This window comes from Erigeron canadensis, chromosome 6, assembly GCF_010389155.1.
Source record: "Erigeron canadensis isolate Cc75 chromosome 6, C_canadensis_v1, whole genome shotgun sequence".
Taxonomy (NCBI): Eukaryota; Viridiplantae; Streptophyta; class Magnoliopsida; order Asterales; family Asteraceae; genus Erigeron; species Erigeron canadensis.
Window position 1 is genome coordinate 12,834,647 of NC_057766.1, and position 72,089 is coordinate 12,906,735.

At 35.9% G+C, this 72,089-nt stretch overlaps 2 protein-coding genes and 1 pseudogene across 2 annotated transcripts; all 3 read left to right on the forward strand.

Moving 5' to 3' along the window:
- The first annotated feature begins 798 nt into the window (after window positions 1-798).
- On the forward strand, window positions 799-1,296 carry LOC122604321. Its single transcript, XM_043777211.1, has one exon. It carries the CDS (start codon window positions 799-801, stop codon window positions 1,294-1,296), a length of 498 nt encoding a protein of 165 aa, XP_043633146.1.
- A 29,137-nt stretch (window positions 1,297-30,433) lies between these two features.
- LOC122604322 lies at window positions 30,434-31,124 on the forward strand (annotated as a pseudogene).
- Window positions 31,125-31,884: 760 nt separating this feature from the next.
- On the forward strand, window positions 31,885-38,709 carry LOC122603519 (uncharacterized protein sll0005). The gene is made up of 13 exons (XM_043776243.1): window positions 31,885-32,241; window positions 32,904-33,053; window positions 33,430-33,600; window positions 34,271-34,414; window positions 34,570-34,675; window positions 34,926-35,074; window positions 35,203-35,328; window positions 35,432-35,575; window positions 35,723-35,810; window positions 35,904-36,277; window positions 36,492-36,812; window positions 38,026-38,256; window positions 38,343-38,709. Exons 1-13 carry the CDS (start codon window positions 32,023-32,025, stop codon window positions 38,475-38,477), a joined length of 2,358 nt encoding a protein of 785 aa, XP_043632178.1. The 5' UTR covers window positions 31,885-32,022; the 3' UTR covers window positions 38,478-38,709.
- Window positions 38,710-72,089: the final 33,380 nt, after the last annotated feature.

Genomic DNA, 72,089 nt, shown 5'->3' on the forward strand with positions numbered 1-72,089 from the left:
TCGAATTGGAAAGCTAGCATGTTATCCATTGGTGGAAGATCTACTTTAATCTTTTCGGTACTTGGATCCCTAGGCATATTTTATCTTTCCATTTTTCGCATGCCTAAGAAATTCAATACCATTTTGGAATTGTTAAGATCCTCGTTTTTTTGGGGAGGAACTATGACCAATAGAAAAATCTCATGGGTGAGTTGGGGTTCGATACTTGTTGCGAAAGATGATGGTGAAGTGGGATTTGGAAGTCTAGAAGGCATGAATCATGCTCTCCTTTATAGATGGCGATGGAGGGCTCTTGATACTCCGAATAGCCTTTGGGTTCATGTGATTTCTGTAATACATGGGGAATATTGTTTTTTTAAACTCTCATCTAATAATAGAGGGTTGCTGCAAAGAATTAGTGATTCAGCAAAGATTCTCCATGACATTCCTTCTTTTAATCATAATGTCATCACTAGAAAAATTGGTAATGGGCGCAATACTAATTTTTGGACTGATGTTTGGTGTGGGGAGTCTAATTTTGCATCCTTATTTCCGAGATTGTTTGCCCTTGAGTCTCAAAAAGATTGCACTATTAGTAGCCGTAGAGGGCTTTCTTGCTGGGAATGGAGATGGAATAGACTGCTCAGATCGACTCGTGAAGTGACAATGGTTCAATCATTGGTTGACAATCTCCCGAGTAATATTATCAGTGAGGATGAAGATAAATGGGTTTGGAATCTTGATGGTACGTCCAACTTTTCTATAGCTTAGGTTAGCCATTGCTTTGATCATCATCATCTCCTGATTTCAAGTAATATGATGACGAAATGGAACAAACTGGTCCCCAAAAAAGTTAACTTGTTTGTTTGGAGGCTCAGACGTGATGCGTTAACTACGAATATTAACTTGTTTGCGAGAGGTATCGATGTTAATATTGTCCGATGCATGAATTGTGTTAATGGTACTGAGCTATTTGATCATGTCTTCCAACATTGTAAGTTAGTAAAAGATACAAGAAGCCTTCTTAGTCAATGGTTGAAGCTGGACATTCCTGATGACCTTCCTAATAGGATTTTGTCTTGGTGCGACAATCTTCAGATTTTGGCGGCCAGTCGACAAAAAAATGAAGCTATTTTGTTTACTTGGTGGTGGCTTATTTGGAAAGCTAGGAACAATGCCTTACATAATGATATTCATGAATCTGGTAAGGAAATTTATTACTCCATCACTGCGTTTTCTTATCTTTGGTTAACTAGTCGTGATAAGAAGACATCTATTGCGTGGGATTCTTGGATCGAGTCTCCATTTAGCACTTAGCTGGTACTTTTTATGCTTTTTTTTGTCTTGTTTACTCAAAACTTGTTTACTGGGTAGGTCTTGCTTGTGTTACCCGTTGTAATTTTGGATTTTGCTACTTGTTGTACTTTGCCCTCTAGCGTCTTGCTAGAGGTGTTATAGTAATATAATTTTTGCTATTCGAAAAAAAAAGTTGATCTGATCACGCATCTCAACTTTTAACAAGACTTAAGCTCAAAAGTTAAAAGTTGATCTGATCATGCATCTCAACTTTTTATCATGGATATCATGTATTTGCAAGAACTTCAATATGTGCAAGAAAATATTCCTTTTTCTCATCTACTCGATGAAAGTATAAACGTTTCTCATTGAGAAGCAAGATACAAATAAAATAAACTCACATAAGTGTGAGTCACAAAGTGTAGCAAACCAGGAATTAGACCGGCTTAACGCTAACCAAATTTATTCGTCTGTTTATTCAACGGATAGAAAGATAAGCACTACTCACTGGGAAGTGATATTGATGAAGGGGAAACAAAGAGATAATTAAACCCACGTCAATTTTACGTCTTATTCATTCATCGGATGATAAGATAAGCGTTTCATATTGGGAAGCGGCGCGCATAACTAACTATTCATCTTTTTATTCATCGGATAAAAAGGTAAGCACTTCTCACTGGAAGTGATATCCTCGCGAGTAATCAAATTTTCTAAAACCCAGGTGTGAGCAAAGAATAAATAAAAATGCAAATGCAAAGATAAAAGGAAGAAATCCTTTAGAATTGAATTTGGGGGACTTGATATTGACAAAGCCGGAGATGGATCATGTTCCTCCGTGATGATGAAGGCGGGTATGGATTATTTTCCCCTTGAAAAAATAAATAATTAAAAAGAAAAAAAAGACAAGCTTAAATATCAGTATAATTTATGCACGGATAAAATATTAACTATGTTGTTTTTATATTTTATACACTTCAGTTGATTTTTAATTTTTATTGGAGTACACTTGGCAGCTATATATTTATATATAATTATAAAACCCCTTAAACAATGTAACATTCATGAATTTCGACCTATTTGACTATGTTTGACTTTTGTTGACTATGTGGTTAATTGTAATGCTCGTGGTGTTGGACCCATTGACTTTCGTTAATTATGTATGTAACATTTTCCGTTTCTTTTCGGATCATCCTTCATGTGTATAACTCGTGTTTCTGATTCATTGAGTAATAGTCTAAAGACAGAATAAGACTAATTAATGGAGTAATACTCTAAAGGACAGAATAAGACTAATTAATGGAGTAATAGTCTAAGTGCTGGAACCCCACACCCCCTTATCTTAGACTTAATCCCCTCTCACCCATCCATTTCTTATCTTTCTTTCTCTCTACTTTATGCAAGAACACCCAAAAACATACACTCTTGTATCTCTCTCTCTCTCTCTAGCAAATCATCATCACTTATTGTTATTAAAGCTAGATTAGTGAAAGAATCAACATCATTATCATCATTATTACATCATTAAAAAATTTGAAAGTCAAAGTGCAAGAAAACTCCATATATAGCTTAAATTCGGATTTGAGGCCTTGTTGATGATTTTGGTAAGTTAATTTGTCTCAATAACATCATTTTATATTTATAAACTCATTTCTAATCTTATAGAATCATTTTGAGTCATTTTTTGAAGTAAAATCATTCTTGGGTCAAAGTTAGGGTTCTAAATGGTCATATGGGTCAAAAACCAGGTTTTATACCTAACTGATGATATGGGTCGAATTTTTGTAGTGAAAAATGTTTATAATCATGTTTCAAGTCTAACCTAAACAACCCTTGGTCGATTTTTGGGTCAAAAACTTAATGGGTCGATTTTAGGGTTTACAACTTGGATAATTTAGGTCAAATTGAAATTAAGGCTTAATTGAAGTTATGGAATGATTTTTAAAGTATGAGTTAGTTTCATAAACATTACTTATGCCAAATTATGCTCAAAACATGTCTTAACATTCTTCAAATCGTGGTCTATGTCGAATTAGGGTTCTTGCAAAAGTCAAAGTGGGTCAAAAACGGGTTTTGATGATTTTATGAGTCATGGGTTAAATTCTTGAAGTGGGATATGTTCATTGGTGTTATTCCATTTCTAATAAAGCATAAAATTCAGTTTTGAAGCATTACAAACCGGTTTCAAGTGTTTAATTAGAGTTTGGATGTTCTTAGTCAATTTTGACTTTTTAGTCAAACCATTCTTATCCATGTTGTTGCCCACTTTATTCCTCTATGTCTTTAACTCATTTAATCCATGTCATAGTCGATTCCTAACATCCGCCAAATCTCATATCCGTCCAACAAACATCATTTTGATTCTCATGATCGAACGAATCCCGAAGAATGAAATTATGAACGTGTATTGATATGCATATATGTATAACTATAGGTTGTGAACGTGTGACGAATATTGTACGCTTGTGATCATTCTTAACTTGAGTCTTGCCGATCAAGGTGAGATTCATAGTCCCTACGTTTACTTTATTTGGGGTGGAAAGTGTACTCGTTTGTTAAATGCTTGTCGGTTAATTTGATTGATTATGATATTGAACTTGATGATAACTACTTACTTGTTTTGTCTGTTCACGTGATTGCATGTGTTTATGATTACGCATTGTCCATCATGTAAGTCGTGTCGGTTTATTACACATTATTTATTATGTAAGTCGTGCCAGAGACGTATTTTACACATTGTTCATCATGTAAGTCGTGCCGGTTTACTACGCATTATTATTTATGTAAGTCGTCTCAGGAAACGTATTTTATGCATTGTTCATCATGTAAGTCGTGTCTGTTATCGTTATTATTAAACATAAACGTTGACTTGTGTTGATTTGTGTGAACGTGATTAGGTATCCTAATCCTCGTGTATCGTTAATGGTTGTTATCCCGACACACTTGATTTCTTTATCTAAACCTACGAACTCACCAACTTTATGTTGACTCGTTTTAGTACACTTTTCAAGTGAACAGGTTAATGGAAGACGTATTGGATGATGATTGATTGTTTGCATGCTAGGATTGGACTTAGACTTATTCGTGGATCCATGATTCATTGTTCACGCTTATGGGTTATGCCTAGGATCATTTACCATCTTTTGAACTATTATTTTGTAAACGTTTGATGGGCGTGCTCTTTATGCATTTTGTTTGTATGATCCGGTATTTGAATCTGAATGATTTGTAGGGATTACCAATCCTTTTAATGCATCTAAACTTGTCTCTACTTAATTTCCATGTCATGCTGTGTTTAGTATGTAACCCTCATGATTCCGCCTTGTTGGGTGTTACAGAATGGTATCAGAGCTATGGTTGTAGAGAATTAGCTGGATTGATCTAGCCTATAGCCATTGTACCCACATTTTCATAATTAGCATGCATGACAGGAAATTTCGTGTACAACGTGAATTGTATGATGCTAAAACTTGTTTAATCGGAGTTCGTAGGTTTCTTATGACTTGATGGTTATGTGATAACTTGATGAACGTATGTGTTAGTGTCGGGATACACCGTGACTTGCCGAATGAACGTTGATGTATATTCTTACAGTCTCATTGTTTAACCTTAGCAAAGTGAAATGAGGGTATTAACGGAGTATGACATTCGGGAACCATAGAGGCGCAAATTTATGGTTATTCTATATCATATAAGGTTAATAACCTCGTGGATTGCGCATTGTGGATTAAGTATAGTAGTAAACCCGGTATGCTCATTGAGTGTTGGTTAGGTGGAGGGTTAGCCGCTGGTACACCTTGTATACATACTCGACCGACACTTAGAGAGCATAACAGAACCTAATCCCGATGTCCATTCTATATATTAACGGTGTGGAGGGTTAGCCGCTGGTACACCCTGTATACATACACCTTTAATGCATTGAACGTTGAAGTTAGGATTCGGATTATGCTTTACCCACCTTGTCAAGACTTGACCCTTTATATTATGTGTTGAATGATTCGTGATTATATTGTGGTTGTAACTCGTACGTTATATGAAGCCTTAGATCTTTTGCCATGATAAAATCCCCGTAGAAATATGCATGATAGACGGTCTAAAGAAACCCTAGCTATGAAATGATTGTTTTGTGACGATCATTTGACTAACTCGTGTGTGAATTGTGAGAACTAACCTACTAATCTAACACGTGTGCTCAGGAAAATGGTTAAACCAAGGAGAGAAGTGAGGCACCCTCGAAACCTAGATGATCAAGAAAGAGAAGTAGGAGGTCGTGATGGTAGCGGTGGTCGTGGTGGTAGGGGTGGTCATGGTGGTAGAGGAGGTCGTGGAGGCCGTGGTGGCCGGGGTGGTGCCAGTCCCCCAGTAACCACCGAAGTTATCACTCAAGCCTTGAATGATCATGCCAGATCTAGTGGCACGAATCCAAACAGCCATGGAAGCTAATAATGAACGAGAGGAGCCAGAAGTTGAGGAAGAAAATGTTGAAAATGAAAATGAAAGTGAAAACGAGAATGAAGATGGGAATGGGGGGAATAATGAAGAAGAAGTCTTCTTTCGACCAAGGGGTTATGACGTTCGTCAACCGGGATGCTTGTTTAAAGATTTTAAACTTTGTGGAGCCCCAGAGTTTCATGGGGATAGTGGTGCTACGGGTTGTCTAGAGTGGTTGGAGGCAATTGAAGTAATCATTGTCCGGAGTGGTTGTGCTTGCCACCAACGAATTACTTATGTCACCGGTATGTTGAAAGGGGGTGCACTTGAATGGTGGAACGAGGAGGTTAAAGAAGTGGGGATTGATGTGGCTACTAATCTTCAATGGGTAGAGTTTAAAAATATGATCATTGCTAAGTATTGTCCAGCCCATGAGATGAGGAACTTGCAAGTAGAATTTTCCAAGCTTGCCATGAAGGAAGGAGACTATGAGCATTACACTCGCCGTTTTGGCCAACTCTCTAGGCTCATTACCCATTATGTGAGACCCCAAGAAGTGAAGGTTGAGAAGTATGTGGCGGGATTGCCGCATGAAGTGAGAATGCTTGTTTCTCACCCTACCATGCCCTCCACATATAAAGAGGCAACCACCCGCACTGCTAGTGTGACGTTGGAACTCACGAGGGGTGGTAAATTGAGCAAGAATGATAACAAGAGGAAAGATGTGGCCGAGTCAAGTGGCACCAAGAAAGAAGATAGGCATGACAATAAGCGCCAAGGTCAGGGTGGAAAGGTTTTTGCGGTGGTTGTGCCGGCGGCGGGTCCTCCAAGGGGTGGCTATGCCGGGGCTAGTCCTTTATGCCCTAGGTGTAACCGTCACCATTGGACTCATGTGGGATGCGATGCTTGCTTTTTATGTAACCAACCGGGTCACACCATCAAGTTTTGTCCTAATAATCGCCGGAATGCTCCGTTGAATGTTACTTCTCTTAATATGAGACGTCCCCCGATGGCCCCGGGTACTTGCTACCAGTGTGGTAGCCAAGACCAGTACCGTAACCGGTGCCCAAATCTCATTAGCCAACAAGTTCAAGTGACCGTGCATCCTAATCAACTCCAAATTGTCGGTCTTAATCAAAATCGAGGAAACCAAGGCCAACAACAACAAGCTCCGCCACAACAACAACTTGCTCCCCATGGAAGAGATTTTGCCGTGAATGCGGCCGAGGCTCGTGTTGATCCAAACGTCGTGGCAGGTACTTTTCTCCTCAAAAATCAATATGCCACTGTATTATTTTACTCGGGTGCCGATTTTAGTCTTGTTTCTAATGAATTCATCTCATTGATTGATGCTAGCCTTAGCCCATAATCTTATTATTTTGAACTTGAAATGGTAAATGGTGGGTTGACGAAAATTGATCAAGTTGTTCGTGATTGTACTTTAGAGCAATGCGACCACTCGTTTCTTATTGATCTCGTTCCTTTCGATATTGGTAGTGTTGATGTGATAGTGGGTATGGATTGGATGTCGACAATGAACGCGGTTATAGATTGTGGTAGTAAGGTTGTGAGAATTCCGTTAGGTGATGGTGAAGAGTTAGCTGTTCAAGGTGAGACTACCGAGCCGTGGGAAGGAAAAATCTATAGTGTTAAGGCCTCCAAAGTCGAATTAAAATCCGTACCCGTGGTTAATGGGTTTGTGGATGTATTTCCGGACGACCTACCGGGTTTGCTTCCATCTCGTGAACTTGACTTCCGTATCGATCTTGTTCCTAATGCTTCCCCCGTGGCCAAGGTACCCTATCGCCTAGCCATCACCGAAATGCAAGAGTTGGCTACCCAACTCAAAAAACTCCAAGAGAAGGGTTTCATCCGCCCTAGTCATTCACCGTGGGGTGCACCGATTTTATTTGTCAAGAAGAAAGAAGGTTCCTTCCGTATGTGTATCGATTACCGAGAACTAAACAAACTCACGGTGAAAAACCGTTATCCTCTTCCAAGAATCGACGACTTGTTTGATCAACTCCAAGGTGCCCGCTTCTTCTCAAAAATAGATTTACGGTCGGGTTACCACCAACTACGTATCCATGAGGATGATATTCCCAAGACGACCTTTCGTACATGTTATGGGCATTTTGAATTCACAGTTATGCCTTTTGGGTTGACTAACGCACCGGCGGTATTCATAGACTTGATAAACCGGGTGTGTTCGCCCTACATGGATGAGTTTGTCATTGTTTTCATTGATGACATTCTTATCTAGTCTTAAACTAAGGAAGATCACGCCGAACATTTGAGGAAGGTTTTAGAGTTGTTTCGAAAAGAGAAATTGTATGCCAAATTCTCCAAATGTGAATTTTGGCTTGGAGAGGTCCACTTTCTTGGACACTGATGAGCTTCCATTTTGTGATAAGAACCCCTAAAGAAAGGCTTCATTTCTATGCTTAAATGAGTTATTATTCTGGAACTATTGGTCCTTAATGAATGATGTGATTATGCAGGTTCCCGGAAGATGCGAGAGAGGGTAAATGACATCATGTGACTCAAGAAGGAAGCCTATGAAGTTACAAGACACAAGGAAGTGGTTCGGGAGCCAAACAAAGACACAAGTGCAAGACAACAGCCACCAGCGGCCGCTGGCCACCTAACCAGCGCCGCTGGTCAGCCCAGATCTGAAACGGACTTTAACATCTATTTAAGTCGAACCAACCCTCAAAACCCTAAGAGAGAGCCGATTCAGCAGCCCTAGCCGCCCAGGAATAACCCTAGATCAAAATTGCAGATTCCAAGAAGGTTTTGGAGCATCTAAACACCTTCCGATCTTCACTCTTGGTCTAGATCTTTCATCTTTATTTACTCTTTGTTATTGAACTATGTCTTTTATCTTCTCAGACTTTGTTATTCCTTTAATAATGTTAGGCTAGTAGGCTGATTACTTGTTTGGATCAATGTGATCATGTAGACGCTTATTGTTTTACTGTGTTTGTTTACATTCTGTTGGAGTGTGCTTTACTGTTTATCGTAGATCCATGTTTATTAGTAAATCATGTTACTATTGGTTTTATATCTGAATGTATTAGTTTAATTCTAATGGTTGTTTATGATCATGCACTAGGACTAATATGCTAGGACAGAAAACAACTAGTCGGTCTATAACTAGAAGTAAAAAATGATTCACTTGTAATCGAGGGATCCAAAACCATAGTAACTTGGATGAATTGAACACGAAGCTTAACAATACCCGACGCGATCCTTGACTTGGAATTTGTTTTAATGGGTAGTGTGAGTCTAGCGACAGCACTACTAACTAGGTAAAGTGAATCTAACGTGAATCTGAACCGTGATTAAGTTTCCAACAGGCTAACAAACCAGTAAGATAGTATTTGGTCGTACCATCAGATCGGAGATGCCAAACAAGTATTTTAATTTAATTACTGTTATTTGCTTTTTCCAAATTATTTTCAGATTAGCCTCTCGCTGCAAAGCGCGTGGTTAGATTTTATTTATTTTACTGTCAAAAGTATTAGTTTATTAGGAGTTAGTGACAAACCCCCAAACAAACTAGAATTACATGTACTACTAGATAAGGTAACGCAATGTGTCCCTGCGAACGATCCTATAACTTACCACTAGGCTATATTGAATTGACCGGGTTCTCTGCTCGTTAAAGTGTGTGTTAGTTTAGATAGTTACTTGTACAACATAAATTTAAAGACAAGAATAAAAACACCACCATCAGACACGTGGTTAACATACTGAAATTCACAAAAAAGGATATAAGTGATAATAATCCCTATGGGTTTGACTGCAATTATAAGCTTTGCCAGGGACAAGGCGAAAGGATGAATATTGAATCATTTATGGAAGACCAATCGGACATTTTTATGCGATACACACCAACAGGTGTCGGCCCTAGGCCTAACCCGTACTCCTCAACCTAGTTCCTAGACCGAGTCAGGCTGAAGACTCGTTAAACTTAGCGCTTCTTGGGAGGCAACCCAAGCAGTAATTTTTATTTTTATTTTTATTTTTCATATTTAGGAAATTGTGACTAATTGCAACCAAGTGATTGTTTTAAATTTTATCATTTGTGATATGTTATGAAAATGTTATGAGTATCACAGATGCAAGCTTTCGAAGATTGAAGAAATAAGTAACTTATTGCAATCGTATTTTATGTTTTTATTTTTTGTTTTTGTTTTAGCTCGTATTTTTCCATTTTGATAAATTGATCGAAGTGTGCAGAAGTATATTGCTTTGTAGTCTGAAGGAAACCCTGCAGTTGGCTAAAAGCTAAGTGTGGGACTGCATCAGGGCAGCCCAGCGCCGCTGCATGCTCAGCAACAACCACCAGCGCAGCTTGGAACCTCACCAGCGCCGCTGGTCACCACCAGTACCACTTTTCGCCCCATAAGCATCGTTTACAACTCCGTTTTGCACACCAGATCGCCAAAAATACAAAAAAAAAAAATCAGAAAACCTAAAAATCCAAAAAAAACAAAAAATCAGAAAATACCAAAAAGAAAAGAGAATGGAGAAGCAACCATAGATCGCCATCAAATGGAGACGATTGAAGTTATCAAAAGCTCATCATGTTCAAGTCGCTCCATAAAATGCCATCTTCAAACAATAATCATGCAATTTCAGACCCGGGAAGTTTCGTTAATCCTTTTACTCCTAAGTTTTACTTGTTTTTCCTATTACCCTTTCTTATGTATGTCTAGTAAACGAGGGTGTTGTACAATTTAAGTGTGGGGGAAGGAATAGGAAAAACCCTTGGTCAAATTGTTTGATTTTAAATGATTTTAAACAAATTGTCTGAAAACTATTTTGAGAATATAAGCTTTGTAAGTAGACAAAAGTTGACGATAATTAAGCAACATTAGCTTGGTAGGATGAACGGTTAGTTAGAATTGGTAGCTTAACTATAGATTTGTGGTTGTTCATGCTTCCAACTGGATTAGAGTTTAGACTGAAACTGTATGCGATTACGTTTGCCATAGCACACTTAACCGGACTTTAATATACTTAGCAATTTAGAGCTATCTAGTCATTAGCATAGGTATATTAATTGGACTTAATATACGTGCTTGTGTAGGAACTAATTTAGATGTATGGTTTACCTTAAATCTTACACTATTTAATGAGAACTAGTTGCATGCGGAGTAGGATTATGAGTCATCTGGGATCTCTGATAATGTCTATTGCATGAATAATGTAGTAAATCTTAAAGAAAAGGCAATCAGTAGATTATATAAAAGTTCAAAGAACTATTAAGGAGTAAAATCTATATAAATGCATCAAGTTATGTCGCGTGGGGAACCATCGACCTGTCACCGCTGTCTTGATGTAAAACTTATAGTTGAGTTATGTCGCTCTGCGCGTGAGGAATCACCGACCTGTCACTGCTGTCTCAACTATTAAAGATGATAATATTGTATGACTGCTTTTGTATCTAGCTAGCAAACATGACTGTAGTGTAGGAGTATATCTAAATAGTGACTCACAAGTACACACACTTTTGAAATATAAATGCCTTGCTAGTAGCTAGTAGTTCTGATTGCTATACAAACTTGAATTAAGTGCTTAACTAGTCTGCAAAAGGTAGTAAGATTGAGCTGTAAGACATGTGGAAGTATAGAATTGTTTTAGAGGTATTAAAACAAATAAAAAGTTAGCTTTTAGTTTTGATTGACTGATTATCTAACCTCCAGCTATAGCTTACTGATTTTGTCTAAAACTTTCTCAAAATCATTTTTCATGACTATACTTTCAAATGAATTAGATATAGTAGAATACTTTAACACTTAAAATGTCCACTCATCAATTGTTTTATTTTCTTGGACTATTTGCTTGAGGACAAGCAAAAGCTTAAGTGTGGGGGTATATGATGAGCGTCCATTTTGTGATAAAAACCCCTAAAGAAAGGCTTCATTTCTATGCTTAAATGAGTTATTATTTCGGAACTATTGGTACTTAATGAATGATGTGATTATGCAGGTTCCCGGAAGATGCGAGAGAGGGTAAATGACATCATGTGACTCAAGAAGGAAGCCTATGAAGTTACAAGACATAAGGAAGTGGTTCGGGAGCCAAACAAAGACACAAGTGCAAGACAGCAGCCACCAGCGGCCCCTGGCCACCTAACCAGCTCCGCTGGTACTCACCAGCGTTCGCTCCTCGACCACCCAGCGCCGTTAGCCCAAAAAAGCCCAGGACCACCGTCGCTGGTCAGCCCACCAACACCGCTGGTCGGCCTAAATCTGAAACCGACTTTAACATCTATTTAAGTCGAACTAACCCTCAAAACCATAAGAGAGAGCCAATTCAGCAGCCCTAGCCGCCCAGGAATAACCATAGATCGAAATTGCAGATTCCAAGAAGGTTTTGGAGCATCTAAACACCTTCCAATCTTCACTCTTTGTCTAGATCTTTCATCTTTATTTACTCTTTGTTATTGAACTATGTCTTTTATCTTCTCAGACTTTGTTATTCCTTTAATAATGCTAGGCTAGTAGGCTGAATACTTGTTTGGATCAATGTGATCATGTAGACGCTTATTGTTTTACTGTGTTTGTTTAGATTCTGTTGGAGTGTGCTTTACTGTTTATCGTAGATCCTTGTTTATTAGTAATTCATGTTGCTATTGGTTTTATATCTGAACATATTAGTTTAAATCTAATGGTTATCTATGATCATGCACTAGGACTAATATGCTAAGACAGTAAACAACTAGTCGGTCTATAACGAGAAGTAAAAAATGATTTACTTGTAACCGAGGGATCCAGAACCATAGTAACTTGGATGAATTGAACACGAAGCTTAACAATACTAGACACGATCCTTTGACTTGGAAATGAGCACTGTGGTCACTGGAGGGAATTATATCTGGTCATGGCTTAAGAGCCATGTAATTAAAAGATGAATTAGTAACACAAACTTTAGGTCATAATGCTTAAAACAATGAATCTAGCGAGAATTTAATCTAATGGGTAGTGTGAGTCTAGCGACAGCACTACTAACTAGGTAAAGTGAATCTAACGAGAATCTGAACCGTGATTAAGTTTCCAACAGGCTAACAAACCAGTAAGATAGTATTTGGTCTTACCATCACACCGGAGATGCCAAACAAGTATTTTAATTTAATTATTGTTATTTGCTTTTTCCAAATTATTTTCAGATTAGCCTCTCGCTACAAAGCGTGTGGTTAGATTTTATTTATTTTACTGTCAAAAGTATTAGTTTAGTAGGAGTTAGTGACAAACCCCCAAACAGACTAGAATTACACGTACTACTAGATAAGGTAACGCAACGCGTCCCTGCGAACGATCCTGTAACTTACAACTAGGCTATATTGCATTGACCGGGTTCTCTACTCATTAAAGTGTGTGTTAGTTTAGATAGTTACTTGTACAACATAAATTTAAAGACAAGAATAAAAACACCACCATCAGACACGTGGTGAGCAAGGAAAAAATTCATGTGGATCCAAGTAAGATTGAAGCGGTAAAGAATTGGAGACGACCCGAGACGCCAACCGAGATTCACCAATTTCTTCGATTGGCGGGCTATTATCGACGTTTTATTGAGATTTTTTCTAAGATTGCCCAACCATTAACCTTGTTGACTCAATGGGAAAGAAAGATTGATTGGGTCGAGAAGCAAGAGCAGGCATTCCAATTATTGAAAGACAAGTTGTGTGATGCACCATATTAAGCTTGCCCGATGGAGCTGATGATTTTGTGATGCATCCGGGAAAGGGTTGGGTTGTATCTTAATGCAACGGGGTAAAGTGATTGCGTATGCATCAAGATAATTGAAGGTGCATGAGAAAAATTACCCGACACATGACTTAGAATTGGGAGCGGTCGTATTTGCTTTTAAATATTGGAGGCATTACTTGTGTGGCACCAAAACTGTGATCTATACCGATCATAAAAGCCTTCAACATATTTTTGATCAAAGTGAATTAAATATGAGGTAAAGAAGGTGGCTTGAGCTTTTTAGTGATTATGATTGTGTTATCCGATATCACCCGGGTAAGGCAAATGTTGTAGCCGATGCCTTGAGCCGGAAGGAACGATTAAAGCCGAGGCAAATTAAAGCCATGAGCTTTACCGTGATAAGGAGTGTTCGTGACTCCATCATTGAAGCACAAAGATGAGCAACGAGGCCGGAAAACTTCATCAATGAAGCATTACACGGTTTAGAAGAGCAATTTGCTAGGAAGGACGATGATGGGTTATACTTTGTGGAACGGTTGTGGACACCCGTCCTTGGCGTATGGCGGTTGAAATTAATGAATGAAGCTCATAGGTCGGCCTACTCGGTTCATCCGGGTTCTGACAAGATGTATTTTGGGTTGAGAGACTTGTATTGGTAGCCGGGAATGAAGAATGACATTGCTAGGTATGTTAGTGAATGCCTCATTTTCTTGCAAGTGAAAGCCGACAACAGAAAAAAGCCCTGGTTACTTGTGCAACCGGAGACACCGAAGTGGAAATGGGAAGATATCACTATGGACTTCATCACGAAGCTACCTGGAACTAGAAGTGGTCGGGACACCGTTTGGGTTATAGTTGACCGGTTTACTAAGTCGGCTCACTTCTTAGACATATGGGAGAAAGATAAATTTGACACCATGGCACGCTTGTACATCAAAGAGATAGTATCCATGAATGGAGTGTCGGTTTCCATACTATCCGATCGGGATGCCCGATATACTTAACAATTTTGAAAGGCGTTCCAAGAAGCAATGGGTACTCAACTCAATTTGAGTACGGCGTTCCACCCTCAATCCGATGGTCAAACCGAAAGAACCATTCAAACACTAGAAGATATGTTACGGGCTTGTGCCATCGAATTTGGTGGCAATTGGGATGAGCATTTATTGTTGGTTGAATTCTCCTATAATAATAGTTATCATGCTAGCATCGGTATGGCGCCATTTAAAGCATTGTATGGGAGAGATGGTAGATAACCGGTAGCTTGGGCGGAGGTTGGTGAAAGCCAACTCATTGGACCCAAAATTGTTATTGAAACGACTAAGGTGATCTCGCAAATTAAAGAGAAATTCATAGTGGCCCGCGAGAGACAAAAGAAGTATGCAAATGTTAGACGACGACCCCTTGAATTTAAGGTCGGTGACTATGTTTTGTTGAAAGTGTCCCCATGGAAAGGGGTAATTCGGTTTGTGAAGCGTGGTAAGTTGGACCCGAGATACATTGGCCCATTAAAATCCTTAAACGAATCGGTCCGGTGGCGTATCAATTAGAACTTCCTCCAAACTTGAGTGGAGTTCACAACGTCTTTCATGTTTGCAATCTTAGAAAATGCTTGGTCAACCCGACTCTTCTTGTGCCTATGGAAGAGATCCGAGTCGATAGTACGTTGAAATTTGTAGAAGAGCCGATTGAGATTCTAGACCGGCAAACTAGAAAGCTTAAGAACACTCGGTACACACTTGTCAAGGTTAGATGGCGAGCGAGACGTGGACCCGAATTTACTTGGGAACGGGAGGATTCAACGAAAGCCAAGTATCCTCATCTATTCGACGAATCTAGTTAGATTTAGATTTCGGGAAGAAATCCCTTTAACGGGGGAATGATTTAACATTCGTGAATTTTGACCTATTTGGCTATGTTTGACTTTTGTTGACTGTGTGGTTAATTGTAACGCTCGTGGTGTTGGACCCATTGACTTCCGTTAATTATGTATGTAACATTTGTCGTTTCTTTTCGGGTTCATCCTTCATATGTATAACTCGTGTTTCTGATTCATTGAGTAATAGTCTAAAGACAGAATAAGACTAATTCATGGAGTAATAGTCTAAAGGACAGAATAAGACTAAATCATGGAGTAATAGTCTAAGTGCTGGAACCCCACACCCCCCTTATCTTAGACTTAATCCCCTCTCACCCATCCATTTCTTATCTTTCTTTCTCTCTACTTTACGCAAGAACACCCAAAAACACACACTCTTGTATCTCTCTCTCTCTCTAGAAAATCATCATCACTTATTGTTATTAAAGCTAGATTAGTGAAAGAATCAACATCATTATCATCATTACTACATCATATCAAAATTTTGAAAGTCAAAGTGCAAGAAAACTCCATATATAGCTTAAATTCGGATTTGAGGTATTTTGGTAAGTTAACTTGTCTCAATAACATCGTTTTATATTTATAAACTCATTTCTAATCTTGTAGAATCATTTTGAGTCATTTTTCCAAGTAAAATCATTCTTGGGTCAAAATTAGGGTTCTAAGTGGTCATATGGGTCAAAAACCGGGTTTTATACCCAACTGATGATATGGGTCGAATTTTTGTAGTGAAAAATATTTATAATCATATTTCAAGTCTAACCTAAACGGTCAAAAGCTTAATGGGTCGATTTTAGGGTTTATAATTTGGATAATTTAGGTCAAATTGAAATTAAGGCTTAATTCAAGTTATGGAATTATTTTTAAAGTATGGGTTAGTTTCATAAACATTACTTATGCTCAAAACATGTCTTAACACTCTTCAAATCGTGGTCTATGTCGAATTAGGGATCTTGCAAAAGTCAAAGTGGGTCAAAAACGGGTTTTGATGATTTTGTGAGTCATGGGTTAAATTCCTGAAGTGGGATATGTTCATTGGTGTTATTTCATGTCTAATAAAGCATAAAATTCGGTTTTGAAGCATTACAAACCGGTTTCAAGTGTTTAATTAGAGTTTGGATGTTCTTAGTCAATTTTGACTTTTTAGTCAAACCATTCTTACCCATTCTTTAACTCGTTTAATCCATGTCATAGTCAATTCCTAACATCCCCCAAATCTCATATCCGTCCAACAAACATCATTTTGATTCTCATGATCGAACGAATCCTGAAGAATGAAATTATGAACGTGTATTGATATTCATATATGTATAACTATAGGTTGTGAACGTGTGACGAATATTGTACGCTTGTGATCATTCTTAACTTGAGTCTTTACGATCAAGGTGAGTTTCGTAGCCCCTACGTTTACTTTATTTGGGGTGGAAAGTGTACTCGTTTGTTAAATGCTTATTGGTTAATTTTATTGATTATGATATTGAACTTGATGATAACTAATTACTTGTTTTGCCTGTTTACATGATTGCATGTGTTTATGATTACGCATTGTCCATCATGTAAGTCGTGTCGGTTTATTACGCATTATTTATTATGTAAGTCGTGCCAGAAACGTATTTTACGCATTGTTCATCATGTAAGTCGTTTCGGTTTACTACGCATTATTCATTATGTAAGTCGTGCCAAGAAACGTATATTATGCATTGTTCATCATGTAAGTCGTGCCGATTATCGTTATTATTAAACGTAAACGTTGACTTGTGTTGATTTGTGTGAACGTGATTAGGTATCCTAATCCTCGTGTATCATTAACGGTTGTTATCCCGGCACACTTGATTTCTGTATCTAAACCTACGAACTCACCAACTTTATGTTGACCCGTTTTAGTACACTTTTCAGGTGAATAGGTTAATGGAAGACGTATTGGATGATGATTGATTGTTTGCATGCTAGGATTGGACTTGGACTTATTCGTGGATCCATGATTCATTGTTCCCGCTTATGGGTTATGCCTAGGATCATTTACCATCTTTTGAACTATTATTTTGTAAACGTTTGATGGGCGTGCTCTTTATGCATTTTGTTTGTACGGTCTGGTATTTGAATCTGAATGATTTGTAGGGATTACCAATTCTTTTAATGCATCTAGACTTGTCTCTACTTAACTTCCATGTCATGCTCTGCTTAGTATGTAACCCTTATGATTCCGCCTTGTTGGGGTGTTACAAACAATTCCCTTACTTAACCACTAGGTAATAGCCTAATGGCCACCAGCCGCCACTTTCCTGGAGAGGTCCTGGGTTTAAGTCTTGCCAAAGGCAAATTTGAGATAGTCAGGGGATTATTAAGTGGTTTAGATTCACCTGGACACTAGCCTAGCTGGGGGATTAGTGGTTATCAAATGGTACATGGGATCAGGGGGTTTCCATCCAATTACCCTTTTTTTGAAGTACCAATATATATCTAAAGGTATCTACATCTATGTTACCCTGATATATTGCTCATGAATATTGTTGCCAACTGCCTATTCTACATAAAGATTATTGTACACATGGATATGCCAATACATGTTCTTAATGGTAAAAATACTTTATCATGTACACATGGACCTTCAAAAGGCAAAGATCCGTCAATTCATGCAATTCAGAGTATGTTATCTTATCCGTGCATAAATTATACTGATATTTAAGCTATTGAGTCATGCAAAAACAGAGTATGTTATTTTTAGGCTCTCATGCAATTCATGCACACTCTATATGTATATGGATATAAAGAGAGAAATAAGTAAGTTCGCATACAAAAGTTCGACAATATTTTTATATACGAACTTGGGGGACTTGATCATGTATGTTGTTACATACATGTTAACAATTATCAAGGTAAGCACTTCTCACTGAGAAAATTGTTTAAGATTGCACTCCAACGCTTTCTTTTCTTGTCTTATCTAAGGCTCTCCACGACTACTTTTTCTTAACTAAGCCTCTAAGACTTTCTTCTCTTATCTAAGTCTCTCCCTTGTTAATCCTTGCTTAAACCTCTCCTTTGCTAGGTGTAACAACTAAATTAGTTCGAGTCTGGGTGTAAATCGGACCACACCTCATCAGAACCAAATTGTGCAATTTTATGACCAACTAAATAAAATTATCACAAAAAAACCCTTGAAATGACTAATTTAATTGCATAAATTCTTGACCAACCAAATGAAATCCTAACAACGTCTTTCAACAATATTCTATTTATTTCTCTTATAAATTCTGACATATCGACATCATATTAGCATTTATAAATTAATGTATGTCGATTGAACAACACTTTCTTACTTCCTTCTTCAATTTATTTTTCATTTTTTCAAACATACCAAATAATTTAAAACCACAAATAGAGTTGTATATTATTAAGATTAATTATGGTAATAAAAATACATTAATAAAAAGTTTCATTAATTGAAATAAATATTACTTGTCTTCGTTATCGTATTTGCGAAACTAATCGTCATGCTTCTCCCACACAACTTTTCTCGTGCTTTTTTGATCATTGTTTTTAATTCTTTTTACTCAAATCATCGGGAATTGATTATGAACACTTCGATAACTTCTTTCTACCTTGCCGTCCCTTGGATAGTCTTCAAAATATCTTGTTGAATCGTTAAGGTTTGTTGAAGTTACATTCAACATACATCTCTCATAGCTCATCACAAAATTGAACCCGATGAGGTTATGTTTTAAATCTGTTAGACCAATTCATAATCCTATAGTCGATTTATCTGTCAGCTTGCAATTCTGCTTCCATACACAGGCATGAGATCGTACTCGTCAAGACGTATTGCGTTCTTTGTATCTTGGAATGTCTGTTTCTGGCTCATGAAACCATAGTCAATTCAAAACTCCGTGTAATCTTTGAGTTCATGCCAACGCAGCTCGTATGTGAAGGACCTTATGATGCGAGAATGTCCAGATTCACTGAACTAACTGGCACTAGTGAACTGAGTAAGTCTTCTGAACTGAAAGGACTTTCTGAACTGAAGTCCATTTCTGAGCTGAAGTCAACTAAACTGAAGAAGGGTCCTAAACTGATAATGCCATCTAAACAAGCCATGCTAATTCTGCCAGCAATAGCCCATTTCAGACAAGTTTTTACTGAACCAGCCTAGTCGCCGGCGGTAACACTTCTCTACTGGCAAGAAGTTCCAATGACAACCAGTGGATAACACAGTGAAGTTCTTCATTGAAGCATGCCAGTGACCAGTTTCAGTCTAGTCTCCAGTTGGATGCTCAAGTGACCAGTCTCCAGTTAATTGCTCCAGATTTAAGATACCAGTTTCAGAATAATGAAATTTGTTTTAGTCGCTTGTTTGTGGGCCCAATAAAGAAGGAATGACAGCTGTTGACAGGATAAGGAAGGAATGTGTGACAACGTTATTTCTAACGGTTTATGGGTCTTGGCAGAAGGAATTCTTCTAAAAGCCTTGTCTGTCTATATCCTATTAGTTGATAAATTATTTATTGTCCTTTGCCCATAACAGCCTTTTATTTATTTTATTATTATATTTTGTTAATTCCTAAGAAATAGCTTATGTGACTATAAATAGGGGCTTATTTCTTATTGTAAACGAGACTTGATTGATTGAATGAAATTAATAGAGTAACCTTTATTTCTTATCCAAAATCTTCACTTACCTTTATAAATCTTAGATCTTGGTGGTTTGAAGAAACCCCTTTATCGATTATAGTGGTGGCTAAACCTTTATCAAACATAGTAGTGGTTTGGAGTGTTTCATTTATCCTTGATTCCGGTGGCTTGTTGTTAGAAATACAAAATAGTACTTAGTTGTATTTCAAACTTTATATTTTTATGTACTTATTGAAAGGTTGAGGGGGAGTTTTTGTAAAGTTTGCTTAGAGTATAAATACCCCTTAAACCTTCTTTCCTTAAAACTTTAATAACACTTGTAAGCCTTTTCCGGGAATTGAATGAAATCAGATCATTACACACACACATCTTTCTCTCTCAAGAACACACACTAACACACACTTTCCACCATTGTTGATCACCTAACTTCCGCATCAAAACATGAATCTTTTATCATATTACATGTGGTATCAGAGGAAAACAACAATCTCTTGAAGATCCAGAACAAATTTAACACAGATTGGTGCTAGTTTTTTTCAAATTTCATAATTCATGTTCTTCCATAACCGTCTCATCTATTCACCATTTCATCATCAATTTTCACTCAATTTTCCTGTTTTTGTTCAAAAATACATTCTAAATCAAATCTGAAAACATCCTGTTAAATTTCAGAATCCAATTCACAGTTTTGTGTATAATCTGAAATTTGTGGAAAGTTGACTAGATTTTAATTTTCGAGTTTGAGTTGATTTGAGCTATGAAATTGTTGCTAGGGTTGTGCGCGATTGTAATCTGAGCATTTTTGTTTTTGAATCAAGTTCTAACTCTCAAAATTGAGTGAGAAAAGAACAAATTAGTGTTCTACACGACTATTTTGCTCCGACTTCATTTTATTCTCCCAAAGGTCAGCCAGCTTCATCTATCAAAGGTAAAAAGACCATTCCTCCTACCTCAAAGCTCAAAGTTGATATTTCATCTGTTTTTAGAACCTCTGCTTTAAAGCTATCTCTAAATCTAGTTCTTTACCTAAGATGTCTAAGTCTAGCCAAGCCTTGCTAAGAAAAGATACATCTAATGGTATAACTAGTTATAAAGATTAGTATGGTTGGTTCACTATTGCAACACCAAAATAATAGTATATCAAATCTTTCAAAAATAAGAATGTGTTTTTAACTCCTCGAACTAATTCTAAGAATTTATTCGTAACAGGAGGAAAGAGCTTAGCTAGTAATCATAAGTGGATTTCTAAATCATCAGTGAGAAAATCTACTAGCTATGCTAAAACACAAGTGTTTGATAAATCACCAGTTAGAACAAGTTGGATAGCTAATGATTACAAGAAGAAAGTTCCTAATAGGAAAGTTGATTCAAATTTGTGTAATTTAGCTAAACCATGGTCTGTAATAAATTTTAAATCTTCTACTGTGATTTCTAAACCTCTGATTATTGATGTTAATGGGATTGTGATGAATTTTAAGAATAAACCTCTTGTTCGAAAACCTCATTTGTATACCTTTCTTCATTCCACTAACCCAAAAGGACCCATTCAAAAGTGGGTACCTAAAAAGACTTGATTGTGTTTTTGCAGGTAATAAAGGTCTGTGTTTAACATTCCAATCCTAGATGTTGTTCAACATATGATCCTGGAATAAGTTTCTTTTCAAAGAAACAATCTCGAATAAGTGCTCATTACCAATGCACTTACTTGCCTCTGCATGTTTTGTATAATTCCTTCATCTCTTTCTCTTTCATTCATTATTTGTCAAACATTCATGCTATACTTATGTGCAATGTGCTTAAATATCATGCAATGTTTGAGGAGGAGAAAAAGGATAATTCTTGAATATAGGGGGAGTTTGTGTATTCGCACTATTTGAAGAGAAACTTATTGTTAATGTTAGAAAAACAAATAAAAATTTGAAAAATAAAAAATTCATATAAATGATAAAATCAAAACCATTAACAAAAATATGTGTTTTCTTAATAACATTTGTTTTGATAGTTGTTTTATTATGTGTTTTGTTATTTTGAGCCCATCTTCTTTTCTGAAAACCTCAAGCCTACTTTCGAGGCCAATTTCAAGAAGCCCAATTTCCAATATTTGAGCCCAAACTTTTCAAACCGGGTCAAGATCCACAGGATCCAATTCAACCCGATCTGTTTCTTCTACAATGAGAGGGAGGGAAGATTTTATTTTCTTTCTTTATCCTTATTTTACTTTTCCATAAAAAACACACAGTCACTCTCGATCAAAATCACTTTGAATCACAATCGTGTTGATCATTGAAACAAGTTAAGGGTTTTGTTGCCATTTTCCAGCTGATCATTTTATTCCATATCAACATTGTCAGATACCTACCCCCTTTTTAAAGGACTTTATTTCAATCTCAACAAAGAAATGAAAGCATAACTCTTTGCTTGTCGAAGCATCCGAAGCATAACTGCACACTCACACGATCTTTGCCGACAGATAGGAGCATTCGGTGGACCCATTTGAGTTATCTTAGCCCCCAGCCATGCTATTCAATAATATTATAAAAATGGCAGCGTAAGGTAACAACTAGTATTGAAAAGATTTCGAATTTGAATGTAGATCTTATGTTTCTTATTTTTTTCGAAATTCTGACGTCTGTTGATGAATCTGTGTTATTGGAATGATTTAGAAGCATGTTCAGGTTATGTGTGTATGAATTTTAGTTGTTTCAATGCCTAAATTTGTGATTTTGAGAATTCAAAAATGGTAACCCCCTGTTCTTGTGAAGAAGACGACCTAGGACGATCCTCGAACTTTTTAGGTTATTTTTATTGATTTATGTGATTTGAAGTAGTGATATCTTGCTTACAATGTTTCAAATAAGTGTTTGTGTTATGCTGATTTAATCTGAGATGTGTTTTGTGATGTGTGATAACTGATTGGATTTAAGACGATTCTGGCAAAGTCTTCTTAGATTCAAGTTGAGGTGGTTCTGAGACGATCTTGACCAAGATCGTCTTGGTTCCAAAACGACTTGGAAATGAGACAATCTTGCCAAGACCGTCTTAGTTCTACTTATGTGTTTTTCTCTTTGTAACCCCTGAGACCAAGACCAAAACGATCTTGTCAGGATTGTCTTAGGGTCTGTACGCTGTGTGGTTGATGATAATTTTTGAAATTCAATTGAATGGGTAACTGAACTCGTAAGAGATAGGTTTTGCTCAAAACTAATACTTTCAAATATAAAGGGAAGTTATGCTCAATTTTTCCAGAAATTGACATAATTTCAACTTATATTTCTAAGGGTTAGAATTTCTAAAAGTGAAGTGAAGTTTTATCACTTTGTTTCTAAAGACGATCTTGTTAAGATCGTCTTAATTTCTTTCCTTCACTTTAAAAGTTTTCAAGTGATCAAACTATAAGACGATCTCCACCAAGATTGTCCCATTTTTCTTTCCATACATCAACTTTTTCAACATAATAAACTTTGAGACGATCTTAACTAGATTGTCCCACTGCTCTTTCAATACTCAAAATTTTTTCCATCTTACCAAATGTTAAGACGATCTTATCAAGATCGTCCCTTTCATCTTTCCAAATTTAAACTTTTTCCATCATATCAAATGATCAGACGATCTTCTCCAGAGTCGTATTGTTTTCAAATCTGAGTTCAACCTCTGAATGGTCACAGGTTGAAGTTATATCATCCAGAGGAAGAAAGTGTGGGAGTCGTCGTCGACAAGCTTCCCTTTTTTGAAATGAAGCAATGATGAAGAACTTCGAGTCTAGCTAAAGACTCGTAAATAAATTAAGCGCTTCGCGGGAGGCAACCCGTGTGTTTTGAATTTTTGTTTTTATTAAATTTTTAGCAATTTCCATGTTTCTAAGGTGATTATGTCGAGCAATGCAGGTCTGGAACTTCGCTACGCGATCCGGTAAGTTTTTCGTGGATGAAATTCAAGGTAAGTGTGGGGGGTGACACTGTGATGCAGTCTGGTAAACTGCGACGCAGTGTTTGGCCTTACATAATATGCGACGCAGTGTTACTACACTGCGAAGCAGAAAAATCCTCGACTAATAAGCGACTGCGACGCAGGTCTGGTGATGTGACGCAGTCCGAGTGTTGTTCAGAAATTTGAAAATCCAAAAAAAAAAAAATTATAATAATGTAAATGATTAAACTGCGACGCAGTCGGGTCGGATCTGGTCAAACAAATAAGAGGCTAGGGTTGTTTCACTTTTTACTTTTACCATAAAATCTTCATCCACTTTCTCTCTCAAGCTAAACCCTCCGATTTTCCCTTCTTTCTCTTCATAATTTCTTTGAGTTCTTATTTCTTTTGCACACTAATTACCATGACAAGATCTGGAAAGGTTAGTATCCTCTATTTAGCTTGTTTGTTTCGCATTATATAGATTTACTCCTAGATTTGTTGTCATGTTTGAATGAATTAGAACTCATGAATGGGAAGGGTTTTCTTGTGTCAAATTGTTAATTGATAGAATCCGCGAAGGGATTGGGAGTTTTGAAGTTTTTGGGTGTTCAATGGTTTGAAATCTTTTTGAAAGTATGTAGATTATTTTTTCCAGATTAATCAAGAGTGCGACGCAGTATAAGAACTGCGCCGCAGGTCATGTGTATAAGAGTGCGACGCAGTTACCAAACTGCGCCGCAGTATTTGATTTCGAGGTTCAGACTGCTTCGCAGTCCATCAAGACTGCGTCGCAGTTTGACCTTTTGCAGACCTAACCCCCTTATGGAACCCGTATGGTGAATAATATTTTCGGTTTAAAAGTTTTGATGATTGCCATCTTTTTGCAGGCCCCCTCCACTAGTGGACGAAATCCGAGACGTACAGGTTTTTCTCACACAGGTGAGGAATCTTCAGGGGCAGCTCAAGCCGTTGTGGCACCAGTCCCCGCTCTATCTGAACACCAATGGCTCACTTGGCCAATGGTTGGAAAAATTCCTTCACAATGACATCGAAGAGCCCAAGTATCTTCCTGATGATATGTTTGACATGTTGGTTATACGAAGGGACATTGAAGGATTTCTGAGACTGGTGGGTATGGAAAATGATGAGAATGGTAACCCTGTTGACCAAGAATTCCGAATGTGGATAGACATTTTCGGAAATAGGGAAATGGTTTGTAAGGAATGGTGCTTGGAATTCTTTTCAACTATCAATGTGAGCACCATTGACAAAGTGAAAAACATTTTTGATGAGAAATGCATACATTTTCGCTGTGGGGGAAGAGATCGATCTTTAACCATAGTTGAATTTGGAATTGCTACCGGGATGTACACTAGGGAGTTGGTAGATAATAATGAATTGTTTAGGAAGGTCTTGAGAATGGGAGCTCGTACCGGGTTGGGTTTTCGGAGGGTAGTCAGAAGTCATACTATGCACAATTTTTTGGGGAGACTTGGAGTTTTAAGTCAAGGGTGAACTCTATTAAGTCACCTGTTTTGAGGCTGTTTTTAAAAATGATTACATACTTGGTTATCCAGCGATCCAATCAGCGGGACAAGGTGTATTTGGAGGATATGTGGTTGTTGAGACTTTTTCATGAGGGTGCCCGTATAGATTAGCTTGTGCTCCTTATGTGGTAGCAAAACATATGGGTACCCGAGGCATGAGGGATAGGAAGCTTATGTGTGGTCATTATGTTACAAAATTGGTGAAATTCTTTGGTTGTGAAGGGGATCGAGCAAATATGGTGTTTAACTTGAATTGGAAACCTATGAAACCATTTGAGTATCCAGATTTGAAGCAGTTTGGGTTACTTAAACCTCAAACCAATAGAGGTTTTTACTCTTTGATTGATTTTAGTGATGCCGCCCCTGAGGGCGATGAATGTGATGATGGTGAAGATACTGATGAAGAGATGGAGGAGGCAGTGGAGGAAGAACTAGTTAGACGCCCTAAGCGTCGTGCCACTTCCACTGCGGGAGCTTCTTCTTCTTCTTCTGTTCCTGCAAGTTTTGATTTCACCTCGCTTCAGTGTGTTGTTGATCGGATGTTCGAATCTCAGCAATCATTTCACACACGCATGGATAATTTCAGAGAGCAGGTTGGGGGAGATATGACTATGATGGGTTCTGGGCTTGGGAGAGTAGTCTATGACTCGCGCCGTTACTAGCCCATGTGGGAGGCACAGCTGAGAGGGCAGGAATTTAGCCCACCCGTTGATCTTCCCGACTACCGTCCACCTGCCATGTTTATCCCGCATTAGAGAGTCGGTGGAGATTTTTACTTTCCTCCCGAGCATGTGGTCGAGGAGCCTCCCTGTCACGATCCAGGGGTATTAGGACCGGATATGCCGGTCCGATTTGGTTGTTATACAGGTACTTATACTGGCATGGACGTGACCTAGGCAGGAGCTTCTGAGCAGACTTATGCAGAACAGGTGGTTGGTTCTTTCTTTGACTATGGTAACCTTCCTGGTTACCAACACTACCCACCTCACCCTCCACCACAGTGAGTTTTTATGCAGGTTGATGAATGAGAAGCCGTCAGTTCGCTGTTTTTGATGGCTTGTATGATTTGTTTGAACAATTTCATTTTTCGTACTTTTCATTTCGATTTGGTTGTTTTGTATCCACCCTACGGGGTGATGAGACATCGTATTTTCTTTCCATTTCCGTAGAATAATTAGGTTTGAATGTTGCATGCTTAACAATTATATTATTATGTTGCCTTTGTTTGTGTTCATGTGTGATAGCAAGGTTGTCATATGCATATGCTGGCAGTAAGTTCAGCGCGCATTATTCTTGTTGGCATCATTCGCGCATGGAACACCACATGTACCCGGTAAGTTTTTCTTGTTCTTATTTTGTTTTTTTTAGTTTACTTTTCCCTATTTCCCTTATTTGGCTTAGTTTATTGGACATTGAGGACATTGTCCAACTCAAGTGTGGGGGGGGAGGTAAATAGGAAAAAGTCGGGTAATTTGTGAAGATTTTTGCATGTTTGTCCTCGTAGTTAATTGCTTTTGTCACCTAATTATAGATATAAATGAGCAATGTAACTCCACCTTAGTAAAGTCTTTAATATGTGGAATGTGCTTAGACTGATTAACGTGGCAATCCTTTCTGGATTAATAACATTGCTAGCATGCTTATAGCACCAGAACACCAAATTTGTGAGATATTATTGATTCATCGCTAGTATGATAGGTGTTACGGTTTTGGAACTATCAACCTTGTAAATTTGTCTCTCTCTTAGGCTTTCGGATTTATCCGGGAGTAAGAGTCTCTTTTGAGCTCTGAACTAGGATGTGCGAGTTTGAGGTTGATTTTCCATTTCTGGAATATTGCATTTGCTATGAGTGTGCCGGTGATTGCGTTGATTCTAGAACTTGTCCTTGTTGATCGTTTCGTTATTTTGCTATATGATGAAGAGGCAAATTTAGGATAAAACCTTTATTCTTTGTTTCACCCTTTGTTTCGTAAAATTCTATTATGTGCTTAGTAGCTAACTACACCGGTTAGTGAACCACCCGTTGGAAACCCGTATGTTGCACTCCCTTTTAGTGCATGAAACAATATAAAACATGTTGTCACTAGCCCGTTCTTTGTTATTAAATCCACCTAAATATAAACCATTCCTCACTATACCGATAGTCGACGTCCTAGTGGGTCATTGGTTGCCTTTGCTAGATTGGATGGTTTGGGTTTTACCTTATTATGTCGGGACGGGATATTCTCATCTTATGGGGGTAGTTTGATTTCGTCATGGTTCTTGGATAAAGTCTAAATTGTTTATCTTAGCATCTTTTGAGATGATTTGTCACTGTTTCTTAAATTATGTAAGAGAATACCAATTAGTCAGAGTAAAAGTAGCTCACAAAAAATGAATAAAAAGAATAAAAGAATTGAAAAACAGAAAAAATAAAAAATTTGAGCTTGGGCTGTGAGTTGGTATTTCTCCTTTTTGTCAAATCATTTTCATGTAAGTTGGTCGTCATTATAACCAACAAAGTGTGTTGAAGTTTAATACGTATATGGTTAGAATGTTTGAAGTTGGCAAGTTTGTTTGAAGTCAACATTGGTTAGATTTGGTTGATAAGTTGTTTGATGGAGAACTTTTTGGGATGTGGACCGTTGGCAACTAATGACATGGGTTTGTTTGGACTAGACTATATGTGAAAATTTGTCAAGTGTTGTGTTAGTTCTTTGTTAACACAAAATGTTTCCCAAATTCCTATGCCTTGTTTAAATGACCTGTTTAGCCTTAAAATGTTACCTCCCTTAAAGTCCTCTTCTGATAGACGTTATAGGGCGCATGCGCCTTGGCGACTTAGGAACGATCCTTGTACAAGCCTATGGTTAAAAGATTATGCATCACGACTTGGCTATTGAGTGATTATTCAAATATTCAACCCCAAAAGAAAGTTAGTTGGAGTAGGATAGGCGAGATATCACTTGTTCGTTTCATTTGTGCTTAGTCGTGTTACTGAGGCTTGTATATCAGTCAAATATTGTCAAACGTTCCGGTTTTCATTTAAGATTAAAACTGCCTAACCATTTATTCTTATTCTTGATTATGGTTGAGCTTCTTTTTGATAACTGAAATGTGGTTCCATAAAATACCAAGGTTTGATTTGTTTTCAGTCTGGATTTGCTTGAGGACAAGCAAAGCTTAAGTGTGAGGGGATTTGATATGTCGTATTTTATGCCCATTTCCCATAGCTTAAAGTGGTTGTTTAGTGAGGTTTACGAGTCGTTTTCGTATACAGCTGGTGCGTTTATGGTATGTGTCAGTGTTTCAGGTGGAAAACAGGTACCTAAGCGATAACTTGAAGAAAACGAAGTTTCTGGTGCAAAACGAGTGCTTACGGACGTTTTACGGAGCACATAATTGAAGATTAGAAGAAAGTCAAAGCTGGTCAAGGTGGTCAACGCAAGTCAACAAGAAACTGCGACGCAGTATGGGTATACGTCGCAATAATTTAAGTCGAGGTTGAAACTGCTTCGCAGTATAGGGAAATTGCGACTCATTTTGTGTATATACAACAGAAGGCCAGTCAATGAAAGTTAAAGTCAATAGAAAAGTCAAAGAAGGAACTGCGACACAGTTTAATGCCGAATCTGCTGAATTTAGTCAGCATATAAATAGTTGCAATAAACATTCCAAAAACCTATCTTTCACTTTCCAGACGATTTTAAGAGCTTTTTCTAGGGTTTATCTTATTTTTCATCATTTTGAAGGATCAAAGACTCGTTCGGAATCATTTCGTTATTCGTTTTTCAATCCTTTGTATTCGGTAACAATAAATTCTTTCGTTTTGATTTGTTATTTCATATTTAATATGAGTGGCTAATCGCCTTTTCATCCATCTTGATGGAGTGAGACATTATGTAAAGATTGCACAATATTTATTAATTCAAGTGATTTGATTTAACGTTTTGTCGAAATCTCAATCTATTAATTATTTGCTATTCGATTATTGATTGCGGATAATTTGTGCTCATTGCTTAGTGACGACTAGGATTTGGGTATAAGTTATTTTGATTGCTTAGTTAGAAGCAATTGGTTCTATGACGGGTACGGTAGAGGGAAATCAGTATTTGATAAGAATTAACGGGTTGACGGTTGGGTACAACCGATAGGCAAAATTGTTATCTGAAATGACCAAAACAATTGTTTAACTAGAGAAGTTATAAAAAAGGCGTCTCGGGGTACCGGTCTTAATAATGAAACTAGTTTATACAAGAGAGTCGAATAAGTTGTTTACTTGACGGGTACGGGGTTGACAATTAATTTGAGTCTCGGTCATTTAATCATTAAATTGAATTTGAACTTCATCAAATGTGCAATCCTAACATTCTGTTGAGCGAAATCAAGATGGGTGACTTTTAAATTATTGTTTTCAACAACAAACTTCTCTTTCGATTAATCCTTTAGGATTACTGACTTTTCAAACTAACTATTTGCAACGTGGCAACTCGGCCACAAAAACCCCCCATTTTTACTTGATACATTTAATGTTTTACAAATGCTTGTTTAAGTCCTTGCGAACGATCTCGGCTTACCAGTTTTTAACTATACTGCATGCGATCAGGTACATTGCCTGTGAGTGTGCAGTAATCAGTATTTTCGGTAAATAGTGTTTATAAATTTATAAGCACTTTGAAACCACACGATGGTTTTAGATTAAGGACAAGATTATTAGCTAGAAGGGAACTTCACAAACTGCTAAAATTGAAAAGTTTAATCTTCAATTAGGCTTGAGCCAAGGATCCTATGTTGATGTTTCAGGAAAAAAGCTCTGCTCATATTAGAGAGGTGGTTGGTGTTGCTTGTAATTTGCAAAATTCCCGACTGATGAGTGCCGAATATAAGGTGATATAAAGGTATGCACACTTTTTTGTTTCCCGAGCTAATGATCATAATCTTCTAACCCTCAACTATATGTACGTGATATTGTTTCAGGTTTGGAGTTTTAAACGACATGAGCAGAATTCCAGTTTCTTAGATTCTTTCGGTCTATCATGATTGTTGAAATCCTCTGAACAAAATGCCTTCCATCTGGAACCGTAAAACTAGCCTTCAGGTAGTTGATAGCTTTCAATAGAGGTATCAAGCTGGGCAAGTCAGACAGGTTGGGTAAGAAATAAAAATGTTTATTTAAAACGGGTTACATCGTTCTTTGTTAATTAGAAAGAGTGTAAATACGTAGTTGTTAACGGATATGGTGCTCCAAAGTCGAGGAAACTTGCAGAGAAAGTTTCATACGATGGATATTATGTAGTTGTTCCCGACCTCTTGCTTGGTGACCCCTTGACTCTTGAAAGTAATATACAAGATTGGCTAAATAATTATGCACCGGAGCAAGCGGTTGGATTTGTGAAGCCGTATATCCAGGCTCTCAAAGGTAAAGGTATATCCAAATTTGGGTTGCAGCTTTTTGCTGGGGTGCCAAGGTCGTCGTAGAGCTAGGAAAGGATGTTGATGTACAAGTTGTTGCCCTCTTGCAACCTTCTTTTGCCATTTTAGAATGATATCAATGGTGTTAAAGTCCGTATTGGGATGCTAGGTGCTGAGATCGATCAGCGATCCCCACCAGAATTGATCAAGGAGTTTGAGGCTGTTCTTGAAGCCAAACACCTGATTGGATTGTGAGATGTGAAGATGAAGATGCTTCAGTGGTGAAATGTGCTAAAGAGGCTCACTGGGACCTTTTGAATAGGTTTGGCAAATGTATATAAACAAATTATAATAGCCTGTAAAAACTGTATCATGTACTAAAAGAGAGTTGGAAAGGTTTTAGAAGCTTCATTACAACTAAATGACCTCTGTTTGAAGATGTCATTTCACAGCTTAAAATTCCTCTGAGTGTGCTTGTCTCTGTACAAACGAGTATAAAGTTAGAGTTCAAGTAATGGATTATGTGCTTGCTATTGTAATATACGAGTAATTATTAATGCAATATAGGGTAAATGTCAACCTTCTAACTTTTTTTGTGAACCGGCTTATGAGTCTACATCTTCGTTATCATTTTGGAGGTGTTCTGTATTCTGGTTATCATTTTGGAGGTGTTTTAGTGTTAAGCTATTATATTCCTCATGTGAGATTTATGTATGTATTTATGTTTTAATGCATTTTTACTCACTCATTGATATTTATCTTCTGAGTTTATATACAAGGTTATAATGTTAATTATACTTTTTGCAAATACAACGATGTGAGCACAATATCAAGTTATAATGTATCGACTATGCAAACTACGTACATTTTTATATATATTTAACAGCTTAAAGTTTTACTTCCGAGTTAAACTCAGATTGATTAGTATTAAATATCAACCTTGCAATTAAACAAAAACGCTAGGTAAGGCGGAACCCGGCAAAGAGAGAAAAAGAAATACGGAGTAGTAATATTTTCTTGCTCATCTTTTCACCACGTGTACAACAATCACGAAACCCACAAACAATTCCCCTGGCACATATTGTTTGATCCACCAGTATTCAACTAGTGGTCAACCCACACACACATCCCTCCCACTTACACACACCACAATCCCACATATACATATATCTCCCATTCACCAAAAACACTTGTTTCATTCATCTTGTTTCCAATTCCGTTATCAAATATTTCTAAATCATGGAAACAACATCTCAGCTCACTTGTCATACAATCAATTCTCTTTCTCGCTCAAGTGATTACACACGATTCAATTCCGTTGGTCGTTTGCTTCCGAGCACTGTCATGATCAAACGCCGGAATCGAGTAACTCGTGCTGTCGCAACCGAGCCGAAACCCAAGGCGACTGAACCTCGGTCGTCTAGAAGTACTGTCAATGGATCTCCCATTAATGGCACGGTATGTATCCAATTTTCAATACCTCTCTATATTTCTATAATTCATATACAGTGTATGTATCTATATGGTAACAAGTGTTTTTTTTTTGGTTATAAGTTATGATGGTATCAAACAAACAACGGTTGTTTACAGGGTCACATTACATAGAATAACAAAAATTGAGAGTTTTTATACATACATACAAACATTCGAGATTGTGGCATACAATATCAAAAGTTCAGCCAATGTGGGGTTAGTCCATTTGGTAGAGGTTCTTGTTTATTGGGGTGAAATCTAGGTCTATCCTTGCCTTCCTTGGCAATTGTCACGCCCGATTTTTTTACTATTTGGGGTAGTTCAAAGTTTGATATATACAATAAATATTGTTAGAGTTGCGGATACATATAATTTGACAAGTTTCAAACATTTTTGGGCACTTGTCCCGTTAATTATTACAGCCTGAGGTTGATTGCAGCTTTAATCTTTTGTAATGATCTCCTCATCCTCTAACTATGATATGGGCAGTGTCGTTCTTTCTGATTAAATATGGTAATGATAGAAATGATGTGTCTACATTTACTATGGTTCATGATATTTTTTAAGGAATTTTTGCATTGGGTATCTGAAAAAGTGGTTTTAGGTTTTGATTAATGGATATATTTTTTATTTATGCGTGTATCCAGAGAATGGAGACAGTTTCGCAAGAGATAAAAAGAGTTAGGGCTCAAATGGAGGAGAATGAGCAGTTGGCATCACTTATGAAGGGCCTTAGGGGTCAAAATTTAAGTGACTCTCAGTTTGCTGCTGACGATGTTCAACTTCGCCTTGTAGAGGTATTACTCACAATCCAGGACTATGGTCCACAAATAACACACTTAGATTGGTTAGACGTTTTTCTGATTACACTTTATAATATTCCAACCTAGTTATTATAACTTTTGTTTTTAAATCTGTGCTTGTTTCGTTATTTAGCAGATAGACCAATTCTATTATGATGAACCATGGTTATCAGATCAAATTACCAAATTAGCCTGTTTCAGAAATGTATATATTTACCAGTTTCGGACATTATTGAGTATTTGAGTATACGTCCCAAAATCGATCACCAACTTATGTGTACATTTATTCTATGACATTAGCCTTTTAGGTGTGTCAATGAGTGTGTATGGATCTGTATTTTATATGAAATTTGGGTTTGTACTTTGTCAGACTGATGAAAGTAGCGAATTGTTGCCAATGGTGTATGATCCTGCTAGCATTTCTGCATATTGGGGTAAAAGGCCAAAGGCTGTTGCCACTCGTATAATGCAGCTGACGTCTGTGGCAGGAGGGTTTTTATCACGCCTTGCTTGGGATGTGATAAACAAAAAGGTTAAAGAGGTAAGTGATCATTTGTGTTTTCTTCCCGTGTATTTTGGCATTTTGATATCTGTAGAAGTATAAAATGTTTAGAGGTTAAGGTAACTTATTTTACTAAACTCATGGAGGTATATTTGTTCATTTGGATAAGTGTGTTCTGTGGTTGGTTTGTAAACTCCGAACCTTTATCAACCTCATGACAATTTTTTCGTTCCTATTCCTGAGTCCTGACAGTATAGTAAGAAACTCCTAAACGTGGCTGATCAATAGATAGAAGTCTTATTTTGGCTCTAGATGTCTTTGTAGTTCATGCATAGTGTCTAGATGTTTTTGCCTGGTTGTGGCATGCTATGTCTATAGTTGTTTTTGGTTTAGGTGGTAGCACAAATGTAATTGTTGTGTAAAGTCGATATAGTACGTCTATCATATCGCCTGAACTCTATTGTTTTAGGTGTAATACAAGCTAACCAGGGGTATCTTCTACCCTATTATACCAAAAAAAACTCCTAAAGCCTTGTGCCAGTATGTTGTTATCCCACTATCTATAGGAAAGTAAATTTATATGTTGAGGAAGGGAATAAAAATAATGATCCAAAGACCACTTTCATTAGTAGCTTGACTGTGCTTGTTTACATATGAGATTTATGCCCACTCAAAACTTATATTGATACAAAATTGTTATGTTCCTTAGAATGAAGTCGCTCGAGCAATTGAGTTGAGGGAAATCGTAACCTCTTTGGGTCCGGCATATATAAAACTCGGGCAAGCATTAAGCATTCGACCAGATATATTGTCACCTGCTGCAATGACTGAGCTGCAAAAGCTTTGTGATAAGGTTAGACCAGACTTAGCATCTGAGTATTCGGTGAATGCACATTGACAAAAGAACGCTGAAACTCTCTTATTATAAAGCGATAATAGTAGTATATCTTCATGCTGTAGAATTACTTGAAATCCCTCAATTTCACTTGTGTTTTCTGATTGCCCAAGGTTCCATCATATCCGGATGACATTGCCATGGCATTTATAGAAGAGGAACTTGGACAACCATGGTACAATATCTATTCGGAACTCACGACGTCCCCTATAGCTGCAGGTGACTTCCTTACCTCCTACTCCTTCAGATTCTTTTTCTTCTCTTTGAAATATTAATATTCACAGACCATTACGGCACACTTCTCTGTAGGGTGAATACTGTTTTTGTCCCCTTCATTTTTACGCACATATGTAAGTAGGATTGTACTTCTTCTCAAGGAATAATGTGATCTGTAAATGTATATGGCGTCTGACTTTATGTTGCTAATGAAAGTCACCTTACATTTACCATGGACCTGAATATATTGCAGCTTCACTTGGGCAAGTTTACAAGGGTCGACTGAAGGAAAATGGGGATTTGGTTGCTGTTAAGGTACAGCGGCCTTTTGTGCTTGAAACGGTAACCGTTGATTTGTTCATCATAAGGAACTTGGGATTGGCTCTTCGACGCTTTCCTCAGGTAATATTAGTCACGTTGTTAAAAATGTACTTCCATATTATATTATATATTTCATCATGAGGAACCGGTGGTCCTTTCATTGGAGGAAAGACAGTATGGTTTATGATGTTTCTTCCTTTCATATTTAGATCTCTCTGGATGTTGTTGGTTTGGTTGATGAATGGGCTGCTCGTTTCTTTGAGGAACTTGACTATGTTAACGAGGGTGAAAATGGAACATATTTTGCAGAGATGATGAAGAAGGACCTACCACAGGTAATTTCTGTTCTGTAATCAAATACAGATATCTTTTTGTGCCTTCACACAATTTGCTACTCCAGTTTTCTTCAACATATTGTAATATATTCTGCTGTTTCAGGTCGTCATACCCAAAACCTACACGAAATACACATCAAGGAAAGTTCTTACTACACAATGGGTTGATGGCGAAAAGCTTTCGCAAAGTACTGAAAATGATGTTGGGGAGCTGGTTAATGTCGGTGTTATATGCTACCTAAAGCAGGTAAACTATTGCAAATAAATGGAATATTTGGGTGTATATATTAATGATTTGAAATTTAAATACAGGTTCAAATAAGAAAACATGAATTATTTTATTACAATACTATATTTGGTAACGCTTTCTGACAAATTCCGTTTTTGAATGTAGTTACTGGATACAGGTTTCTTCCATGCTGATCCACATCCTGGAAATATGATTCGCACTCCAGATGGGAAGCTTGCTATTCTTGATTTTGGTAATAACAATAGCATCTGTTTTGAGTTGTTTTACCTGATTTCCTTTCATTTGTTATTAATGCTAATTGCTGGAATAATCATTTTGGTGACAGGTTTGGTAACGAAGTTGACGGATGACCAAAAGTATGGGATGATTGAAGCTATTGCTCATCTTATTCATAGAGATTATGATGCAATTGTCAAAGATTTTGTGAAACTTGGTTTCATTCCAGAGGGTGTAAATCTGGGTCCGATATTACCTGTGTTAGCCAAAGTATTTGACCAGGCCCTTGAAGGTGGGGGCGCAAAAAATATCAACTTCCAGGAGTTGGCAGCTGATTTGGCTCAAATAACATTTGACTATCCATTTCGCATCCCTCCTTATTTTGCTCTTATCATTAGAGCAATAGGAGTTCTTGAGGGGATAGCTTTAGTAGGAGATCCAGAATTTGCCATTGTGGATGAAGCATATCCATATATTGCGCAGGTATAATGTTTAAGGCATGCTTCATCTTTAGCTACTTTATGAAATATTTATAATAGAATAAGTCGTGATAAGTTTTGATCTAATATTATGCATAGATAACCAGATACTGAATACAATAGAAAATAAATGGTATGAGATTCTGGTACTCTCTTACTGAATCAGCTCCATATTTAGCTAAACTTAAAATTTCCATTTTGTTGTTGTCTGACTTCAGAGACTACTTACTGATGAATCTCCACGTTTAAGGAGTGCTTTGCGTTACACCGTATATGGAAAATCTGGAGTATTTGATGCTGAAAGATTTATAGATGTGATGCAAGCTTTTGAGAGTTTCATAACAGCAGCCAAAAGTGGTGGCGGGGAAGATATGAATGGTGATATGGCTGGACTTGGTATTATACAAAGTCAGACAAACTTTAACTTACCAATGTTCCAGTCGGGTGGATCTCAAGAATCGCCAGTTCAAACAAGAGCAGCTTTGGCGTTTCTGCTGTCTGACAAAGGGAATTTCTTTCGAGAATTTCTCTTGGACGAGGTAACCAACATAGTCTCTTTATCTTTTTTCTCTGTTTGGCCACTTTATCTTGTATAGTATAAATAACCAAATGGGCATCAGGTGGATTGGCTAATTTGATTTGGTCAACAAGATTATTTTGTGCAAGTCTAGATGATTAGGAGCACAGTTGGTTGATCCGTAACACTTTGGTCTAAAACATGTAATTTTATATGTAGGTGACGTGTCACGCGTAATGATATAAAGTATATAAACGGTAGCGAGTCTGATTGAGTAAATTGATTTAGATAGTCATATGTATGTATGTAAACTCAGTCAACTTATGACTCGTTTATGCCAGTTGGCTTATTTCCTTTTAAACTTATATTTCTTAGCCTTATTACCCATTAGAAACAAAACATAACCCGAATCAACCCATTATAAGTGAATTGTCATATCGGACCACTGATGGGTTATATAACTATTATCAAATCACAAAGCACGCAGCGGAATATTAATTCTATGTAGTTAATTTAATTAACCAAGATAGAAAACGTGTACCTTAGATTGAAGAGAATAAAGCAAGAAACTTTATGGAAAAGGTTTAAAATAAACCTCTCTACGATCGCACACACAACGTTAGAATGTAGGTATGCTAGTACTTGATCACGATCCGAACAACCTTTGTTAACACCCCTTTAATTCGAACTAACCAAAACCCGAAACCCTTTGTTTTTGGTAGAAACTGCCGAAGCCAAGAGAGAGGAGAGAAGGAGAGATTTTTAGGGTTTTAGAAAACCTTAAGATTTGTGTGTTGAAAACAATTAGATTAGCCCTCCTTATATAGGAGTAGGAAACTTGATGACCAAGTTTAGGGTTTTAAAACCTTCCAATTTGGCCGGCCCCCCCTAGAGGATTCTAGAGGGTTTCCTAATTGTTTCCTAATCACAACTCTCCTTCGTTAAGTATTAACCCTTTTAACGGACGATCGTTAGTTTTTCGTGATCTAATTAATTAATAAATTACATTTAATATATTAATCAATTATATTTACATTCGTGTTGAACGTGTGACCCCGTAGGCTTAAATACTTTTCGGACATACGTTCATTTTACGTGATCATATTCCAACAGTTTGTACATAGCTAATCCTTGAATTTGGTTTGGTCTTCATATTAAAAGCGTGCAATATTCCATCAAATAGTCGTCAACCAAGAATTTGAAATTGTGCTAATGTATTAATTTTATGTCAACAGATTGTGAAAGCCATTGACGCTGTTACTAGAGAACAGTTGGTCCAAGTAATGGCAGTATTGGGAATCCTAAACCCAACACCAGTTTTTAGCATGGTTCCTACCTTTGGAACCATAAGGCCCATGGGTTTAATTCCTTACATAACTGAGGAAGACAAAGTTATATTAAACAATGTTCAAAAGATTGTTGGATTTTTAACTTCTCAAGATTCAAGACCTAGATCACCAGATCAGGTACTAATATGAAGACATTGCTTTACTGTGATCACTACTACAAATTTTCTTTACTGGTCAATAAAGTACCTTACTTTTGTTTACAGGGTTTAGATGTGACTCGTGTCATCCAAGAACTTATCCCCATAATGCCCGGTTTATCAGCTAAAGTGCTTCCTGAAGTGCTAAGTCGGTTATCTTCCCGAGTTATGGCTCGCTTGATCCGGGATACATTTTTGTAATTTAAGACGGAAGCAACTGGCCACACAATTGTGCATATGATAGGAACTGTTATTGAACTTCTAAAATTGTAACCGAGTTCAATTTCTTTTGCCAATCTACTTGGCTCGCACGCATTTACACTTACCTGATACTTTGAGTTGTATAGAACTTTAGGACAGGCAACGTGGCAGATGGACAAATGTAAAGTTGTAAAAGGAAAATAATACAGATCTTAAAACTTATTTTATGCCAGTTATAACTGTATTTTATGCTTACAGAAGCATATATCAACTTTTTACTCAAATTCTGCAAGTTTCATTGTTCAGAAACATTTGCACATTCACATGTAGGCATAAACACTCTACCAGTACACATGAGGTGTTCACCGAACCGGGGTTAGGTTGAAGATGGGATGATAGGTGTTTTTGGGTCGTTCGCTGGCGGTTCCCCAAAGGTAGCTTTCTAGCCTCTTTACGTCAATCGAACGAGTATGTGAGATTGTGATCTCTATGTGTGATCGAGAAAGTGTATAATGCCTTAAAAGGTGTTTAGGTTCTCCTTTTATAGGGAGGTTTGATCTTGGAGAATAAGCTAAGCCTCTTTAGGGTTTTTCTAAGTCTTACGCCAGGAGTATCGTTTCCATAATTACCGGCCTCTTATGATAAGAGCAAATCCCGGTTTTTCAGGGAGGTAACTCTTATCTATTCACCTTCTGCGGGATCCTTCGTGCCGGAGAGGCCTTCGTTACGGAGAGGACTTCGTATCGTAGCGTGTTACTGTTCCTTTGTGCGACAGAACCTGCATACTGTTGGGAGGGTATATCATCAAGCCTCCAAGTCCAAGGTTTTTGCTAAATAGCATTGCCTTGGACTACTCCTGCTCACTTCCTTTTTGTCGAGGGTGTATTTTGTAAATATTTTGAACCGCCTAATTTAATTGTGATTTGAAGTTTAATTAAGGGGTAGATGAACGCGTATCTCGAGGTCTTTGATTGACGGTTGAGAACTCCATGCAGCCGCATATATAAATTGTCTTTTTCCCTTTTTTCTTTTTGACTTCCGATCAAAAAATATCTCACTCTCTGTTTCTTAGGGTTTTCTTCATCTGCTTCCGGTCAAAATCACTAGGTACGTTCTTGTCTTCTTCTGATATTTTTCTTTTCTTCTTTTGCTTTTTGTTGTTTCTTTTTATCGTTCTTAATGGCAAAAAGAGGTTTAGAAACCACCGAATAAATTGTCATTCGATCCAAGTTGGATGATTTTGTCAATACCTATGTTCCTGGAAAAATAGATTCTTTTAAGATTCCGACTGACGGTGAGACCATCGTTACAACCAGAGGGGTATGTTGGTTTCTATGTGAATAGATGACATAGGGTAACGTTAGATATCCATTCACACCCTTTCTTCTTAGTGTCCTGAATCACTTTAGGATCCATATTTCAAATATAACCCTCTTGGTTTATCAAAAAAGGTTGCGTTTGAGGTGATGTATAGGGCATATGGTGGCGAGCCGTCGCTGGATTTATTTAGGTATTTTTGTCAAATATGTTCTGCTGGTGACTGGGTTACATTAGGGAATCGCTCCAAGGGAAGTTGTTTTCGAAAGGGTGGTTTAGATATTCGTCACTGGAAGAGTGATTTTGTGTTTATGAAATCCTCATTGATCCCCACTGCTTATGATGCTTTGTGTGATAAAAAGTTGTTGTGTATTCATACGGAATTTGAAAATCCCTTTGCTGATGGTGTCGTTGGTCAGTTGTGTCTAGATATTCGTTTGAATCTAATTAAAGTTGTATCGTACCCTGATGTTGTTTTGTATAAAGCCAAAGTGATTTGTGTCCTGCCTGGTGGTGCAGTTGATATTTATGCTGAGGGATTTTTTATTATTTTTGTGGTGTTTTGGCCTTAATTTTTGATTGTGGTGTTTGATTTTTCCCTTTTGTAGATATGACTTTCAGAACGTTTGTGAAGAAAGGGGTAAAAGAAGTGACTTTGGTACCTTGTCTTGGGGGACATGGGAGTGGCATTGCTGATACTACTTCTCAGAATGTCGGTTCCTTTGGTGTTCATAACGAGGCTCCTGAGGTATCAAGTGTTGCGAATCCCACTATCCTAAATGTTGCTATGTCTGAAGTTGAAGTTGCTGAGGTCTCCGCTACTGACAAGAAGATGAAGAAGAAAGATACCCCTAGCTCTAGTGTTCCCCCTAATATTAGGTCGTTTACGGAAAAGGAAAATTGGGGATGATGTCAAGTCTGCTGAGTTTTGGAAGCCTTTTGTTCCAAAGACAGGTACGATTCTTTTTTTTTATTCATACATCCTTAAGATTCAGTTTTCAGTACTATTGTATAGAAGCATGTGTTTATACTTTTTGCTGACTACAGGTGCCCATGATCAAGAGATCTTTAATTGGCCGGATGGTGAGGGTGTGAGTGCTGAATATGTGGAAAAGATAGATAAGATGTACAATGAGACTTTCCTTCGTGTCTTCCAAAAGGATCGCCAATTTCATGCTTATCTTGATACTGCTATTGTGAGGCGTGCTACCAGGATGTATGTTGATTTAAGATCCAAGAGTCTGGAGGTGCAATCTTTGTTAGCTACTGTTGATGACTTGAAAGCTGAGGCCAGGTTTGTTACACAGTCGAATCATCCGACATTGTCCAAGATTTGAGGCAAAAGATACATGATTTGGAGGTTGCAGCTACTATTCGTGAGGAGACTGTCAAAGTTACAACAAGTCAGTACATAAGTGTAACTATTACATTTATCATGGACTAATTGTGACCGTATTGAAAGCTAATGGTCTTGAAAGCAATTTCATTACATTTAGAAGATAAGTATATGGCTGAGTTTAATCTCTCATATTACACGTATCAGGAGTGTGTGAAAAATAAGGTGTCGTGTGTGTCATATATGTGAAAAGAAAAGCAAATAAAAATAAATTTGAAGCCCGCGATGTGATCTTAAGTGACCTTAAGGTGTTATCTAGTAATAATCGATTCTTAGTTCAAGATTTGATGAGGTGAAGTCTCTTCCTTTATAGATTACGAGCGTAAGTACTCGCGTGTTGCGGCGGTCAGATGGTGGGGTGATACCTAGGTCATAGAGTATGATAGTTTATAGGAGTTGATATGTCATAGAGTATGATAGTCAAATGCCTTAGCCGTACGGGCTCTGCCCTCGGATTTAAAAATTTATCGAAAGTATATCGAATGACATCTCTAATGAAAGAGCATGAAATTTTAAGAACACCCATACAATTTTTATAATTTATCGATGTACGGTTTTTGAGATAAACGATTTTGAATGAATCGGATGAATAAATGATTTATGGAGGAAAGAGAAAGGGTATTATAGTTATTTTAGATAAATATAGAATAGATAGCAGGGACATTTTGGGAAAGTACTTAAAAATTACTATTGAAAATTTCAAGTTCAATGTTGAAAATGTAAGGAAAATTTGCTTTATAATAGATTATAAATTAGGATTCATGAGATAAACCCCTTTTTTTTCCATAGAAACTTAGTTTTGTTAATACGTGATTTCAGAATTATATATTAATTGTTTCGACATTGAAATTTCGTACTGTAATAGATTGAAAGTTAATAAGAGTTTGATATATATATATATATATAAGCAATTTGATAATTATTGGTGTTAGAAACACTGAAAGTATATTAAATAGTTTATTGTTAAATGCAAAGGTCATATAGATAGCTTGAACATTATAAGCTATATGAAATGAAATCCTTTAAACGAGATGCTAAAGAATCTTTTAATAGCCATATGTTCTTAATATATGTGTATTTATATTGTATCTACAGGAGATAATCAGGATGCTCAAGGCTATATTTCATCATTAACCGACTATCTAAGACTGCTATAAGGTGAAAAATGAATAGAATAGAATGGTAGGTAATATCCAGAATGCATCTTGATACGTATGAGGGTATGTACCTATCGCATTATTAGAAGTTTACTTTATACGGGATCGATCTAGATATCTCTCGTATGGGAATGCCATATGTTATATATATATATATATTCACTATAGGGTAAAGTTATTTTGAGAACCCTTTTTTTTGCGAGAACCTTTGAGAACTTTTTAAATCAAGCCCAACCGATGATTGTTCTTTACATGAAAATTGTTTTTTGATTGTTTTCTGAATAACTTATGTGTAATTTTCAAGTTTATAACTGTGTGGAGCATGGATAATCATCCGTTATACAATTATGTGGAGATTTGAATTATTGATCACATGTGCCCGATTATTGCTATGATCACATGTATGCAAGTCGATCACATGTAATCATAGAAATATTTGTGCACATGTGATCTCATCCAAATCTACACATAATTGTATAATGGATGATAATTCATGCCTTCACACAATTATAAACTTCAAAATTACACATAAGTTATTCAGAAAAAAATAAAAATACAATTTTCATGTAAAGAATAATCATCAGTTGGGCTTGATTTGAAAAGTCCTCAAAGGTTCTCGCAAAAAAAAGGTTCTCAAAATAACTTTTCACTATATATATATTTGAATGCATTGAATTACCAGAATATATAGAATAGAAATAATGGGTAGTACTTGGAATGCATATAGACATGTATGAAGATACGTACCTATTATATTTTAGAAGGTAACTCCATATGAGATTGATCTAGATATCTCTCCTATGGGGTAGGCCACAAATTATATGTACGTTAGAGTACATTTATAAAACTGTTAGAAAAGGAATTCCTTATAATCAGAATATGTCTGAACGTTTTTCAGACTATGCTGAGAATATCTGAATGTCTTTCAGATTCTGTACTAGAATATGCATTCATTTTATGATATATATTTCCGTTTACTCACTAAGTAGTTGTACTTACCGTTTTATATTTTATCTTTTTAGGTATATAAAGTGGCTCTAATATGGAGCATGGAAAGAATATCTCATATGGCTAACAGTGTAGTTCGATGGATGGGTAATGGGCATTCTTGAACCCTTCTTTGATATCCATGTCCGCCCTTTTCCCAAAGTTATAAAATTTTAGATAAATATTACGTGTACATTATAATTTTTGAAACTAGAAACAAATCGAGTCATGTAAAGTTTGGTTGAATATAGTTTGTTGGTTGTCAAGTTTAAGTTACATTTTGTCGCAAGCAGCGACATGGTCATTATAGTTTGTACTTTCTAAAAGTTGTTAAAAGCTTAAATATTTTTGCCAAATTCAAAAATAATATGAGAAAAATTTACGGCGTTACAAGTGGTATCAGAGCACGGTTTAAGAGATTTAAGTCTACCAGTAATTGGTTACTTAAACTTAAACCAAGTTATTAGTTAGTTATAAGATCATTATAAAACTGCTTATGCTCTTTTATATTAGAAATAAAATGCTTCCGCTTATATGATAGTGAAGTATGGTCTATATATGAATTGCCTTTAGTTAGGATAATGAACTAGATACTCATTGTGCTAAAGGCAAATATGTAGAATTGTATTAGATTCTAGCAACTGTTTTGGGTAAAGGTTACCCCGATGAAGTATTATACCACAACAAAAATCAGAGTTTAGTACAAGAAAAGTGATAGAGCATCACATTTATTCACATATAACACATGCCATATATGTGTGAAAAGAGCTAAAAACACAGCAAACAAATACAACCACCTACAAACTAGAAAATGAAACAGAATTGTAGGACTTCAGCAGACAAGATTAACATTAATCATTAACTTGTAACACCAGGCTCATGGGTAAGTTCCAATCCTGAATCAAATTTTTGAAAGCCAAAGTATCTTTAAACTTCATTCCAAGCAACTTAAGTCGAACCGTATGGATAATAATATCATTAAGCACTTGATGTGTTCGAATCTTATTGCTATGTAGTCGATTGTTCCTTTCTTGCCAAACAAAGTATGTAGTAGCAACAAACGTAAGCCTTGCTACCACACTTTTAATAGATTTCTTGGCCGAAAGAGGAGTCAAACAATCAACAATGTCATCTAATCTAGCAGCAACATTAGACATAAATGCTTTCGGCTTCACTAGAGACCAAACCTGTAAAGAGAACGAACATTCAAAAAACAAGTGGTTATGTGAATCAGGTCCTTGTTTGCGAAACGAGCACCAAATAAGGTTTAGGTTGTTTGCTGTAGAATTATATCAGATTTGCTTATAGAATTTGTTGCCTTAGTTTTATAAAAGAATTATAAGAACATAGTTAAAGTATAATTAGAATTAAAGATGACACAACAATAAGGTATGTGTATAGTGTAGTCATAGCTACCCCTGATCAACATGCTTAGGATTGCATAGTACCTTATGGATTTCAAGTCATAATAGTTTAAAATAGAAAAGCTTGAATTCTAAAAAAGTAGTAAATTGCATAAACTGAATTCTATCTTTATGGATACATGAACATCAATATAGAAAGTTATTTTGTTGAGTTGGGTTAAGCCCACTAATATTAGATAATGACATAACAATGTTCTTATGAAAACTTAGAAAGGGAAAAGAAGTGTAATAGATCATACTTCGTAAATATTATGATAGAAACAGAATGGAGATATTGAGTAAAGGGAATAATAAGAAGGCTATTAAAAAAATATAGATTTTATATATAAGTAAATATACCACTATATAAGTATACCACCAGCATGCGTAGTTATATATAAGAAACATCGGATGTGATATAAGTTAAACTCTAACACTACGTTCTTGAGTTATTTTTTTAAAAGAAAAGAAAAGAAAAGGTAAGAAAACTTATCTTTTTGCATTCTTGAGTTTTTTCTTTTACAAGAAAAGAAAGTGTAAGAAAGAAAAATTGATGGTTTTTGCATTAGAAAACTTTCTGGCCATTATTGGCCTGATTTGAATGGAAAATATTTTTTCCCTATCTTTTCTTTCCCCAATCAAATCTTATCCTTTCTTTTCTTTTAATAAAAACTCCAGAATACAGCGTAAGATAAATTTTAGATAAATAAATATTATTGTTAAGATCACGAGTATACATTATGATAGCAGAGATTCAGTGACAAAAGAAAAGGAGTTATTAATGCTAGAGTCACAATAGCATGTAAGTTCATAAGTACTGGAGGAGCAATTATACCAATGGGAGAACATACTGTATTGTCACACCAGAATGATATATTAGTATTAGAGACATTTACTTCATGTTAAGGGTCTTTAGAAAATTGCTACAGATATTAATGAGACCCAATTTAGAAGTATTTCTATGAGACATTTTTCGGAAAGTACCGAGTACTCAACCATAGTTAACATCAAGTTTCGGATGTTGGAATTAATATGATTCGTATTGTAAACATAATGAAAACATGATAATAATAATGTGTACCTGACGATCCAGAGGACCTCGTAAGAGCAATAATGTTTGCCATTGATGTCGGGTTCCCAAAACAAGATGATTGTTTAATGATGGGATTAAGAATATGGGAGAGAAAGTGCACACACAAGAATGAGATTAAGATTAGGGTTAAAAGTGACATGACTCTCTCTATTTATAGAGAGAACATTTACAACTTTAGCCCCTGGTGTTTAATATGTGCAATATAAGTCCCCGTAGTTCCAATCATCTAATGGGAAACCCTATAATATGTCTTTAAGAGTAAATATGCCCATCGTATAGTTACTAGACATAGGGATTTCAGTTATCGTCAAATATCATATCACGAATGATAAACGATTAGTGACGGACACATTTAACGTGGTTCCAAGACCAAACGATCATTTATCTATGAGTATTTTAATTAGTCCGGCCGGGATAATACTCATTTTGTTCTAATTTGAAATCATAGTCAATAAGTATAGTCGTAGAGAAGAACATCAACTCAGGACCCCACTAGTCAAACTATGACTCAAATTTAAAACTAATAAGCAATGATCAATTGACTAAGACAAATTTTGTTAAATAATGTCTATACACTGTTATGAGCTCAAAGTGTAACTAATAGACAAACAAAATCTGAATATAGAGGAAAATTTTTACTAAGATAATAATGACCAATAAGTACAATATGCTATTATACTAGGTCCTTTAATTAGCCTCATCTTCGACACGTGTCCTACGAAGATTTTAGGAGGAAGACCTTCGGTCATTGGATCCACTAGCATATTATGTGTACTTATGTACACAATACAAAGAACATTTTCCTCAATCTGTTATCTTACAAACAGATACTTTGTATCGAGATACATCTCAACGCCAGTTAAACGGTTACTGTTCAAGAAAGTTACGGTAGCTGAGTTATCACAGTAAAACTTCAATGGTCTAGTAATAAAGTTGACATCTTTGAGTCCACTGACCAGATTCTTTAACAACATCTAGTGACATGGTATTATAGATGACAATGCATTCAACCATCATGATGGACATTGTAGTCAGTTTCTGTTTATGACTCCGTCAAGAGTTAGGTCTGCCAGCTAATCATAAAAGTATAGTCAAAAGTAGATTTCTTATCGGAATAAGAACATCCTACTACTTCTAAGTTGTCACCTCTTCTATAAATTAATGTTTAGTCTTTGGTCCTTTGCAGATATCGTAGAATCTTTTAGCCGCTTTCCAATATGCTAATCTGGGATTAAGTAGTTAACTCCCAAGCATACCGGCAATATAAGCGATATCTGAATGAGTACAGACCTGAGCGTACATAATGCTCACAACTACATATAAGTAAGGTATCATCCTCATTTGCTCCTTATTAATCTCAATAATTTAACTTCGGAAACAATTACATATGTCTCCTCTAACTAATAGATCTATAGTAGCTGTGTAGTGTTGCATATTATGGCTTTCTAATACGTGTTCAACATAAGTCTTTTGAGAAAGAAACAGAACACCATTATGCCTGTCTCGGTGTATTTCGATACCTTTGACATAAGAGGCATCACCGAGATCTTTTATATGTCGACATTATGCGAAATAGTAAATGCTTCGACTCATGCAACATATCCAAGTTGTTACTTACAAGAATATCATCCACGTGCAAAACAAGGATTGTAAATTTACTCCCACTGATCTTGAGATAGGTGTACTAATCCACTTGATTTTCTTAGGAAGTCTTATCCTTTTATGACTTCATTAAACTTAAGGTACCATTTTATTGATGTTTTCTTCAACTTGTATATGGACTCATTTAACTCGAAAACCATGTGCTATTTACCTTCTTGAATTTCAGGTTCACATGTATACGTCTTATTGCAAGTTTCCATTTTGGAAAGTGATCTTGACGTCCACCTAATGTAACTCTAAATCATAATGAGCTACGAATGCCATGATGATCCTTAAGGAATCTTTATGAGACATGAGATAAGGTCTCTTGATAATCAATTCATTCCTTTTGAGCAAAGCCCTTAGCACAACTAGTTTGGCCTTATAGCATTCGACGTTTCCATTCGGGTCTAATTTGGTTTTGAAGATCCATTTACAACTTACAAGTTTGGATTCTTCAGTAAATTCAACCAAGTCCCAAACGTCATTATGCTATATGGAATCGAGCTTTAAAATTATGGCTTCATTCCACTAAGTGCGTTTGCTTTAATAGCTTCTTGATAAGGAATAGGATCAGTACGAATGTCATCAATTGCAATTAAGTAAGTTATGAAATCATCAAAAGTTATGGCCTTGCGTGACCTTGATGATCTCCTAAGTTGATTTTTAGGTTTAGTAAGGAAGATGCTTTAACATTAATAGTAAATAGTAAGATACTTTGCTTTAGCATTATTAGTAAGATATTCTAACATTAGTAGTATCCTGATTAGGAGGATTAGGAGAAGGCAGATCAGTGACATTAGGAGCAGTGTTGGGTACAAGATGAGTTATCAGAGGAGTAATAATAACCGACGAGTGGTTCCCCCCGCTTCTTGTACTTATTGCAAATCTTAAGTTATGATTTGTCGTGCTCCCACTGATCTCTTAGTTCTCAAGAAATGTGGCATACTATGTGTCAATAATGCTAGTAGTGTAGGAAAGACAGTAAGACTAATAACCGATAGAGAAACATGTAAGGGATTTAGGATCTAGTTTCTTTTAAGTTAGGGTTATAGAGTTATGCTTTGGCAGTACAGCCTCATTCGTTTATATATTTTAGACTCGGTTTCCTTTTTGTCCAGGAATCTTAACGACAGATTCTAATGGAATTCTTATCGAGCATATGGACAGTTGTGCGTAAGGACTCAGTCCAAAAAGAAAGTTGGTAAGTTAGTGTTGACAAGTATACTTTTCACCATGTCCATTAAGGTTCTATTTCTCCTTTTAGCAACATAAAATTTTGTTGAGGAGAACCAAACATGGTGTATTGATGTCTTGTTCCTTTCAAAAGTTATGGAAAGGACCAGAAGCTTAACCAATATCAGTATGTCAACCATAATACTCACCTCCTCTATCTAATCTCACAACTTTTATTTTATGATCAAGTTGCTTAACCAAAGTTTTAAGATCAATAAAAGTCTCTAAGGGATCAGATCAGATATAGGTGCACATAACGTGAATAACCGTTAATGAACGTCATAAATGATGCATGTCTTGAGTTGGATGCGGAATAGGGGCCACTAACATCAGAGTGAATTATTTTTCAACAAGTTGGAACTTCTAGTGGCTCCTTTCTTAATCCCTTAAGCCATTGAATACATGTTTCAAAATCACTACAGTCAAGATAATGTAATATTCCATCCTTATGAGTCGTATCATGCAAACTCGTGAGATGTGGCCAAAATGTTTATGCCACATTATGGAGGAATTCTCTAATTATTTAGGTGATTTTGTCTTTATTTTAGTTATGTCATCAATATTAGAAGACGACAAAGACTGTGAGAAATTATGATCTAGTTCTAGCTTATACAACAATCCGTTCAAGAAACTACCACCAAGGAATTCATTATTATGAGTAATGGTAATCTCATCGTAACCATGAATTATTACATAACTTTCAAGATCTTAGACTAGAGAAATAAATACAAGGTTCCGAGAAATTCTTGATACACATAAGGTATCCACTAGTCTAATATACTTTTAAGTATTTATATGTAAATCATAAGTCTCCATGGTTTCGACATATAATAGATCAACCCTTCCGACTCTAAGTTTTCTTTGGTCATTTGATAACTTCTTAATTGTATGGAATCCTTATGTTGAGTTAATCACCTGAACCATAGAACTAGAATCACTCACGCATGTATTAATAGATACATCAAACATAAAAGAATCAAATACTTCATAAAGCAATTTACCTTTCTTAGCTAGCAACACCTTGAATTTAGGGCAATCTGAGCACAATCAAAATTTGCAGTTAGGATTGCTCGTCAAGGACTTAAAGCTAGAGGCAATAGCACCATGATTAGTCCTTTTGAATTGTACTTAAAGTCTTATTATTATTGTTATTATCCTTCCTCTTAATGGAATTAGCAGTGGTAGTAAGGTGAACAACTTTAGGTTGGCCCAACTTAAGGCGACCATTTTCTTGAACACACATTGCTATTAGTTCACTCATCGACAGTTAATCCTTCACAGTGTTATAATTATATTTGAAGGTATAGAAATGAGCAAGCAATGCGTCGTTATAAAGTATACAGCAAAGATGTCAGAGACTTCCATTTTTAGGACACTAAAGCTTATGAGTCATGTCAGTCATCTTCATTATGTGTTCACGAATACTGCTATTTCCTTTGTATTTAAGCTACTTGCGCACGCTTGAGACTTTCCCTTGAAGTGATATCTCCTCGGATACTGAGATTTAAGGAGTTCTTAACCATTATAATTGATAAGCGATTCGCCCTATTCCACTTAAAATTCGCTTTTTTAGCTGCACAAAAGTTAGCAGTAATAGCAGTTGGTTCATTATGGCGAATGACATAGTCAAGGTCTAGCATATCCAGAGTTAGAGGTAATTAATCTTTTCATGAAGAAGAGTTTGCATCAATAAGTGGCTCGATGCCTAAGTTAGGTACTACAGTGGAAATAAGGAGGATAAAAAATTTAGGATACAAGTAATAGAAGATTATTAAAGTAATGCCTAAAACTAAGGGCAATAAGATTATAGTGACATAATTAGCTATCTAAGGCAGACTAAGCAATATCTATAAAAGTAATGGAACTAAGGTAATGCCTAAAACTAACTAAGGGCTAATAATATTGTTCCTCATAATTAGATATCTAAGGCTTATTAAGTAATGTATCTAAAAGTAATGGAACTAACGTAATGCCTAAAATACATAAGAGGCTAAAGTAATGTTCTTTAGAATAATGAAACTATGACCATTATTATAGTAATGACACTAGTGATAGGTGTAACAACCCTCAATCTCAAATTAGGACTACTTACTTATATTTATCTAGGTTTCGATCCCTAGAGGTTTATTAAGAGAAATTGCCTCCTAGATATTCAAGCATAGTGATAATTGTCCCCTAGTATAGTGAAATGCCTTAGAAATGCCCTAAATAATAACTATAATCATTCAATACGATCTCAAGCTATAAATTAGTTCTAATCAAACTTGGTGAAATGTCAATGAACCAAAAATTTTATTTCGAGAAGTTGAGTTACATAAATAATTGTACAAGACTCACAAGTTGTGATAACAACCAAAAATCTCTATAAATGTCCAACAATTCAAACACAAAGCTAATTAAAGTATATTTGAACACAAAAATATAATGACCATCTTGAAAATAGATTTATAAACTATTATGTACATAATAGTAAGCTTGAATAATAATAAGTACATAAATATATTGCAACATTTGAATAAGTCTTCCAATTAAAAAATTATGCATACAACTTAAACTTATTATAAATATAAACTCTTATAAAATCCACCAATCAACATACAACTAACCCACTTATTCTTACACTCACACACCCATAATACATACATATACTTATTTGCATGTCTTAACACTAGTTGGGAACTAACCCAACACCTCACCCCATGAGTTAACCAACCCATGTCTTCCCACCACACCTCTTAACCAATAAACTCACTCCATTCCCTTAATTTTCTGCATAGCCACGTTTTTTATGCCCCAAGACCCTCCCTCCAACCAAAAAATAGTTTAGATGCTTTATTTCTTACACTTCCAAGGTACATTATACCTATACTTACACTAAACTTACACCTTTCACTCCAACACCACTCCTTTCTCTTCCCAACACACACACAACCTCCTTTCTCTCAAAAACACTTTCTCTCCTCTTTATTCTTCATCATTTTCGGCCAAGATTAAAACAAGAAAAACAACAACCAAAAATCATATCTAAACAACAATAATAATAAGGGTTTGTTAAGGATTAATCAAGGGTTGATTCAAGTAAGGTTTAAGGGTTATTTCAAGCTTGGAAATAAGGTTTATATGGAGCATAAAAGCCATGAAATTTCTGCCCAAAAACACTTTCAAATCCGAGTTTGTCAAGGGTATAAATCTTCATCTCTTTGTTTAATCTATCTTGTTTTTGTTCATACTAAAAGATCTTTATCAAATATTAAGTTTTTCTTTGATTTTCCTCTTCAAAATACACTTAATGAGGGCATGTTGATAGAATCTTTCCTTTCATGCCATTGCATGTCAAGATCTAGATAAAAGATTCAAGGATTCAACTCATATAAGACCCAAAAGTGATGGTTCATGAGAAAGCTTTCAAACTAGTTGATAGACCTATATAAAAATCGATTTGTGATGATATAAATGGAACATATTTTCTGTGATTTTCATAAATAAACTTATTTTTATGTTGTATGAAAGATTTGTCAAGAGATTTGTTCATAAAATGGTTAAATGGTCACATGCAATCACATTTTTGGATGATATTTGCAAGAACTAATTTTATTGATTTTGTTGGGTAAAAGTTCAAGTATGAATGATGTGTGTTGATCTTGAAATTAGTTGAAATCTGTATATTTGATGTTAAGGAACACAAAATAAAGTAATAATCTTGTTAGTGATAATTTAGAGGCTAAAACAAGCAACAAACACTATTGGTGAGTTGATATAATCAAGAAGAATTCTGACAGAAATAATCTTTTCACTTGGGATGAATAAACTGAGCATTTCCAGACATTTTCAAACAAAACTTTCAAAATAAAAGTTGTAGATAAATGAGTTAAGCTTAATCTCCAACTGGAATTACTCAAAAATACTGAACCAAATGAAAGATATGATTTTTCTACTCAAACTGGTCAAAGCTGTAATTTTGTCTGAATATTTTATGAACTTTAACAATGTTTATCTCCTAATCCATAAGGTTCCAGGAGGTCATACTTGGTGGAAAATAATTTCAATGTGTCGTGAACTTAAAATAAAATCATAGGATTTTTCTAACGTTCAGAACATCGAGAACTTTAATCAAACTTCTGATGTCGCAAATAGTGCCCATTCAGGACAGTTTGTATTTGGATAATTTTTAAGGACACCAAACATTATCTAAAAATTCACCAAAAATTCACAAAAATACTAGATACATATAAGTCATTGTGTAAAAATCATGAAGGTCCAAATAATTCGGCTTGACCCCAAAATAGTAGCCAACATTTCATAAAAATGTGAAGTAAAAACAGAAAATTTTGAAAGAAGCTAATCATTAGTGTAATGGGCTAAATGATGCACTAAGGAGTTAATGGGTCAGCCCGGCCCAACTAATGAGCCCATAAGGAATATAAATCAGTAGGCCCACTTGGCCCAACAAACCATATAGTCCAATAACCAATATAACCCATTAAGCACATAACCCAAATAAGGTTAAGCCCAATAACTAAATTAAGCCCAAGTCACTTAAAAACCCATCACATTTTGGCCCAATTGATAATGGCCCATAACACTTAAAAACTAATTTCATGAGATAAGTGTAATCAAAATAAAACAAAGATAATTAAGTGTGATAGGCATAAGTAATTATATTAACCAAGCTATATATTGATATCACAAATGCTAATTCGCGCTAAAATCGGTTACACAACAAATGATGAATAAGGATAACATAACTTAATATGACATTTCTATATGATAATCTAAGATGCCAAGTGAAACCACAAATGAAGCCAAGTTACCAAAAATCTAACAACTTATAACTACGCATGTAATTAAAGTAACCTTTTACACCATCAATCTCTACAACCAAAACGATGCGAATGTAAGTAATATACTTGATCCCACAATTGATAGCAACATAATGAAAGTGGCATTTCTAAGTGATGGCTTAAGATAGGAACTTACGTGTATTAGTCCTATCGTAGGGATAGTCTTGGCTTTGAAATGTGATTGAGAAACGTGACGGATGTATGATGGAGCGATTGATGGGAAGTACCCATTTTGGATAAGTGAATATAATATGCGGCATATCAAGGTGAGTCATAGCCCCCTTTCAAACTATTTTATGTGTTTAACTATCGGGGTGAAAAACATGATATGTAAATGAAAATTTCTTTTATATACATATATATATGAAATGATTTTTTTGATAATATGATTATGAAATGAAATTGTTTCGTATGTTCAATGTGATAAATGCTTCATGATGAGCTTGAGTTCTGTCAACCCGTTTTCTTTCGGTACACTACTATTTACTCCGAAAGTGGAGGCCTGTAGTTAGATAGTTGTGCAACTAGGATTCGTCCACCCACCCAACGTGTAACGGTGGGATGTTTGGTTGCCTTTGTGACGGCCATCATTCCCAGTCCGACCATGCGGTGTTCTAGCTACCTTAAATTTGAATGGTCGTCTCCATGGCACGACCCTATTATTATTAATACGGCACTTGATTGACAGCTTGTGCTATGAAATGAATTATATATATTGTTTGACTTGATAAAATGGTAGTAGTAGTGGCTCAAGCATTTACTCATCAAAATTATATAAATTATGCCTTTGTGGCTAAATGAAATTGATATTGAATTATGTCCTTGTGGCTAAGTGAAATTGATATTAATATTGTTGATAATTGGAAATTGTTTGAACATACGGATTGGGTATCGTCCCTCATATGATATCTTGAAAGACGTTGAAATTGGTGATATTGAAATGATTTTGGTAACCGAATGATTTTAGTATGATATACGATTAATCGATTTATATACTTTTTCTCTCATGATGATTTGACAAACGAGAACCTGAAATTTTACTATGGATTTTTCCAAGTCTTGATATGACATTATGGTATTTGGAAACTTGATAACATGATATGAAAATTTTGTCGATCATATGGTTTGGATATTTCGAAATGTAATAGTAATCGGTTTTCTAAGTATCAAAATGGTGATGTACCAAGATTTATATAAAAACGTATGCACTCACCAACTACGTTTTCGTAGTTGATACTTTTTCTTCATGCTTTCAGGAAATAAGCTTAAGCATTGAGGATTTATATACTTCATGATTATTTGCATTGCACCTTGGAATCAAAGATCAAACCTTGTAATGGGCAATGGAATCCGCCTTGATCATTGTAGTTTACTATTTCATGTGCTTGTTATTTGTTTCGTGGACTTAATATCCATGTATGGTGGACGCATTTGTACTTGGAAATTGGTTCACATGCTTGTACATGTGTAAATTATTTTTATCAAATAAAGCTATGGTGAATGTTATTTATAATCCTTTGTTTTGAATACTCGACTTTCTATACATCTCATTGTTCCGCCTTAGTTGGGGTGTTACAATAGGTAAGCTTATTGTAAACACCAAAACAATAAGCTAAAGGAAGGCTCTTCTTAGATGTTACATCACCTTTGGGCAGAAATAACTAACATCTAAATATAAATGAGCATTAGGGTCATGCATCACAACGCTTATCTTTTGACCTTTTGGCACAAAATTAAGAATCGTGTATATTATGCATGCAAATAGTCCTTTTGACACACAAAGCTTATTAAATCACCTTTGGGCATAATTAATACACTTAGTGTTCATTATGTAAAAGGAAAAGATCGCAATATGAGAATCATATTTGACCTTTGGGCACAAATGATAAAACCATGTAAGTTATGATTTTATGGAGTCAAAATTTTATGGACAAATTTTGCCATAAAATTTTTATTGTTTATTTTTCTTTTTTTTAAGGAAAAATTATATTTGATAAGAAGAACTCAACAAGTTATGATTTAACTCTACAAGGTCGAAATCAATAAAAGTTGGTCTTGATTTTTAGCAAAATTGAATAAGACCGAGGTCAACACATTAGTAGTCGAACTCAACTTTTATAGCTAGATTAAGCAAGTCGAACTCAACTAAGAGAAAATTAATTAAGGTTGATCTCGACCTAAGTATATGTAAGGTTGAATTCAATAATAATAAAGATAAGGTCGAATTCAATAAAGACTAAATCAAAAAACGACTTGAAATAAGGTCGAATTCAATAAAAACTAAATCAAAAAACGACTTGAAATAAGGTCGAATTCAATAAAGACTAAATCAAAATCGACTTAAAATAACGTCGAATTCTATAAAGCCTAAATCAAAAAACTAACTTATTTCATCGAATTCAATAAAGTCTAAATAAAAAACTAACTTATTTCATCGAATTCAATAAAGTCTAAATCAAGATCAACTTAAAATAATATCGGATTCAATAAAGACTAAATCAAAATCGACTTAAAATAATGTCAAATTCAATAAAGACTAAATCAAAATCAACAATTAAATTAAAATAAATAATAAAAGAAAAAAACACTTCAATCTTGTTGATCGGCCGCAAACAAAACCAAAAATAATAGTTGAATTATTGGCCGACATATTTATTACTGCGTGAACATGTTATGAACAAATTTGTTATTTCCATTCATTTGTTTTGCTTTTCTGACTGAAGATGTGAGATCAGCCGCAAAACCAAACAAATATTTTATTAACATTTCCATTGACCATAAAAGCCGAAATAATTATTTTAGAGATTTGAAATCAACTATGATCGCAATACATATGCGTTCTTCAAAACAATTATTTTACACATATATTCATTCGATCAGATATCAAAAAAGTATTATATATTTTGAAATCATATTTTCTGTATTAGTTCCAAACATTTACGGAACAGAAAATACGAATTGATAGATCGCTTAGGAACCATTTGGCTCATTATACCACATGTTGGAATTAATATGATTCGTATTGTAAGCATAAAGAAAAAATGATAATAATAATGTGTACCTGACGATCGAGAGGAACTCGTAAGAGCAATAATGTTTTCCATTGATGTCGGGTTCCCAAAACAAGATAATTGTTTAATGATGGGATTAAGAATATGGGAGAGAAAGTGCACACACAAGAATGAGATTAAGATTAGGGTTAAAAGTGTTGTACATGGCTTTCTATTTATAGAGAGAACATTTACAACTTTAGCCCCTGGTGTTTAATATGTGCAATATAAGCCCCTGTAGCTTCAATCATCTAATGGGAAACCCTATAATATGTCTTTAAGATTAAATACGCCCATCGTATAGTTACTAGACATAGGGATTTCGGTTATCGTCAATTATCATATCACGAATGATAAACGATCAGTGACGGTCACATTTAACGTGGTTCCAACATCGGATAGAATTAACGTCATGAGTTAGCTAATATTCAAGACCTGATATATATAGAATAAATGGTTTGTTAGTAACATGTAAGACTCGCACATCACCCAGGGCCGGCCCAATAAGCAAATTGGGTTAGGCAGCTGCTTTAGGCCTCCAAAAACTAAGGGCCCCAATTTTATAGAAGTCTTGGGCTATTCTATCTTAATTAATGGGCTTTTTATAGAATCTGGGCTTTTGCTTTTAATTTCTAACATACGGTACCTTTGTATATGTGTGCCATCGTGCCTGTGTGTTGTGCGTGAACTGGAAAATCAAAAGTGGAAACAAACACTCTCTCTGACATTACACATAGTGACGTACACACAAATTTATAGATACACATTTTATATTTATCTCTTTAAACACACACTTGTTTCCTTACACAAATATATACATACAATAATTTTATGATTTTGTATTACAGGTAAATTAACATAGCATTTTATTACTTATTTATTTATTAAAAAAAAGGCCTCCAAATCTTGATCTCGCTTAAAGCCACAAAAATTGTTAAGCCGGCACTGACATCAGCTATATAATTGTTTATTAAAAGTGTTAAATATAAATGTGTCATGTAAAGAGTTTGCAAAAATTGAGGAAAATATGAGCTCTGATTGCTGGTTAAATATAAGTATAAATCAAGGATAAGTATCATTGGTATTGTGATGACCTCTTCGACAAGATTCAGTTAGTATAAGTCTAGAAATAAGATATCGATATGAAAGAGAATATATTGATTTATAAAATGGAAGTTAATATTTTAACTGCATATAATGTCATGTGTTTAAAGTTAAGGAATATGATTTGAGTGATTGTTATCACAAGTTTTAAGGTAATGGCAGGTTGAAAAGCCTATTAGTAAACATTCTAAAACTAAAATAAATTATTTGTAGTCAAACTACTTAGTGGTTTAAGAAATGATAAAGCAATATTGAGTCTTAAGGAAGAAAGTAGATAGTTGAGAAATTGTCTAAATGAGGAGGCAAGAATGATTCATCATAATGACTGACTTGTAGTATGATGTCCAGGTGATTGATAATGCAAGAATGATTCATCATAATGATTGACTTGTAGTATGATGTCCAGGTGATTGATAGTGATCAAGTATGAGTTCTAATAGGGGATTATAAAATAAAAATGGCACTAGAGTACTTATCCTATGCAAAGATAAAATGTATAATATGATATAGATGTTGATATAGCTAGATGAACTAGTTAAAGACTAACTTAAATAAAGAATTTCGTGAAGAATAAGGATGAGTCAAACAAAATTATGATATCAAAAGTAAGTTGAAGTACATGGTTTTGAATATTTGGTGGTATTGTAGTATTTTTAGATAAAATGAGATGCTAATGAGGTCTTATATTAAGCTGACATTAAATATATATCATGCGAGAATAAAAATAGATTGATAGCGGATATACATATAGGGTGTCAAGTTTCCGAAGGTCATAAAGAATAGTTTTAAAAAAGATGAAAAAAAACAAAAAACCTATGTGTCAGAACACTGGCAAAAGTGAACCACAACACTAGTAAATGCTGCTATAGTGAAGTTGTAGATTATATATGCAATAGTTTCGATTGTACCGTACTATTGGCCGACATATTTATTATTGCGTGAACATGTTATGAACAAATTTGTTATTTCCATTCATTTGGTTTGCTTTTCTGACTAAAGATGTGAGATCAGCCGCAAAACCAAACAAATATTTTATTAACATTTCCATTGACCATCAAAGCCGAAATAATTAATTTAGAGATTTGAAATCAACTATGATCTCAATACATATGCGTTCTTCAAAACAATTATTTTACACATATGTTCATTCGATCAGATATCAAAAAAGTATTATATATTTTGAAATCATATTTTTCGTATTAGTTCCAAACAATTACGGAACAGAAAATACGAATCGATAGATCGCTTAGGAACCATTTGGCTCATTATACTACATGTTGGAATTAATATGATTCGTATTGTAAGCATAAAGAAAACATGATAATAATAATGTGTACCTGACGATCGAGAGGAACTCGTAAGAGCAATAATGTTTTCCATTGATGTCGGGTTCCCAAAACAAGATAATTGTTTAATGATGGGATTAAGAATATGGGAAAGAAAGTGCACACACAAGAATGAGATTAAGATTAGGGTTAAAAGTGTTGTACATGGCTCTCTATTTGTAGAGAGAACATTTACAACTTTAGCCCCTGGTGTTTAATATGTGCAATATAAGTCCCTGTAGCTCCAATCATCTAATGGGAAACCCTATAATATGTCTTTAAGAGTAAATACGCCCATCGTATAGTTACTAGACATAGGGATTTCGGTTATCGTCAATTATCATATTACGAATGATAAACGATCAGTAACGGTCACATTTAACGTGGTTCCAAGAGGGATCCATACCTCCCTTAGACCCCCCCCCCCCCCCCCCCCCCCAAGAGAGCACAGTATATGGTTTCGATACTTAGATGTGAAAATGTGTATATGGTTTCGATACTTAGAGGAGCAATGAACTCCCCTTATGAAACAACTTTCAATAATAAAACACGACAGATATGTATAGTTATAAGAATGTGAGATATAGATCATATCATGAAGAGTAGTGAGTTGTTGAATTTGGGAAAAATCATTAATTTTAGTGGATAGAAGTAGGCAATCTTTATTAGCTAATCATAATTACAAACCTGAGTTAAGTAGTGTCAAAATTGCTTGAATGTCATTTAGTTAAGTTTATGCATAGCGAGGAATGATATATATAGTCACTAATTTCGTAATTACTATGCATTGAAGTAATGGAATAATAGTTATAATTCATTGAAAGCATATAAAAATAGCGTGATGATAAGGGCGTAAACGATGATTGAAGACAGTATCCAATGTTTCCTATTATGAGCCAAATTGAAGTTAGAAAGACTATAAGCAAGTACATCATTCAACTTTAGGGTGAAAAGAATTGTATATGGATGATGACAAATTTTTGGTCGAATGGATCTTGGATCATATATAGTAGATAGTTTGCAGACAACAAATTTTTCTGAAGAACTTTATTAAATAAAAGAAACGAGACATCGATATATTCGCAACTCGCTGATATTTTTAGTAATCCTGCTAAGTTGCAAGTATGTAACCATAATTAAACCAACTCTTACGCCTTACCAATTAGTTAGTTGGGGTCGGATATTCTCTATAGCATGCTGTCTTAAAACTTAAAGTGGCTGGTGTGTTCCATATATAACATTAATTACACAATGGAAGGCCAGAGATGGGCTATCCTTAACCTCACTGTGAGTTAGGCTCTTGTTTATGGGAAATTTTGTTTCACAGACTAGAAAATGTAGGAAGCAAACAACGATGATGATGAGGTTTCTAGATGGATCCCAACTGTTCATTCTGTCAGATTTGCTATTAGGATCGGTTAGTTGTTAGAATATACAAACATATAAACATACAAGATCACGAATAAGCGCAACGGAAGAAATCGAAACATATATGCAATCAAATTAATTAACAAAGAAAGAATCGAAACGTGTACCTTTGCGCAAAGCTTCCAATAATATTATTAATAATAAGATTATTATTAGTTTAGGGTTTAAAGCAAAACCCCTCCACGATCGCACACTAGACACCCCGAATAATGTATGCTAGTACCCCGATCACGATAAACAAAACCCTTTGTTTATTCCCTTAATTCGAAAACCTTATGAGCCGTAACCAAATTGTTGTCCCAACAATTCATGTACAATTAATAATAGGCATTAATTGTACTAAGTATCATATGGATTTTGAATGTCGAATGAAACCAAAACCCGTTAGATATGGTTTCGGCCGAACCAAATATGAAGGGAGAGAGGAGTATTAATTATGTGTGAATGAATGAATGAAAACCTTGGAATTAACCCTTGTATTTATAGGGAATAATTAGGTTAATATTACTTGGAAATTAAGCAACCATCAAGGCTTTGGAAAGCCTTGATGAGCCGTCCCATGTCATGGACCTAGGTCCAAGTCCACTTTCCAATTTTCACATTTTAATCCTCCTTTTTAATCAATTAAATATAATTAATCCTTTAACTATGTTTAATTAATTATTTCGTGACCAAACTAATTAATATATTACTTTAATATATCAATTGATATTATCGAGCTACCGTGTCATTTCGTGTGACCCCGTAGGCTTAAATTATTCCTGGACATGCAACTTATAATAATATGATCATATGCCAACAGCTCCCACTTGAGCATGTTATTATAAACGCAATAACATTGGTTGGCGTCTAGCAACACTCCAATGCTCCCGGAAACATTTAAGAATAGATACTTAAAATTGCCAAGTTGAAATGATTTAGTCTTTAATATCCCTTTGTTCAGATACCCTTGTTAATTATGAATATGGATCAATGTCATTTCATAATTTAACGATTATGTTTCTCATTTCTACAGTTAATCAAGATTACCAAATTAGTCAAGAATCCTCTTGAGTTCATTTGGGTACGGCCATACAAACATCTTAATTAATTAATGAGGGGCGCAATTGGTATCATATTTCAGTTGCAAATTGAAGGAACAAATCCTGTATTGACTACAAGTGTCTGGCCATGTCGTTTCTTAACATTTCTGAAAATAGCCCTTTATTACTACCTTATTCAGGACAGTTAGGAACTATATCAAGAAATGCAATCCACACATGCATAACTCACTTGTATCTCAAGTCAAAGGATAAATAAAATAACCATTTCACGAATTTCATTTAATGACGCCGATCCATAAAATGATAATTCGTTCTGTGGGGTAAGTCTAATATTCACCTTTTGAATATCATGTGAGTTTGGTACGATCCACCATCTTCAAAATATTCCCTTAAATATTTTCACCAATCTCTCACAATTGTCTTACTTTAATTATATTCCCATATAATTAATCGACAATAGACATTTAGAATATCGAACTAATATTCATGGATTTAAACATGCAAATATAGGACACAATTATTATAAAATGAAACCACTTATACCGCGTATAAAAATTCATTTATTGAAAATAACAATTGTTTAACATCCCATTATTCAAATACTAATCACAGATTTACATGAAATAACTTAGCAATATCTAAGACCTAAGCCTTCTGCATGCTTGTTGAGCTTTCCCTTCGACAATGCCTTTGTGAAAGGATCCGCCAAGTTATTATCTGTGTGAACTTTGAGTAAATTGATTTCACGTGATTCGATTTGCTCTCGAACATAGTGATATCTCCTTTGGTAATGTCTGGCACCCTTTTGAACCCCAGGTTCATTGGCAATGACAATTGCTCCAGAATTATCACAGTACAAATCCATAGGTGTATTATTTGATGGCATCACATCAAGCCCAGAAATAAACTTTCTGATCCAGACAGCTTCCATTGCTGCATCCGAAGCAGCTATATACTCAGACTCTGTAGCAGACATAGCAACGGTAGATTGCTTCTTGCTCTTCCAATCTACTGCTCCTCCATTTAGAATGAAGACATACCCTGACTGAGACTTGGTATCATCCTTATCAGTCTGAAATCCAGCATCACAGTATCCAGTGACTTTAAGCTCTTGATCCGGATTTCCTCCATACACCAAAAACAATTCTTTAGTAGCACGCATGTACTTTAGAATGTTTTTCACAGTAGTCCAATGATCCTCTCCGGGATTTTGCTGATATCGGCTTACAATATTTTGCGCGAACGCAATGTCAGGTCTAGTGCATCTAACCGCATACATGATAGAACCCACCGCCGAAGCTTAAGGAACTCTCTTCATACGCTCCACCTCTTCAGGTGTAAAAGCACCATTCTTTTTGGATAAATTAAGTCCTTCTTGCATAGGCAAGTTCCCGCGCTTAGAATTTTCCATCTTGAATCTTTTCAAGATTTTATCTATATACGCACTTTGACTCAATCCGATCAACCGATTACTTCTATCTCTATAGATTTTGATTCCGAGTATGAATGCCGCTTCACCCAAGTCTTTCATAGCAAAACACCTTCCAAGATAAGATTTAACGTCTTTCAACATTGGAATGTGATTTCCTATTATCAATATGTCATCGACATACAAGACAAGGAAAGTAACATTACACCCACTAGCTCTGCGATATACACATGGCTCATCAGGATTCTGAACAAAACCAAACTTTTTGATCTCTTCATCAAACCTTTTATTCCAACTTCTTGATGCTTGCTTTAGTCCATAAATGGACCTTTGAAGCTTGCATACTTTGTTGGGATGTTTTGGATTGACAAAACCTTCAGGTTGGTCCATATAGACTTCAAGAAAGCGGTTTTGACATCCATTTGCCATATCTCAAAGTCATAGTACGCCGCTATGGCTAAGATGATCCTAACAGCTCTAATGTCCGCAACCGGAGAAAAGGTTTCCTCATAATCAACTCCAAAGAGTTGAGTATAACCTTTCGCTACAAGACGAGCTTTATAGGTGTGTATATTTCCATCCATGTCGGTATCTTCTTGAAGATCCATTTACACCCAACGGTTCTACCATTTGGTGGAAGATCAACCAAGCTCCAGACTTGATTTTCTTTCATGGATTTCATTTCCACATTCGCAGCTTCAAGCCATTTTTCAGATTCCGGATCTGATACTGCAGCATTGAAATTAGGAGGTTCATTCAAATCTCCTACCACGTGTTGTTCAGACTCAATCATAAGATTTAATCTTTCACGAGCACGTATAGTCCTTGAGGACTTACGAAGTGGAATCGCTTCATTTTCAACTTGAAGTTCATCTTGAGATTCATCTCTTTGAACATTTTCCCCCCCAAGTTGAAGATTGCTAGTATCTTTAGAAGTTGACACATCTTCTTGATGCTCATCAAGTTCAACAATCCTCCCACTGTCTTCTTGAGATATGAGTTTCTTTCCAAAGAACTCAGCATATCGATGAACCTTGACAGTGTTTTCCGTAGGAAAGTAGAAATAGTAACCCATCGTTTCCTTTGGGTATCCTACAAAGATGCACTTGACAGATCTAGGAGCAAGCTTGTCAGGCGTATCTCGTTTCACGAGTGCCTCACATCCCCAGACCTTTAAGTAAGACAATTGAGGAATACTCCCATGCCACAATTCATGCGGTGTCTTGTCAACTTTCTTAGTTGGAACCATATTGAGAATGCGAACAACAGTCTCAAGGGCATAATCCCAAAACGAAAAAGGAAGAGTTGTATGAATCATCATCGATCGAACCATTTCCAACAAGGTTCGATTCCTCCTCTCCGAAACACCATTGTGTTGAGGAGTATATGGAGGAGTAAGCTGTTGAACTATACCACAAGCTTTGAGATAATCCTTAAACTCTTGACTTAAGTATTCACCACCTCGATCCGAACGGAGGATCTTGATGGTTTTACCGAGTTGATTCTCCACTTCACTTTTAAATTCCTTGAATGTTTCAAAGACTTCATGTTTATGCTTAATCAAGTAAACATAACCATAACGACTGAAATCATCCGTAAAAGTGACGAAATAGCTAGTACCTTTCCTTGACACATGTCTAAATGGGCCACATACATCCGAATGTATTAGTCCAAGTAGATCTTTAGCCCTCTCCGGTTTATTTGGAAAAGGTTTCCTTGTCATTTTGCCAGAAACACAAGACACGCATTTTTCAAATGATTCATCATTTGATTGCAAGACACCGTCCCTTTGAAGTCTTTCAATGCGTTTCTTGCCAACATGAGCAAGCCGACAATGCCAAAGATAAGTCGAGTCCAAAGTGGACTTAACTCGTTTGCTAACTTGATACATTGAACTATCCTTTGAATCACAACCACGCATATCAATTTCATAAATACCATCACAAGCAATAGCATCAAAATAATGAACATTATTTTGAGAAACTGAAATTCCAATATCATTAAAGACATTAACGTAACCGTTGTTTTTCAACAAAGAAACTGAAATAACACCTCTAGTAATAGAAGGTGCATAGTGACAATCGTTCAAGACAATTATTAAACCACTAGGTAAAACCAAATGATAATCCCCGATCTCTTCCACAGCTGCAGGTAGGCCATTTCCCACGAACAGTTGTAAAGATCCCGGCTTCAGTTTCCTTCCTCTTCTAAGCCCCTGTAAAGAATTACAGATATGAGTACCACACCCAGTGTCGTAAACCCATGAATTCCGCTTAGAAAATGAATATAATTCAATGGTGAAGAAGATACCTGAAGTCCCGGACGTACCGGGCTGCTTCTTCTTCAACTCAGCAAGATACTTGGGACAATTCCGCTTCCAATGACCCACTTCATTACAATGGTAACAAGGTAGATTCTTAGCGGGATGTTCCTTCTTCGCCGGAGGGGTCTTCTTAGGTTTAGGAGCAGCAACTTGCTTTACTTTGCCATCAGCCTTGCCCTTTCCCTTCGGTTGTTTGCCTTTTTGGACCTTACCCCCTTTTATCATGAGACAATTGGGAGTAGCAGTTTTCTTTGGTAACTTCTTTTCAAATTCAACAGCCATTGCAAGAAGTTCCGGAATGGTTTTATCCATGCTATGCATAGTATAATTGCGTCTGAATTCTTCAAAATCCTTAGATAAGGACTTGAGAATCAAACCAATTTGTACTTGCTTCGCATAAGGAAATTTCAACCTTTCCAACTGCTCAAAGTATCCTTTCATCTTAAGGATATGAGCGCTCACCGGTGTTCCTTGTTCATGTCGCAAGTCATGGAGTACATTGATAAGATCGTATAATTCCACGCCAGCTTGCTTCTCGAACATAGACTTGAGTTCAGTAAGCATATCACACGGAAATGAATGCTCAAATTGCCTTTGTAGGTCAGCATTCATGCTTCCCAACATCAGACAAGCTACCTCATTATGTCTATCATATGCAGCCACATATTCCGCTAATGCTTCAGTAGAAGCATTGGCAGCAGGAGCAACGGGTCTTGGCTCATCAAGGACTTGGTATTTCCTCTCAGCTCTCAAAACAATCCGGAGCTGACGATACCAATCATTGAAATTCGGTCCAGAAAGCTTTTCCCTTTCCAACATCAGCCTGAACGCCGATTGATGTATGTTTTGAGTGGTATTGATTGTTGCCATCTACAAAACAGACAAAAAGTTCAATTATCAGTATTCCGATAATTATCCTTAAGAAATGTAATTTTACCCTTGTTAAATTCATCTAACAAATTACTTTCACTAAGGCTAGGATCCAACTTGACATACAATCATTTCATCAGTTGAACTGCTAGAAATGACGGCATTCAAAAGGTAATCGAAAATCGATAATTGCATTCATGCAACTCCTAGGTTTATGGGACTTACAATAACACTGTAAAGGGGTATTAAGCGTTTTGTAAACATGTTTTGTCCCATCTTATGCCACGGGTTAAGGTCTCACCTCTTAACTCGTTTTAAGTCGCCCAATTAAGAACATGTAGATAGTCCACCGCCGTCTCACGACGAGTGGTAATCCACCTTGAAGAGATACAATTCACCTACGTCTCACGTAGAGCAAAAAGCACTGGCAAGTGTTCTTAGCAAAGTGGGTGGCATTGACTTAACTTTAAATGGGTAATGCATTTGATGTGAATCAAAAGTTTATGTTTTGAAGACTCATGCATAATCTTCAAAACATAATATTTAATAAAATCTTTTGTATAGTCTTATAACACAAGAGAGCTCGGTAGCTCCATTTGAACGCACAAAGAAGCGCAAGGGCAAAGGTATGCGATAAACGCGATTTAAAAACCCGCCCTTTTAGAAGGCTAGCGCACTCCGACTTATACCTCTCTTAGAGTTTGTTCAAATGGGTGAGCCGGTGTATCTCAAGGTTGCAAGACTCCAATTTTATTAAAGAAATCTCTATTTCGATAGTTCTTAGTCAAGTTTATTTTCAAAACCAATTTTGCATCACCTTTATACAACTTATAAATAAAATACAAAATTAATAAACTTACTAATTTACCGAACTATTTAATCAAATAACAAGTTAAGGTGGGCCACCTAAACATGGTCACTATGGTTCATGCAAAAGTTCAATTCCGGCTCCCCCTTCCGAAGAAAAGGACCACATGCATCAAGTTACCTTGATTGCGTAAGCCTTTAAACAAAAACAAGTTGCACATAAAACACAAAAACTTGCTGTCTGGAAATTTCCAGCAGCTTGATCACCAGTTTACACCTGTTTCTGGTCCGATTCAGCTTTCGACCAAAACTACAAAGTTGTAGCCCTATGTGTTGGACTTCTACAGTCCAAAACACGACTCCTAACTCATTATAGATTATTTTATATGATTTTTATAGTAAACTGTCGCACATCAGAAAATTTACACGCAAAAATCACATTGTCACATAATTATCTAATAATTAACCCTAATTATTGGATCAACATTCTTTGCATAATATAACTCTTTATATATCCAGTAAAATCACAATAAAACTTTGCATGAATTTCATGTGATTTTACTATTTTATTTAACACTAAATAAAACGATACACGTAATCATGCAATTCATCACATAATCAATTCACAATTCAAAACTTGTTTTGAGGGTTTCAATCTCCATTGAACAAGGTTAAAACTTTTAATTAAACAAAACCCTGATTTTTATTTAATTAAAACGAAATTAATAATTAATTAAAATAAGAAAACCACTTTAATTAATTAATTAAAATTCAACCAACCCTTAAACCCCCCTTCAAGTTTTGATCTTTGTAATTAATAGATCACATATGTGGCTCGTGATACCACTGTTAGAATATATAAACATATAAACATACAAGATCACGAATAAGCGCAACGGAAGAAATCAAAACATATATGCAATCAAATTAATTAACAAAGAAAAAATCGAAACGTGTACCTTTGCGCAAAGCTTCCAATAATATTATTAATAATAAGATTATTATTAGTATAGGGTTTAAAGCAAAACCCCTCCACGATCGCACACTAGACACCCCGAATAATGTATGCTAATACCCCGATCACGATAAACAAAACCCTTTGTTTATTCCCTTAATTCGAAAACCTTATGAGCCGTAACCAAATTGTTGTCCCAACAATTCATGTACAATTAATAATAGGCATTAATTGTACTAAGTATCATATGGATTTTGAATGTCGAATGAAACCAAAACCCGTTAGATATGGTTTCGGCCGAACCAAATATGAAGGGAGAGAGGAGTATTAATTATGTGTGAATGAATGAATGAAAACCTTGGAATTAACCCTTGTATTTATAGGGAATAATTAGGTTAATATTACTTGGAAATTAAGCAACCATCAAGGCTTTGGAAAGCCTTGATGAGCCGTCCCATGTCATGGACCTAGGTCCAAGTCCACTTTCCAATTTTCACATTTTAATCCTCCTTTTTAATCAATTAAATATAATTAATCCTTTAACTATGTTTAATTAATTATTTCATGACCAAACTAATTAATATATTACTTTAATATATCAATTGTTATTATCGAGCTACCGTGTCATTTCGTGTGACCCCGTAGGCTTAAATTATTCCCGGACATGCAACTTATAATAATATGATCATATGCCAACATTAGTCAGCATGTTTATGTGTGTATGTGCTAATTGTTGGTTATTTTGTTTAAAGGCTTACGCAATCAAGGTAACTTGATGCATGTGGTCCTCTTCTTCGAAAGGGGGAGCCGGGTTTAAGCATATGCATGAACTATAGTGACCATGTTTAGGTGGACTACCTTAACTTGTTACATGATTAAGTAGTTCAGAATTAGCAAGTTTATTAATTTTTGTATTGTTTATAAGTTGTATAAAGGTGATGCAAAAATTTGTTTTGAAAATAAACTTGACTAAGAACTATCAAAATAGAGATTTCATTAATAAAATTGGAGTTTTGCAACCTTGAGATACACCGGCTCACCCATTTGAACAAACTCTAAGAGAGGTATAAGTCGGAGTGCGCTAGCCTTCTAAAAGGGCGGGTTTTTAAATCGCGTTTATCGCATACCTTTGCCCTTGCGTTTCTTTGTGCGTTCAAATGGAGCTACCGAGCTCTCTTGTGTTGTAAGACTATAAAAATGATTTTATTAAAATATTATGTTTTAAAGATTATGCATGAGTCTTCAAAACATAAACTTTTGATTCACATCAAATGCATTACCCATTTAAAGTTAAGTCAATGCCACCCACTTTGCTACGAACACTTGCCAGTGCTTTTTGCTCTACGTGAGACGTAGGTGAATTGTATCTCTTCAAGGTGGATTACCACTCGTTGTGAGACAGCGGTGGACTATCTACATGTTCTTAATTGGGCGACGTCGCCGCGGAAAGTCGAATAAGACAAATCTGGATGGCGACAGTTACTGTTGACAGGAAATGTATTTTCGATGTCGCTGCGGATAGTCTCATAAAGACAAAACAACACTGCAGATCAAACAATATATTTTTAGTATATAAAGACCGAATTCCCTTTCGTTTTCAACATTCGCTTTCGTTTTCATATTCATTCGCAGTCACTTTCGTTTTCATATTGATCATTTAAAACATTCGCAGTCACTTTTCTTTTCATATTCAATATATATATCCGTATGTATCTATCTTCCTGCAATTTACAACATTTGTAATATAAATATATATTTTAAGTAGCTTATTCAAAACAACATTCGCTTTCGCTTCTTCCTGCAAGTCTTAATCTTCAGGTATATATCTATCTTATAATATAAATGTAAACGCGGAAGACCAGTCGGGTATAGTATAAATGTTTATATAGTATAAATGGTTTCATTTAAAAAAATATATCCGTACATACACTTATAATATAAATGTTTATATATAGTATAAAAATATTAATAATACATATATATATTATTAGTAATATATTTCCATGCTATTTTCTACATTTATATATATATCTTACGTAAACATGTATCTATCTTACGTAAACATATATATATATATATATATTATGGATACAGATATAAATATTATGTCTAGCCAACTAGCTACACCAACTCATTAAAAAACATCCCTTCTAACTCAAATACTTTTGAATAACAATAAATCGAATTTATGTTTATTTTGTTGTATTTTCAATCTTTATTATAATGGAGTCATTTTTTACTTCGCTTCCAGCAAAAATATGATTAATGTTACCTTTAAATCGAAATTGTTTTGTTTTTTATTCAATCCTAGTCATTATGGAGCCAATTTACATATGATGTACTAATTTTCATTTATGAATGATTGTTTATTCAATTAAATTAAATCAATCAGTTATGTTGGTGGTTTTTTTTAATAAATCACGATAGTAAATCATTAACCTTAGTTATATTAAAATATGAAAAATCAATTGTGAAGCATTGTGTATTTTGGACTTAATGTAAACAAAACAAGAGTTGAAGGGTATCCCTACCGAAATAGATGTTGACTTGTTTTACTTGAATTGTTTCAGATGGATAGTTTGGAGGATATTTGGGCAGACCCAGAAAACGTACGTATTGAAGTGCCAGATGATGTGTTTGAGAGCCCTGATGCGGACGGGGATTTTGACTGCGAAGATGGAGACTTAGAAACTGAGGAGGTGTTCGCTTCTGTCGAAGAACTGACGGAGTGGGCTCAAGAACAGCAATGGGGTTGGGTTATGTTCTAGTCATACGGCGGTCAAACAAAAACAAGTTAAAGGTGGTCAACAAAGTGACACTAATATGTCACCACGGTGGACAACCCGATAAGAGGTCACTTGGGCCACCCAAACGGACCAACAAGATAGGTTGTCCCTTTACTTTAGAAGGCCGGCCCGGGTATGATGGTGGTTGGAGGGTAATTGTAAAGGATTGGAGACACAATCATCATCCAACTACCGATCTGCATGGGAATGCCTACGCGAGACGGATGACGGATGAAGAAAAGGAATATGTGGGAAACCAATCGGAACGCGGTTTGTACCCACGTCAGATCCTGGTAAATCTCAAACTTGAATTTCCGGGAAACCTGACTCGAAGAGGAGACATTAAAAACTTTCTGAAATCGAGACGAAGGTCGGGCCAAGAAGGCCAATGCAGGTACAAACATCAAATTGGTGATTCTGTACTACGTTGTTGGAAGTAATAAATTTACTATATCTTGTTCACTTTTCACAGGTTATGTTGTCATTGTTGGAGGAGAAAAATTACTTTTACCAGTTTACTACAAATAGTAAAAATGGATGGTTGGAGAACCTTTTTTTCATGCATCCAACATCAATGACTCTATGGCGCGCATTTCCCTGGGTAATTGAAATAGACTCCACGTATAAAACCAACATCTACAACATGCCGCTAGTTGAGATCGTGGGCGTGACTTCAACGGGTAAGACCTTCAGTTTAGCATATGCGTTTATCGTAAACGAGCAGGAGGCGAATTATCAATGGGTGTTACAATGTCTCAAGTCCACCCTTGTTGAAGGCTTTGCCGTTCGTGTCGTTCTAACTGACAGGGAGCTGGCCCTTATGAGAGCATTGAAGGTTGTTATGCCGGGAGCGAAACATCTCTTGTGTAGGTTCCACATATGGCAAAACATATCTAAACACTGCGAACCGACATTGCGGATGAAAAAAGTAGACATTGAACGGCTTAACGTCTGGTGGAAAAGAGTCTATCAATCTCGGACTCTTGACGAGTTTAACTCTTACGCAAAGGAGTTAAAGAATAATCTGGCAGCTTTCCCAAGCGTATACAAATACCTGAACGATAATTGGTTGTCCCCGTACCGAGAGTATTTTGTGTCATTTTGGGTCGATGACCACCTCAACTATCAGAACCACACCACAAACAGAGTCGAGGCCGAGCACCACCTCCTAAAGGCAGAGTTTAGGGGGAAATGCACATTTACTAGAATCCTGCAATGTGTTGATTCTGTTCTTATCGGTCAAGAGACAGAAATAAGGGGGCAACTGGGGTACAGCAAGGGAACCTTGTTGTATAAACATAACTACAACTGTATGAAGGCCCTGTTGGGAGAGGTTTCACATAAAGCTTTGGACATCATGGCTGGTGAAATCGTACGTTTAGACAAACAACTTCAAAAACAGTTAAAAAAATGCAGGTGCA

Coding starts and splice junctions, on each gene's coding strand:
- LOC122604321 (XM_043777211.1), top strand. CDS start 799: ATGACGAAATGGAACAAACTGGTCCCCAAAAAAGTTAACTTGTTTGTT.
- LOC122603519 (XM_043776243.1), top strand. CDS start 32,023: ATGGAAACAACATCTCAGCTCACTTGTCATACAATCAATTCTCTTTCT. Junction 34,415..34,569: donor TGCAAAAGCTTTGTGATAAG/GTTAGACCAGAC, acceptor TGATTGCCCAAG/GTTCCATCATATCCGGATGA. Junction 35,811..35,903: donor GCTTGCTATTCTTGATTTTG/GTAATAACAATA, acceptor TTTTGGTGACAG/GTTTGGTAACGAAGTTGACG.